Genomic DNA, 72,089 nt, shown 5'->3' with positions numbered 1-72,089 from the left:
ACTTTTATTTTTTCACTAAAAATATATATCACGCCTGATTATAAATCATATGTTCCCATATCTTTCTCTGGGGGAGGGTAAAACCAGCAGTCCCTATGTATAAGGCTTTTTCACACATTAGGTATGCCCTCTATCCCAGACTAAATAATGCCAAGATAAATAGACACATAGCACCCCACCAAACAACCCAACATGTTTCCACCAAACAACCCAACATGTTTCTCCCCGTATAAATAGGGACTTTGTCAGGGGTATATATAACAAAGTGTGTAAGTGCTCAAGGTGCTTATTCATGGAATACAAAAAAGACTGTAGTGTCATAGCCACTCAGCTATATAGACAGGCCTCTAAACATCCTACATACTTGCAAAGAAAAGCAAACAAAGTTGAAGAGAAACTCTGGGTAAAAGATCATGCAGTATCCATAGCTCTGCAAATTTAATTAAGGATATTGTACATTTTCTTGTCTGTTATCTCTTATATTTGTGTGTGAATGTTAAATACTAAAATAAGTATGGCATTACTTCCTGTTTTGAATTGACACCAATAATTACCGGTAGCTACTGTTGTGCCACCCTGTGTGCTGTCACAGAGAAGCTGACATATCTACAATACAAACAGATGACATCAGCTAACAAGATTCAGTGTTGTCATTGGGAAATTAGCAGTTATTGGCCACTGAACTACCAACAGGGATCATGGGAAGGGTAGCCCTGTGCCCAAATGTAGTTACAATAGGCAAGTAAACCATGACTCCCAACTTTCCCTTTTTGTGAGGTACAGTCCTTCGTTGGGAACCAAATCCCTCTGTCCCTCTTTCTCCCTCATTTGTCCCTCTTTCAGGACTGATGTACAGATCTATGTAAATATATGTGTTATCTGACTCTAAACTTTATTGCCATCATTCAAATTGATATATAGCTTATTTTCAAAAGTTAAAATGAAGGAAAACAAATGATAATTCGGGATGATCAATGATATGCAAATACTTCCGAGTTGATGCAAATGTATGCACATTTTTATGCAAACATATGCAGCTTCAAAATGGACCAATCAATTTAAATCTGGGTTTACATTGATTGGTCCATTTTCAAACTGCATATTTTTGCATCAAAATTTGCATAATGCGGAAGTATTTGCATCTCTTTGATCATCCCTAATGATGATAGAGAGGATTAGTGTGCATTGAACGATGAAGCAATGTCTTTTGCTTCTAAATTCTTTGTGATATGCTTGAGGAAAATTGTGGTGGGAGTGTGCGATATGTATTCTGCGAGGAGGCTGGAAGATGTTGATAAAAGGAGGATAGTCAAACTATTTTATTTTAAACCTTGAATACTCCCACTTTTCTCCCCCCCCCCCCCCTCCTTTCAAAAGAAATCATCAGATCTAGTGTTGACTAGCTCTGTTCTGCCCAGAAACACTTACTGCTCCCACTCTGTTGCCAGCTCTGCTGCTTTCTCAGCTGTATTTCTCCAATGTTAGAGTAACACTGGTCGCCTATTGTTGGAGTTTGGGAAATGAGGTCTGCAACAATTAAAAACAGAAATGTGCAGCAGTATGAAGGAGGTTGCAACTACCAGCCCACTAACACATTGTGTCTGCTTGACTGCTTCTGTCTGTTTTTTAGCAACACATCAATGTTACAGATGCTGAAAAGCGGGCAGAAGCGGACACATAAATGCGTTAGTGGGCTCAGGCCCTAGGTTGGTAAAACAAAAGGCCTGGGCAACACTGAACTAATCAGCAGTAGTTGTTTGTTTTAGGGGAGATGTGGTATTTACAAGCACTATATTTGACTAGTTTTAAAGGGAGTCTGAAGCTATTTGTAAAATAAAAACATACTTAGCTAAGGAGAGGGAAGGCTCTGGGTCCTATAGAGCCTTCTCGTTCTCTTCCCAGTCTCTGCGTTCTCCCGCAGGCTCCCCCATAAGCAATACTCAACCATTCGGTTGTGGACTGCTCGCGTCCGTGTTGTGTAGGCTTCGGCAGTCTTCGGAAGCACTCTGGTGGGCCGCTCAATACTGCACACGCACAAGCAACCTTTCTCGGGCACTCGCCGGTCTTCGGGAACCCGATTGCTTCTAAAGACTGCTGAAGTCTCCCGCGGCGGGAGATTAAAACCGTGGAGCCTGCAGGGGAACAAGGAAAACGGGAAGGCTCTATAGGAACCAGTGCCTTCCCTCTCTTTAGGTATGTTTTTTATTTTAAAAATAGCTTCAGACTTGCTTTAAAGTGAACGTAATCATGAGTGTCAGGGTGATTTTCTATAAGTCTAGGGTTCCTCTTTGACACACGCATTGAAGTTATGTGTCCGTAGTTACTTTGCAGAATTTTCAGAAGCTGATACCTTCTGACAACAGGATCATTCTTCAAAGGTATATAATACATAAGGTATCATCACACAATCACACAATAAGGAAGCTAACTACAAATGGTAGAGCCCTTCTTTAAATCGAATGAATGAGTTCTGCCAGTGGCGAAGCAATAAGGTGTGCAGAGATTGCAACCGCCCCGGGGCCCTTGGACCAGAGGGGACCACTAGGGGCCCTCCCACAACCACAGTGTAAGTTCTACAATAGTGATATGCTTGTAATGATCATGTCTATATAGGCTTTAAATAGTGGTGATCATTGACAAACTGTTCCCCTCCTCTGCTTACACCTCTCATACTGTGTGGTTTTGGTGCGCCATATGCATTGTTATGTATAGAGTGCTTGCGGGGCCCAATGTAAAACTTGCACTGGGGCCCACAGCTCCTAAGCTACACCACTGTTTCTGCCTAAAATGTTTGCATTCCTTATGTTGCACCTGCTACTGCATATGGGACTGTAAAATGTGTTTTGGACTCTTGATCCTCCCTGCAGTGCCTCAGACACCACAAAATATACAGTTCCTTTTTTACAATGTTTGGTAAATCCTCTATCTCGCTCTCTCTTTTTTGAATATGCAAATTATCTTTTTATCTCTTCATTTCGAGCTGCTTGGGTATTCTGTTGCACTGGTCCAAGCCCTTATCCCATAGAGCCGTATCAATACCTGCCATGCACTGAGGAGGGCCAACAGTCCGAAACAGGTTGTTAGGCTGATGTGTCTCTGTAAATGTATAAGCTATAGGCTTGCTATACACCAACAGTTCTGAATGTAAGCCTGACTACAGGGGCATAATGAGATAATTTGCATATTCAGTAGTGATGCATTGTGGGAGGCCACAGTCGTTCACTTAAAGCTGAATTATAGCAAATACCTTCTGTTTTAAGAAGCCAAACTACACTGAGTGTTGGCTTTTTAGTAGGAGAGCTTTTTGGTCTCTATTAGTCCCCTATACTTTCCTAGTAGTTTGGGTCACCCGAGCTGCTTGAATATTCTGTTGTCTCTCTTTCTTGAAACCCTCATAAAACTCTGAGGTTTGTAAATGAATGACACGATAAACTAACTGACCTTTGATATGCTAAGCAGTCATTGTTCCCGGGCAGAACATGGGGAATTCCCTGGTATTTTATCAATAATTCATGCTGTACTATTCATGCTGTACTATCAGTGCCAGCGGAGTCTGAATGAAATGCTACATTATAGTGCGAGGATGATTGTAAGGCTGTAGATTGAGCCCCCCTACTGCTTCATAGTGAGTTTCCTAGAGGTTTGCGTTAAGCTAGTAGCAATACACGCATGCAGGCAAAAAAGGGCACCAGAAATAGCCGCTCGAAGAATATCGGTAAAATGACCTATATTCTAGTATTGTGCAGTGCTAATTACGATAACAAAATATTGGTAAATGTTTCCTATATTTTCCTATAGCTAAACCTAATCCTATTCTCACACAGAGCCCTCTCTCTACCGATGCCTAACCCTAACCGACCCCCTGCTGATGCCTAACCCTAACCAACACCCTACAGTTACTTAGCCTTAAAGAGAGTCTGTACTCTAAAATTCTTACAATAAAAAGCATTCTATTCATTGTGTTCTCCTGGGCCCCTCTGTGCTGTTTCCGCCACTCCCTGCTGCAATCCGGGCTTGTAATTGCCAGTTTTAGACAGTGTTTACAAACAAAAGACATGGCTGTTACCAGCTTGCGATAGGCTGTGGAGAGGGTGTGTATAGCTTCTGCCAATAACAGCAGACAGCACATTCCTGCCTGAGCCCGACAGAGCCGACAGAAAAGAGAAGATTAGATGAGATAACAGAGATAACACAGCCACTGTGCAACTAGAAAAGGCTGCAGTAAGCCAGACTACATTTGAACAGGTATAGGAACTTATAGGATAGAAGAAATAAGGCTGAAAATTTAGTTACAGAGTCTCTTTAAAGAGAAACTGTTAGGCATAAAATCAAAAATTAATTATCTATTTGTATATGGTAAACAAATAATGAGGATGCTAAACAGGCAATCCAAAAGTTAAAAATCACTCTTAATTTTCTTCTCGAGAGAATATAATTTACCAGGTCCCCCGGCTCTTATTTGGTACATCTGCCGCAAAAGAGAAGTTGCAGTGCATGCTGGATTTTTTCTTTACTTTCCACCCCTTTTCCTATCCGATTGTTCAATATTTCTTGTGCTGAGAAGCTGAGAAAGTGACTCAGCTGAAATCCAATCCATACAAATAAACCAGGTCTGCAAAGTCACACAATGATTTGTGATGATGCACTTCTTACTGCAGAGCTGGGTGGGAGTGTCTGAAGACTGGAAGGAGGGCGGACAAGCATACTAAATCAGAAAGAGGATATGAAACAGAGTTAGGCCTCGTTCACATCAGGGCCGTTTCTGTGCGCTTTCCACAGCGCACTGCCCTGTGCGTTCAGCAAGGTATTGATTTTTCCATAAAACTAAATGTAGCTGGTTCACATCTATGCGCTGCGCTGAGCAGCGTTACAGAAACGTAGTGTTGCATGCATTTCTGTGCGCTGAGCTGTAAAGCGCACAGCAATGCAAGTGAATGCGTCCGCTTTTTTAGCGCATAGAAGCGCGTACAAGCGCATAGAAGCGCATGCGTTTTTTTACCCCTAATTGGAGAAAAAAATACATTTACATACAAAAACAAAGTTTTATTGACAACTGCTGCTGCTACAGTAAGCAAAACGTGCTTTAAAGAAGCGCAGCGCAACGCACAGAAACGCGGACTAAAGCGCGCACAAGCGCATGCGTTTTTTATCATGCGCTTTAACACGTTTTTCAGCGCAGCAGATGTGAACGAGGCCTAAGGCTCCCTGCACACTGCATGCGATTCCGATTTTTAATTGTTTTTTACATCCGATTCCAATTTTTAATCGTTACTGCATGCAGCGTTTTTTTATCCGTTTTTCTGTTGATTGCATTCAGGGAAAATCGGAATTGCAAATCGGAATCGCAAAACGGATTTGCAGTGTGCAGAGAGCCTAAGGGAGGAAATTGCATCAGGATTGGCTTCAGACACAGGGATTCCAAAATGGAAACTAACAGAAACGGAGGCGCTCATACCTGGTCTGGATCTTTACACGCTCCACATATTGCCTGATGAAGCGGGATGTAACCCGTGAAACGCGTTGCTATCATTCTGGATTCTACTTGAATAAAGATATTTTTCAGTGAATTACAGATTGTGTGTCTACTTGTGGGAGGTAAATCCACCACTTCCTCCCCCTTTTTAAATGGTTTCTATTGTATCCTTATCTGGCGACTCCATTTTGAACAGTTGTTTATTCTGAGTGTCCACCCTTGGTGGAGGGGTGTTACCCCCTTTCTTCTACTTCTACGGAGAGGGACATTTTTAACCTGAGTTGGGTCTAATCTTCCACCTGCCTACTGAGTGGTTACCAGACCTCAGACCTCACCTTGTGAGTATATTCTCATATATTTATTATTATTACATAGTTACATACTTATTTGCGTTGAAAAAAGACATACGTCCATCGAGTTCAGAGTACACCAGCCTGCTCCCTCACATATCCCTGTTGATCCAGAGGAAGGCGAAAAACCCTTACAAGGCATGGTCCAATTAGCCCCAGAAGGGAAAAAATTCCTTCCCGACTCAAGATGGCAATCAGATAAAATCCCTGGATCAAAATTATTGGGCATTACCTAGTAATTGTAGCCATGGATGTCTTTCAATGCAAGGAAAGCATCTAAGTCCCCTTTAAATACAGGTATAGAATTTGCCATAACTACTTCCTGTGGCAATGCATTCCACATCTTAATCACTCTTACTGTAAAGAACCCTTTCCTAAATAAATGGCTAAAACGTTTTTCCTCCATGCGCAGATCATGTCCTCTAGTCCTTTGAGAAGGCCTAGAGACAAAAAGCTCATCCACCAAGCTTTTATTTTGCCCTTTGATGTATTTATACATGTTAATTAGATCCCCTCTAAGGCGTCTTTTCTCTAGACTAAATAAACCCAGTTTATCTAACCTTTCTTGGTAAGTGAGACCTTCCATCCCACGTATCAATTTTGTTGCTCGTCTCTGCACCTTCTCTAAAACTGCAATATCTTTCCTGTAATGTGGTGCCCAGAACTGAATTCTATATTCCAGATGTAGCCTTACTAGAGAGTTAAACAGGGACAATATTATGCTAGCCTCTCAAATTTTTATTTCCCTTTTAATGCATCCCAAAATTTTGTTAGCTTTAGCTGCAGCGGCTTGGCATTGAGTACGATTATTTAACTTGTTGTCGATGAGTACTCCTAAGTCCTTCTCCAAGTTTCATGTCCCCAACTGTATCCCATTTATTTTGTATGGTGATAGACCATTGGTATGACCAAAATGCATGACTTTACATTTTTCAACATTGAATTTCATCTGCCATGTATGTGCCCATATAGCCATCCCATCCAGATCCTTTTGCAATATGTCCCTATCTTCCTGAGAGTTGATGATTCTGTACAATTTTGTATCATCTGCAAAAAGAGCAGCATTGCTTACTACTGCATCTACTAGGTCATTAATAAATAAATTGAAGAGCACTGGACCCAGTACAGACCCCTGTGGGACCGCACTGCTTAAGGCCCATACACACGTCGGATTTCCGTGAACGAAGGGTCGTTTGAACATCCCTGTTCCACACAAAAGTCTGGTGCAAAAGTTAAGGATGTAAGGACTGGGGAAGAGTCTGTGTGAATGGATAGGGAACTTGCTAATGAACAGAAAACAAAGAGTTGTTGTCAATGGATCATACTCAAAATGGGTGACTGTTAAGACCCATACACACGTCGGATTTCTGTGAACAACGGGTCGTTTGAACGTCCCGTCGTTCAGTCGTTTGCCCGCTAAATCGGACGTGTGTACAGACTGTCGTTCGCTTGATAAGAGTGAGTTTGAGCGATCTGCCTTATCACTCTCACTCTTATCAAGCGAACGACAGTCTGTACACACGCCCGATTTAGCGGGCAAACGACTGAACTACGGGACGTTCAAACGACCCGTTGTTCACAGAAATCCGACGTGTGTATGGGCCTTAACAGTCACCCATTTTGAGTATGATCCATTGACAACAACTCTTTGTTTTCTGTTCATTAGCCAGTTCCCTATCCATTCACACAGACTCTTCCCCAGTCCTTACATCCTTAACTTTTGCACTAGACTTTTGTGTGGAACAGTGTCGAAGGCCTTTGCAAAGTCCAAGTATATCACATCTACAGCATTCCCAATATCCCCATTAGCGTTCACTACCTCATAAAAGCTGAGCATGTTAGTCAAACAGGACCTGTCTTTAGTAAATCCATGTTGATGCTAAGAAATAAGATTATTTTCTACTATGAAGTCATGTATAGTATCTCTTAGTAACCCCTCAAATAGTTGGCATACAACTGATGTTAAGCTTACAGTTCTATAATTTCCTGGATCTGATTTTTTGCCCTTCTTAAATAATGAGAAACAATCCACTGGGACTCTGCCAGTTGAAAGAGAGTCACAAAAGATAAGATAAAGGGGGTTTATCTATAACTGAACTTAATTCCCTTAAGACCCGAGGATGCATGCCATCCGGGCCAGGTGCCTTGTCTATTTTTAATTTATTTAGTCTTGCCTTCACTTCTTCTTGCATTAAGTATTTCATATTACAGTTGGAAGATTGAGACTCTTCTGCATTTGTAATTTGCAACAGTGATGTTTCCCTTGTGAAGACAGAAGCAAAGAAAGCATTTAATAACTCTGCCTTACCTTGGTCATCCACCATTGAGTTCCCACCCTCATCCTTTAAGAGTCCAATACAGTCAACCTTTCTTTATTTTTAGAGTTGATGTACTTGTAAAACTTCTTTAGGTTAGATTAGATATCCCTCGCTATTTGATTTTCAGCTTCAATGTTTGCCAGCCTAATTTCTTTTTTACAACTTTTATTGCACTCCTTTTAATTGCTTAACCTCCTGGGCATTACGCACGCCGGAGGGTTTGCAGCCAGGAGTTCCCCATTATAATTTTGAGCGATCGTATAGTTCTAATATCTTCAGCTAGCACTAGGCTAGCTAGCAGTGGTGGTCGTCATCCTCATATTACGTCTGACCCCCCCCCTGATCGCCGCTAAATACACATTTATTTCCTAATTGTTCAATCTGCTCCCGATCAACAACGGGATCGATCAGGAGCAGTTTGCATACAGATAATAATGAGGACAGGCGACATTGGTAATGAAGGGGAAAGTGAAGCATTCACACAGCAGGGCACAGGGCTGTGCTCATACCTGACTCTGGTAAGTTCCCCAGAGCTGCTCTCCATGCTCTGTACACACGCTGCTGCTCCATCCAAAGTCAACTGTAGCAGGGAAAGAAAGGGGGCAGTGCTGTGAGCGGCAGGATGCCTGCAGATATTCTGGTGTCTCAACTTGTGCCTGTCCCCAGACACTGCACCAGCCCTGGCCTGAGGAGAAATTCCGGGCAACTGTAATGTGTTTGCCTATGAGAGTTGATGGTTTTTACTAATAACATATGACATATACTGAGATTTAGCAGCCATCGGCCATTCTCGATTCATCCAAGTGACATTACATTACGTCATCACGTCCTCAATAATTATGTTATCAAGTAATGGGCTTGGCAACACTGTTTCATATTCTAGTTCTGCCCGACAGTGCACTAGACAGTGGCTAGCTGTTGAATGTCTAAACCCGTAAAAAGATTTCTGATTGTTACAAGACAAAATATTCGTGTTTTGATGTAGGGCGAAAAGAAACTGGTAACTGTGGTGTTGGAAAATTTAGTCATTTTTCGGTCCTCTTTTTTGACTGTATGAGTCCTTTTTAGCCGAAGCCATCTGGTCACCCAACATTTATTGGCTCACTTCCTTCTATACAAGAAAGAAGTTTTGAATCAGGATGATACCATTTATTGGCTAACTTAGAAGAAAAGTGTTGATGTGTTTTTCTTACTGGTGCAGACAAATACCAAAAAAGACCCATATTTTCTGAGCTCCAATTAGTCATCAAACATGGGGAAGAACCTGGTCACTGTCTGCATTTGGCTTTGTTGCATTTTTTTAGTAGGACAAGGCATGTTTTCAAGAAAGGCTTGGCCCTTAGGCAGATGCTGCTTAGATGGTTAGCTGGACATGTAAAACAGGGTTTCTGCATATAGAAAATGCAATTGGAAAATGATGGCTGCAAATGGGGAGCAAAACACAGAGGAGGGTAGCTGTTGTCCAAGAGAGCTGTACATGAAAGCAAGGACTTGTTAAAGGGCTGGTGTACACCAGAGCGGTTCTGGAGCGTTTTTAAAAAGGCTAGCGGTTTGAAAACTGCTTGGGTAATGTATTTCAATGGGCTGGTGCACACCCGAGTGGTTCGTTTTTTCCACAAAGGCAAACTTGGGGGCTGCAGCATTTTTTAGATTTCTGAGGCGTTTCTGCCTCAATGTTAAAGTATAGGAAAGTGGAAAACCGCTCTGAAAAATGCAAAATCAGAGCGGTTTTCTAGGCGTTTTTGTTACATAAGCTGTTCAGTAACAGCTTGTAACAATATATGACATCTGCTACACAAAAACACTCCAAAAAACGCCAGGCATGTTTAGAAAATCTCTCTAAACATGCCTAGAATCACTCTAAAGTCTGCTTCAAAAACCTATAGCGTTTTGCTGATCTGCTAGAGGTTTTTGGTGTGCACTGGCCCGAATCAGAATCAGAATCAGATTTATTTCGCCAAGTGCGGCGGAAGCCACACTCAGAATTATTTATGGTACACACAGGCGTAGGGCTTAGTGCAAAAAATTACAGGTTAACAAGAGTGAACACAGTGAACATAACTGACATTGTGCAAAAGGTGCATAAAAACACAGACAGAATAAAAGCAGACATATATAAGGGCCTAAAAGTGGTAGTTCTGCAGGATGACCGGGGGGGCCATGCTGGGTGGATATGCAGCGTAGGGAGCACTAGTTTAGGAGGCATACCGCTTGGGGGAAAAAAGAGTTCCTGTGCCTGGAGGTTTTGGTGGGAATAGTTCTGTAGCGGCGGCCTGAGCGCATGCGGATGAAGAAGCGACTACCGGGGTGGAGGGGATCTTGCGCAATCCTGTTTGCCCTAGATCGTAGCCTGGATGCGTGGAGGAGGTCCAGGGGAGGCAGGGGTGTCCCAATGATTCTCTCCGCAGCCTCGATCACCCTTTGCAGCTTGTACTTGTCGCTTGCGGTAGCGCCTGCATACCATACGATGATAGAGGAGCAGAGGATAGACTCAACTCACTGTGGCCGTGTAGAAGCTCGTCATCAGCTCCTGGGGCATACCGAACTTCTTCAGTTGCCTCAGAAAGAACAGCCTTTGCTGTGCTTTCTTTTGGCATTTGGTGATGTTTTCTTCCAAACTCAAGTCGTTGGTGATAGTTGTACCCAAGAACCGAACGCTAGATACCTTGGTTACTTCAGAGCCTTCGATGGAGGACAGGATTGAGAGGTGGAGGGCGCTTCCTGAAGTCTACAATCATCTCAGCGGTCTTTGTAGTGTTTAGGACAAGCTTGTTGCTCTTGCACCAGTTGCAGATGCGCTCAATCCAGCTCCGGTAGGCGTGTTCGTCCCCACCGCTGATGAGGCCAGGGATAGTGGAGTCTTCCGCGAATATAATAACTTTGACGCAGTCTGTGGTTGAGATGCAGCTGTTTGTGTACAGTGAGAACAGAATCGGGGACAGAACACATCCTTGGGGAGCGCCCGTGTTTGTGGTTCTCTCCCGGGAAGAGCAGCTGCCGAGCCTTACTAGTTGCTTCCTGTTGGTGAGGAAGTCCTTGATCCACGCGCAGAGAGTGTGGTCAACTCCAAGTTGCACTAGGTTGTCATACAGAATGCTTGGACAGATAGTGTTGAAGGCAGAGCTGAAGTCTAGGAAGAGGATTCTGGCATAGGTGTCCGGCCTGTCTAGATGCTCGATGATGGAGGCCAGGCTAATGTTGATGGCATCCTCTGTAGATCTGTTGGCTCTGTATGCAAATTGGAGTGGGTCTAGGAGAGCGTCCGTGGCACCCTTCAGATGGGTGAGGACCAGTTTTTCGAAGATCTTCATGACAGTTGAAGTTAGGGCAACAGGTCTGTAGTTGTTGAGGTCTGTGATGCCCGTTTTTTGGGGGATTGGTATGATGGTAGACCTCTTGAGGCAGGAGGGAACTTTGCCCTCCATCAGGGATTTATGAAATATGGAGGTGAGGACAGGAGCCAGGACAGGCTCCAGCTGACTGACTCGAACACGGATGTTACTCATGGAGGAAGGGGCTGCACATGGAATGGCAAAGAGGCTGCTACGCATGGAAGGCGAGCCACGTGAAAGTTAGCCTAAGGGAGGAGAAAAATTATAAATCTAACTTGAATTAGCAGGGGAGGGACAATGCACTTTTTGGCTTTTTCTCTCACCATGGTCTGGTGATGAGTTATTGGTGAGAGTTATACTATGGCTGAAGAGAAAGTGTCATTAACATATCTACATTCTTAACCCTTACAGTGTGAACAAAGGCACACCACCTATTTTTGGGTAGGCTAAGCGCTATACATACATGTTTATCCCATCATGTAACATCAGTTCAGTCACCCTAAAAATCTTATCTCTGCTTCTCCAGTGACTTATTAACCACTTCTCTTCATGCATGGTTCCAAGGCTTCAGGGGCTGCCCATACTCTTTGGAACTTGTCCCTTATCCTAGGAGGTTTTCTTCTACCATTAAAACATTCTCCGAAACGCCCTCTTCAAACTTGCCCACACACTTCTATGTCTAACTACAATTACATTCTTATCAATGCCATTTCCCCATACCTCTTATACTGCAATGCAAGCTGGATGGTGTTATAATTTTTTGTTTGTTATGTATGCAAGTTTGTCATTTACATTCATTGTTTGTTGTACAGCACATCATTATGAGTCGGTCTTTTTACTTTATAGTGCTGAGACTATAAATTACTCTACAGCTTGCATGTTGACAGGTCGCCATCTACTGGCAGCAGTGGATAGTACACAGCAAATTTCATGTCATTCAGGCAAGGTGGAGATGACGCAGTTTTGCTAGCTTTCAATCGCTGTCTATGTACATGCATTTGATTCATTATACAGAATACAGACAGTCCCCTACTTACAAACAACTCGAGTTACACTGTGTCATACATACAAACAAAGTTGTCTTCATCTACAAACTATACTGCATTGCTTTTGTTATTACATATTTTTGTTACAGTATTTTTTTATTTTGTTTATATAGAGCAAACATCTTCTTTAGCACTGTACATAGTACATGTTATTGTATAAACTTTTGAATTGTGGAAAACAAATTAAAAGCTTACAATCAACCTCCTGGAGTGGGTCCTGTTTGTAAGTAGTATATTTGGAACAAAACCCTGCTACTGGAACAAAAGCGGCTGCTATGGGGCCCATAGCCAAGGTAGGGGACCTGGTCCTGGCAGCAGGGTACCTTTTTCCCAATAATAAAATTATAAAAACATAATTCTTAAACTCCTCCTCTCTAGGCTACCAGGGAAAGCTGGGAGGGAGGCACTATTCCACTAGACAAAGACATAGGGTCATGTGGGGGACCCCTAGACTATCAGGGACAGCTATAGGGGCATGTGGAGGACCATTAGAACCAAAGCTATAGAGGAACAGGGGGACTAATAAACCACCAGGGAGATATATAACTGCATGTGTGAGACCACTAGACAACCAAGGAAAGCTTTAGAGGTATGTGGGGGACGTCTAGACAACGGGCAACTGAGTTCTAGCTACGTCCCTGCCTGTGAAGAAGAAAAGGTAAAAAGTTAGATACTTAGCTAAGTAGTGGAAAGCATCTTGATGCTCCGAAAGCTTCCCACATTGTCCTCCCACCCCTGCTGCCCGGGAACCTCTTCTTCTTTGCAGCCAAGCTCCCATCTGTGTTCAGACGCATATTTAGAGGGGTGCAGGCATTGCTAGTGCCATGGGCGCTACCGCACCATGTGGGCCATGCCTGCCCCCATGCCATCATGCAACTGCTCCGGTGTCTGCCTCCCCTCCCGGTGCTGCTCGCTCCCCCGCCGCTCCCCCGCCGCTGCCTTAACCGCATCACGGCCAGTGTCATGGTAACAGACATCATATCAGCAAGACACAGAGGGCGCTCAAGTTACCGCCCCCTGTACTTCAAATGCAGAAGTGACATTACCTTCTGCATTTGGAGTTCACTGGGCACGGGTAGCGTCTGCGCCCCTGTGTCTCGCTGATATGGTGTCTTTTACCATTATGCCGGCGGTGACACAGCTAAGGCAGCGGCAGGGGAGTAAGTGGCACCAAAATTAAGCTCTGTGATGGCACCCAGCCTGCGCCCACCCTTCACCTAGTCAGTTTGCCCAGCCACCCTACACCCTGTCCTAGCCACCCTGCGCCCAGACCCAGCCACTCTGCCACAGCCACCCTGCACCCAGACCCACCCTGCATCCTGTCCCAGCCACCCTTCCCCTAAACCCAGCCACTCTGCCCCAGCCACCCTGCACCTAGTCCCAGCCACCCTGCGCCAAGACCCAGCCACTCTGCTCCAGCCACCCTGGACCCAGACCCACCCTGCACCCTGTTCCAGCCACCCTGAGTCCAGACCCAGCCACTCTACCCCAGCTACCCTGTACCCAGACCCACCCTGCACCTAGTCCCAGCCACCTTGCGCCCAGACCCAGCCACTCTGCCACAGCTACCCTGTACCCAGACCCACCCTGCACCTAGTCCCAGCCACCTTGCGCCCAGACCCAGCCACTCTGCCACAGCTACCCAGTACCCAGACCCACCCTGCACCTAGTCCCAGCCACCCTGTGCCCAGACCCAGCCGCTCTGCCACAGCCATTTTGCCCCAGCCACACTGCCCCAGCCACCCTGCACCCAGACCCACCCTGCGCCCAGACCCAGCCGCTCTGCCACAGCACTCTGCCCCAGCCACACTGCCCCAGCCACCCTGCACCCAGACCCACCCTGCGCCCAGACCCAGCCGCTCTGCCACAGCCACTCTACCCCAGCCACCCTGCACCCAGACCCACCCTGCACTCTGTCCCAGCCACCCTGCGCCCAGACCCAGCCGCTCTGCCACAGCCACTCTACCCCAGCCACCCTGCACCCAGACCCACCCTGCACTCTGTCCCAGCCACCCTGTGCCCAGACCCAGCTGCTCTGCCACTGCCACACTGCCCCAGCCACCCTGCACCCTGTCCCAGCCACCCTGTGCCCAGACCCAGCCGCTCTGCCACTTCCACACTGCCCCAGCCACCCTGCACCTAGTCCCAGCCACCCTTCCCCTATACCCAGCCACTCTGCCCCAGCCACCCTGAACGCTGACCCACCCTGCACCTAGCCCCAGGTTGCACCCTGCCCCAAGCAAGCACCCTGCACCCAGCCAGCAATTGGGGGACAGCTATGGCTACCTATATGTATATATATATATACTTAATTTATGTATGCATGGGGGAACTTTGCTACTTACCGTAATTGTTTTATCTTGACGAACCTGCCTATTTAATTTGTTTATTGTAAGGCACGTGGCCACTTCATTATTTTATCTAGAGGTATGTGACTGCTTAATTCTGTATCTGGATCATTGTGACAACTTTATTTTTATTGGGCGGCATGTGAATACTTAATGAATTATCAGATGGCATGTGTCTACTTTTATCTGGAGGCATGAAATAATTTGATTCTTTTATCTGGAATCATGTGACTACTTTATTATTATTTCTGAAAGCATGTGACCAGAGCCAAATCATCCACAAGGCACCTTGGGCAGTTGGCAAGGGCTGGAGAGACACTAGGGGCCTAGATGACTCTAGCCTCCCTTCAAATTCTATGAAAAAAGCCAGGTGGCAATCAAGCTGAGGCCCAAACTTGACACTTCCCTAAGTCCCTAGTTAACCTTGATCCCTCTTTGCATGTGACTATTTAATTTTGATGCACCTGGATACTTAATTCTAATATCTAGGGAACACTGGCTTTAGAATCTATGTATTCAAGGCATTTTAAACTCTGGTATGGGTCAACCAGCTGCCTAATTCTAGTATCTAGGGACAATACATTTGTTTTATAACAATAACTAGTGGACCTAAGCCTGTTAATATAACGCGCTGTAGGCCTCCCTCACAACCCCCCTCCCGCCCCTGTGACCGCCGCCGCATGTCAGTGCGCCCGCGCCAGCACACTCCCGCCCCTGGCCCCGTCTTCCTCCTGCTCTAACTGCTTCCTGCGTGCCGAGCAAAAGCATAGACAAAGGGACGCACAGGGGGAGGACGCAGCGACACAGGGGATTTATTATATTGGATGCACCCTGCAGATTAAAACTAAACTGCCTCTCCGGCAGTAATTGTGGTCTCCCATTTCTTGTTGGAATGAAATCTTCCAACTTGCCTAAGTGACCTTTCAACCCATAAATAGGGAGGGCGGGGGAAAAGGAGTGTGTGTGTGTGTGTGTGTGGAGGGGAGGGCGTAATTTCAGTGTTTGCCATAGGCGCCATATTACCCAGATACACCTCTGGCTGTGTATGAGCACAGCCATACTGCACATGCACGATTATGATATTCAAGTGCAGCAGCATGAAGCCGAGGAGACTGTGATGCACGAGTGGCTTCTTGCTACTGTGCCGGCTTGGATTGTACTCGTGTTATATCTTTTCAATATTGCAACTACAAAGATCATTGTGAATACCGTTTATATCATTGGCAATATAGTGGCTGCAACGATCATGGAGAATACTGGCTAGGGAGCCCCTCTAATTCCCTATTTATTATGGCTGCAATACCAGGCGCCTCCACTAAAGGTACATACACACGTCAGATTTTCCAAACGACCGGTCAGTTGGACGTCAAATCGGGCGTGTGTACAAATGGTAGTTCAGCTGATAAGTCTGGATTTGAACTATCCGCCAAGCTGAACGACCGTTTGTACACACGTTTGGAAAAATCCGACGTGTGTACGCACCTTAAAGTGAACCTCCAGACTAAAAATCTACTCAGCAGCACTGAAAAGGCTTGGTGTTTCTTTAACAGTTGCACGGCATCAGAACTTTGTTTTTCTTACCAAAGCCTCATTTTTAGCTGCATTTTTACCTAAGCTCCACCCATCAAAGAAAAAAAGCCTGGGCTTTTTTTCTCTGATGCTGTGCAGAGCATGAAGGGATTTCCTATGTTATTCACGTTGCCTAGCAACTGGGAGAGGTGCTCAGCACATAGGACAGTTGGAACTGTGTCTCATGCTCCCTGTCACCTCCTTTCAAACAAAAAGATGGCTGCCATCATGAAATCAAACATTTGCCTGTTCTTTTAAAACAGTGTGGGTAAGAGATTATATTACCTATCTATTTTAATTAACATAACTAATGTAACTTAATGACAGTATGTTTGTTTAGGCTGGAGTTCCTCTTTACCTCTGACTGCAAGGCAGCCCAGTCTCACCTGCACACATCCCACAGACAGACGTAGGGCATCCAGCGCAAAGCCACCTTCCACAGCGACCGAGACTGCCAACAGAGACCTGTGGGATTAGCTGATCGATATCAGTCTGCAGAGGAGACCTCACAGCAGCTGTAAATGGAACACAAGTTCTACCTGTCCTATTGGCCAGTGGCCATCAATAGTGCATACTGTGAGCGCCCTTTTTTGTCCTTTGCTTATATCATCTGCACTCTAAAAGAGTTTGTTACTGTGTTAATCATAGGTAAAAGAGGAACTCCAGTGAAATTAACGTAATGAATAAAATCGTTTACTTTTTATAATATTCATTTAGTCAATGTTTACCAATTGTAAAATCTTACTTCATCCTTAAATTTATCACAGGTGGTGACATCTTTAGTCTTTTCAGGTGATCTCTGCAGAATGTTTGGTTACTGAGAGTTTTGAAGCGAGAAGAAATTATATCCGATCTCCCAGAATGCTTGGGGGAGGGGAAGGGGGGTTCCACCACTATACAGTCAATTACCAATCCAAAGGTGACTTAGGCCTGGGACTCACTAGCAGCGCTTTACTTTAAAGCGGCACTACAGCGAAAAACTGTAAAATTGAAAATATGTGCAAACATATACAAATACGAAGTACATTTTTTCCAGAGTAAAATGAGCCATACATTACTTTTCTCCTATGTTGCTGTCACTTACAGTAGGTAGTAGAAATCTGATAGAAGCGACAGGTTTTGGACTAGTCCCATCTCTTTATAGGGAATTCTCAGGGATATATTTATTTTCAAAAGCATTTAGTGAATGGCAGTTGCTCTGTCCAACTGCCAAAAAACTGTGTAGGGTGCAGGGAAGCTGGCCAGCATCATTGTTTAAATCCTTTTTAGGGAATATCTGTATAAAGAATAAGGCTCCCTGCACACTGCAAATCCGTTTTCCGATTCCGATTCCGTTTCCGATTCCGTTTCCGATTTTCCTTGAATACATTCAACAGAAAAACGGATCAAAAAACGCAGCTTGCAGTTAAGATTAAAAATCTGAATCGGAATCGGATGTAAAAACAGATTAAAAAGCGGAATCGGAATCTGAAATGCATGCAGTGTGCAAGAGGCCTAAAAGTGTTGTTGAGAATCCCCTACGAAGAGATGGACTAGTCCAAAACCTGTCACTTCTGTCAGATTTCTACTGCCTACTGTAAGTGACATCAACATAGGAGAAAAGTAATTTATGGCTCATTTTACTTCGGAAGAAACATACTTCTTATTTGTATATGTTTGCACATATTTTAAATTTTACAGTTTTTCGCTGTAGTGCCCCTTTAAGTGCTTGTGATTTGAAAAGCTCTTGCTAACGTAATGCTATGTGTGTGATCCCACAACATTGTCAGCTCCTTGGCAAGCGGCACATTTGGTGAGTGACAGGCAGCTCAGAGATCACTGTAAGTGCCCATTCACTGCCCTTTCATCCCCAGAGTGCAAGATCTGGTTGTTAGTAGCCACCCAGCGCCAAACTCTGTATAGCAGGACGAATGTTTGGCAGGCTAACTGCTACTGCCACCCTGCTGCCTACAGCTTTCCTGGTGCCCTAGGCCATGGCCTTTGTGGCCTTGCCTGAAATCCGGCCATGGACTCCCCCGAAGAAATGTAAACAATAATGACATCTGCTGCTGCGCACAGGTGTGCATGCAGGCACTGCCAAGTGGACTTTCTGGGGTCCCAGCGCTGGACCCCCCCTGCTGAGGAGGATGGAGGAAGCTTCTTTAAAGAGTCTCTGTAACAAAATTTTCAGCCTTATTTCTTCTATTCTATAAGTTCCTATACCAGTTCTAATGTGGTCTGTCTTACTGAAGCCTTTCCTAGTTGCACAGTGGCTGTATTATCTCTTATCAAATCTAATCTTCTTTCCTTTGCCGGCTTTGCCGGCTGAGGCCGGAATGTGCTGCTCTGCTGTGATAGGAAAGAAGTTATGCACACCCTCTCCACACCCCCTGCAGGCTCTGTATGAGTCACAGACTGAGCTTCTCTCAGCCTATCACATGCTGGTTAGCAGCCATGTTTTTTGTTTGTAAACACTGCCTAAAACTGGCAATTACAAGCCAGGATTGCAGCAAGGAATGGCAGAAACAGCACAGAGGGGCCCAGGAGAACACAATGAATAGAATGGTATGCTTTTTATTGTAAGAATGTTAGAGTACAGATTCTCTTTAAGATCCAGAGGCTCCCCCCTCTCGAGGTAAGTATCCCCCCCAGGGGCACTTTCTTACCCTTCAGGTACTCTCTTGTTATCCTTACAAGCCATTGCGTTATATGTGATTTTCATGAAGATTGAATGACCATCAAAATATACTGAATTTTTTCTATTTTATGCAATGAAGTTGAAGCATTTTTTTTGGACAGCAAGACACCTGTCGAGTGTTTTGGACTACACTGTCCTTTTAATAAAAGTAAACCTGGTAAACCCAGTTAGCCAGTATTAATAAAAAAAAACCAAGAACAATAATAATAATTCAAAAAAGGTTTATGTGCAACACACAAATCTTTATGCATTGCGATTTATAATGTTTTTGAGACAACATGTAACAACAACAAGGCCTTTAAATCAGTTCAGGCCCACTTTAAAGAATTGGTGTCATTTTAGGAACAATGAAGCCAAAAACAGAGAGCATTGCTCTGCTGCGTTTAAACCTGAAGCGATAGGTGTATGGAGGCTGCCATATTTATTTACTAGTTTCCTGGCATCCTGCTGAACGTTCTGGCGTCAGTAGTGTCTGACTCCCACACCTGAAACAAGCATGCAGCTGATCTTGTCAAATGTTGTCATAAACATAGTATAAGAGGCAGAGGATCAGCAGGACCAAAAAAAGGAATAATATAAAATGGGGCCCTAGGCAAGAAAGAAGTCTATGTGCACCACTGATGGTCACCAGGCTTTTTTTTAGTAAGATTTGGTGGGGCTAGCATCAACCAGGCCCCTGGATTCTCTCCAGGCCCCAGGCAACCGCCTAGACTTGCCTTGTGGCTCTGAGCAGGACTGCCAGCACCCATGAGGTGGGGTGAGGCAGGTTCCTCAGGCAGCAGACGTGGGCAGGGCTGCTGAGCTGGAAGGAGTAGCAGGCAGGAAGGGGGGGCAGCGGACACAGCGGCAGGGAGGGGGGTCAGATCCCCCTCCCTCACCTGGGTCCCCTGTCCACTCTCCCCCTCCAGCTAGTACAGCAGTGTTGTAAGCAGCCACAATGGAGAGCATTGCAGGAAGTGACGAGCGGTGGAATGCACGATGGAATGCGGAAAGGAGGTGAGTCATCAATTCCCCGCCGGTTGCCTACTACACTGAGGTAATATCTGGAGGGTGAGAGAGCGGACGGAGGGACCCAGGTACCCACCGCTGTCCCCCCTCCTGGCTGCTACCCCCTCTTGGCTCCCTATATTGGGGGCAATTATACTACCTATGGGGGGGGGGGCGGCATCTTCATAAGTTTTCCTCAGGCGGCAAAAAGTCTAGAACTGGCCCTGACTGCCAGACAACTTGTATTGTTTAAAGAAAATCTGTAATGAAAAAAACTCCCCTGGGGGGTACTCATCTCGGGTGGGGGAAGCCTCCGGATCCTATTGAGGCTTCCCCCATCCACCTGTGTCCCGCGGCGCGGCGGCGGAGAAAATCCTCCCGGAGCGGCGGCGATGTAAATATTGACCTTTTGGCTCCAGCGCAGGCGCAGTATCGGCTCTTTCCATGGAGATAGGCGAAAATAGCCGACCTCCGTCGGGCCGCTCTACTGCGCAGGCAGTAAAAGGTAAATATTGCACAGGCTGTTGGATTTGTCGCCTGTGCGTTCCGGGGGCTGCAGCGAGACCGCCGTGGGACACAGGAGGACAGGGGGAAGCCTGGATAGGGTCCAGAGGCTCTCCCCTACTGAGGTGAGTTCCCCCCAGGGGAACTTTTTTTCAGTACAGGATTTCTTTAAAAGGAAATAAATATGGCAGTCTCCATTTCACTCTCATTTCAGGTTCCCTTTAAAAAGGAATTTAGGGTTGTGTTATCCACAAGAACTCCCATACACCCACAGATGGTATCAGGCAACCCAGTCCTCTCTGATATCTTCTGTAGTTGCTGGAGAAAGAATTCTTGCTCGATACCCACTTGGCAATACGTTCATGTTTTCATGCCACGCCACAGATATAACAGAGCACATGTGACAAGCGGTGACTTTGTTACATTTTGATGCTTTGAGGTTTCTCATTACGGTATAGGGATCTCGTTTCTCTCCTCTGGCACTGGAGCAAGAGCGCAAGGCTTGTGAGTGCTGCGGGCCACTGTGAAGCGACTCATGTGCAGGGCTTCCTCGTAGCATGGAGGGGTCTCGGGTCCCACAGAGGTCAGCTGGGTCGGGGGGCCGTGAGAGTGTGACACAGCGAATATCCTGCGAGCGGCCGGGCCAAACACTGACTGCAAAGCTGCGGGAAGATGCCGAATGCAAGAAAGAGCAATGAAGCACGTTATTCATTTATCATTGATTGGACTTCTGGTACATTTTAAAATATGCATTTCACATGGAGTTTTCTGCCAAAAACTGCATGGAAGTATAGATTTTGTTTTTGTACACAGGGTCAGTGCAGTGGTTAGCCAGTGATTTACTGGAATTAGATGTATTATATTATATTGTGGATTTCCTCTGGGCCCTTTCACATTGTGGCATTTTACAGCAGCCTAATGATAAGGCAATGTTAGTCTATGGGGCCTTTCATACCAGCGTGGCGCAATGCGACGAAAGGTTTGCCACATCTCCCACGTGAGTTCATACCTACGTTACCGTGCAACGACCTGAGGTGGACTGGAAGTCATGTAAGTCTATGGTGATGCGCATATTTTAAAATGACCGGCACAAGTTTTACACGTCGAGCATGTGTGGAAGCCTATTTTAGCAATACGCTTTCCCGTACGTGATCGCTTGAGCCACAGGAAGTGAGCATTACTTCCTACTGGGTCAGCTGGCAGACGGGGATTACCGTGTACTACTAATATGGTAATCCATGAAAGCTGTTTTTAGCGGTGCTACCGCCAATATGCAGTGTGAAACCGGCCTCCCTTATGAATCTGATCTATTAGGATATATTTATCTTTCTGTATCTACTGTATATTACCCCACTCTGCCCTCCTTGAGCTCCATCACTTGATTTTAAAGCAAGAAACGTAAAATTAAAATCATATTTAAATGAAAAAAACGTGCCCTCAAAGAGAATCCGAGTTGTGCATAAACTATATATATATATAGACATATATATCTATATAAATATATATTTACCTGATCCAGGGGTCTAGCCCACAGGAATCAAGTCCTGATTCCTGCGGGCAACAGGGATCGAAGATGTGTACATAGCATTAGAAGCAGAGGATTAGCACAGTGAGGGCTTGTTCACACCTAGGGCGTTTTGCGTTTTTTTAAGTGCCGACGATTAATAAATCGCTCTAAAACTGCGTGTGCAATGATTCCCTATGAGAGTGTTCACATCGGAGCGGTTCGTTTCCGATCCGCTCAGCATAGTGCTGCCGGTACCATTTTTAGGGCGATTTGTCATAGCACGGTTTAGTGAATCAACCACTTTGTATTTATTCTTTTCCGGGTGAAAGAGTTCACTTTCGTCAGGAAGTGAAAAAACAAATCGCTCTGCTAAAGCGCTTTGAAAAGTGCTTTACAAAATACCGAAGCGCGCAGGTAAGCACCGGGAGCGGAAAAAAAACCTCACAAAATCGAATCAGCGATTTTAGATGTGAACAAAGCCTAAAAGGAAAAATCCATATCCCTCTCAGTTTAGGTTCCTTTTAAAGATAAAAGTCTTTGGAAAATGAAAGATCACAGACCAATTTTACCCCCTTTCATGTAGTAGGAGAGCATACTCGGTACTTATCCGTTAGCTAGGAGCATCCGGCAGGTGGTGCCAAAACTCCACCAGAGTTACATCTTTCCCTACTATCCATGTCGGCCTGGAGGGGGAATAGTAATTAGCGCCACCTGCCGGATGCGCCCGGCTAACGGATACGTACCGCATACTCTACACAGTCTACTCTATTCTATTGAGCTGAACTCCCCATCAGATAAAACTCTTTGCAAGATGCTGTACACAAAGATGCTGTACACATGCACAGGATCAGTATCTGCAAAAGATCCGTTCCTGCAAAATGCATTTATAGTCTATGATATCTGGAGATCTCATACACACCTTGTTTAATGGACATTCATCTGCAGATCAGACAATCATCTGCAGATCTGAAGATCCATCCTGGTGGATCTGATCTGCAAATGATTGTCCGTTAAACAAGGTGTGTATGAGATCTGCAGATATCATAGATTATGAATGCATTTTGCAGGAATGGATCTTTTGCAGATACTGATCTGTTGCATGTGTAGAGCATCTTTGTGTACAGCATCTTGCAAAGATTTCTATCTGATGGGGAGTTCAGCTCTATTGAATAGACTGTGTAGAGTATGGCTCTCATACTACATGAAAGGGGGTAAAATTGGTCTGTGATCTTTCATTTTCCAAAAACTTTTATCTGATGTGTGTACCCACCTTAAAGGATACCCGAACTGACATGTGACATGATGAGATAGACATGTGTATGTACAGTGCCTAGCACACAAATAATTATGCGGTTTCTTTTTTTCTTTCTCTGCCTGAAATAGTTAAATATCAGGTATGTAAGTTGTTGACTCAGTCCTGACTCAGACAGGAAGTGACTACAGTGTGACCCTCACTGATAAGAAACTCCACTTTTTTTACCTCTTTCTTGTTCTCAGGTCTAGTGCACACCAGAGCGGTTCTGCTGCGGTTTGCGATCCGCTTGCGGGTGCGGATCCGCTTGGGTAATGTATTTCAATGGGCTGGTGCACTCCAGAGCGGGAGGCGTTTTGCAGAAACGCATACTCCCGGGCTGCTGCAAATTTTGGATTGCAGATGCGTTTCTGCCTCAATGTTAAGTATAGGAAAAACGCAAACCTCTCTGAAAAACGGCACTTCAGAGCGGTTTGCCAGGCGTTTTTTGTTACAGTAGCTGTTCAGTAACAGCTTTACTGTAAGGCCTGGTGCACACCAAAAAACGCTAGCAGATCCGCAAAATGCTAGCAGATTTTGAAACGCTTTTTCTTCTTTTTCTGTAGCGTTTCAGCTAGCATTTTGCGGTTTTGTGAAGCGTTTTTGGTGTAGTAGATTTCATGTATTGTTACAGTAAAGCTGTTACTGAACAGCTACTGTAACAAAAAACGCCTGGCAAACAGCTCTGAAGTGCCGTTTTTCAGAGCGGTTTGCGTTTTTCCTATACTTAACATTGAGACAGAAACGCATCCGCAATCCAAAATCTGCAGCAGCCCGGGAGTATGCGTTTCTGCAAAACGCCTCCCGCTCTGGTTTGAATCAGCCCATTGAAATACATTACCCTAGCGGATCCGCACCCGCAAGCGGATCGCAAACCGCAGCAGAACCTGTGTGCACTAGGCCATACAATATATGAAATCTACTACACCAAAAACGCTTCCCAAAACCGCAAAATGCTAGCTGAAATGCTACAGAAAAAGAAGAAAAAGTGTTTCAAAATCTGCTAGCATTTTGCGGATTTGCTAGCGGTTTTTGGTGTGCACCAGGCCTCAGAAGCCATTTTCTGCTAGGAAAGTGTTTTATAGTTGGAATTTCTTATCAGTAAGGGTCACACTGTAGTCACTTCCTGTCTGAGTCAGGACTGAGTCAGCCACTTACATACCTGATATTTAACTCTTTCAGGCAGAGAAAGAAAAAAAGGAACACAGCATAGTTATTTGTGTGCTAGGCACTGTACATACACAATTGCACATGTCTATCTCATCATGTCACATGTCAGTTTGGGTATCCTTTAATACTTTCAGCCACAGCCCCTGATTAAGCATGCCGAACAGGTGCTCTGACTGAAGTCAGACTGGATTAGCAGCATGCTTGTTTCAGGTTTGTGATTCAGCCACTATTGCAGCAAAGAGATCAGCAGGACTACCAGGCAACTGGTATTGTTTAAAAGGAAACATCCACATCCCTCTCAGTTTAGGTTCCCTTTAAGGTTACTTGCTCTGTTTTCTTCGGTCTACTTCCGGATCTAGGATCTGTGAAGTTATTATTTAAACATAGAAAGTATTATGCAGATAATTATTAGAGTCTGTTTAGAGCTGGTTAATATATCTTTCCCCTTAATATGGTCATATATATGCACAGTCACACAATGCTTAGACACCATTTGTGTGTATGAATCACCCATGTCATCACTGCAGCCGGCACTGCATACATTACAACACAGCCTCCCAATACGGCAATTAGCAGATAGCGCATTATCATGCTCTGAAGTGACTCACAGGTCAGAGTGCTCTGGATGGAGCTGTCATGGTCGATGGCGATGACTGTAACTTCACAGGGCTGCTCTCCTCCTCTCCCAGGGGAGCGCTGCTGCCTCAGGTACCAGCAACGCAGACAAGCACAGGTGACACCAAATGTGAGAAGCAGGACCCCTGCAGTGACTACAAGCCTGTGGAATGAGGTACAACATAAGCAATGGTGACATTGGGGAAAGAGTAGTCATAATCATTCTAAAGCAAAATGCAGAAACATACTGTCAAAGGGAACAGTAAATTCGGGCGCCTGAGGCTAGTGGACAAATCGGGCGCCACCATTCACTCCTATAATAAATATCGTTTAATGGGCGCCCGATAGGAAAAAAGGGCGCCGGAGAAAAATAACGTTTTAAAAGCGGCGCCCGGAGACTTAATGTTTTATTACTGTTTCTCATGATTACACATTATTAAATGATTTATACATTTTTAAATTTTATTTTTAAACGAAAAACAGTACAATAAATTTTTTTAAACATTATTTTTAAACGAAAAAACTAACAGGGGGGTCTTAGGTTTAGGCACCAACAGGGGGGTCTTAGGTTTAGGCACCAACAGGGGGGTCTTAGGTTTAGGCACCAACAGGGGGTCTTAGGTTTAGGCACCAAAAGGGCGGTCTTAGGTTTAGGCACCAACAGGGGGGTCTTAGGTTTAGGCACCAACAGGGGGGTCTTAGGTTTAGGCACCAACAGGGGGGGTCTTAGGTTTAGGCACTAACAGGGGGGTCTTAGGTTTAGGCACCAACAGGGGGGTCTTAGGTTTAGGCACTAACAGGGGGGTCTAGGGGTTAGGGGTAGGTACAGGGAGGGTTACTTAGGCACCAACAGGGGGGGTCTTAGGTTTAGGCATCAACAGGGGGGTCTAGGGGTTAGGGGTAGGTACAGGGAGGGTTACTTAGTAATTTATTTTTTTAAACGTTATTATACGTTTCACTATTTAAACGAAAGATTAACGTTTTTACAATTGCCGATTTAATGCACATTATTTAATGATTTATAACTTTACAAAACATTAATTTTAAACGAAATACAGTACAATACATTTTTAAACGTTATCGATGCTTATCGTTAAAAACCCGGCGCCCTTTTTTCCCAGCGCCCCTTTTTAACGTACGCACTGTCAAATGTTAAAGGGGTTCTTCCGCGAATGAGGAAAAAAATAAAAAGTGTTTTATGCATAAACTATTAAACATCCTTCTAAAATAGTGTAAAAAGTTTTTTTTTTTTTTAAATGAATGGTTTCATCAATATAAGATGTATTGTAAATAGTGACCTATGAAGGACTGGGAGGCTAATCCATTTGCTAGGGGTGTTTTTTTTTTACTTTCTTTTACAACCATAACTGCTGCCTACATAGTTTTCAGTGGTATAACCCACTTCTAGCAGGAATAGTCGTTACCCCTAACTGCTGAGCTCTGCTGAGCTGCTGAATATGTGTTTACATTGTTGCTTGGCAACCAGACCCTGGTGCAGAGAGTCGTTTTGTGAAAAGAGTCATAAGCAGCTGGGAGAATCAGTCCCATCTACACCATATGATTCTTTGTCAGATTCGATTCAATTTGATTTGATTCATTGATTTGATTTGATTCAATCTGACATGTCTGATTCATGATTTGATTCGATTTGAATGGAATTGAACCCCTTTAAAGAGGAACTTTGGTACTTATCCGTTAGCCGGGCGCATCCGGCAGGTGGTGCTAATTACTATTCCCCCTCCAGGCCGACATGGATAGTAGGGAAAGATGTAACTCTGGTGGAGTTTTGTCGCCACCTAGAGGATGCGCCCGGCTAACGGATAAGTACCGGAACTTTAAAGCGGACCTGAACTCAGAATTTGAAAACAGGGCATAGCAAACCATGTAAAAAAACTGTAGGCAAAAACAGTGCAATTACTGTACAAAAATATGTAAAAAAGACTCTATAATTACAATAAATCGATAAACCCCACCCCCTGTAACATAGCTGTCGGCAATGCTCGGCAAGCTCAGCTGCAAAGGTCTCTGGGAGACCTCCTTCTGCTGTCTGAAAATCCGCCTACCAAGACACTGCGTCATCAGGAGGCGCCTCCAGTGCCGATAAACATGACAGCCTCAGCACAGACAGCTGAGGGAGGTGAGAGTCAGCAGAACAGTGGAGAGAAGGGAACAAGGGATATCGGACACTGGAGGAAGCAAGAGAGGTACAGCCAGCTGGGGAGGAGAGATGAGTCAGCAGCAGTGAGGGGCCAGCGATGTCATCACTTCAGCGGAACAGCAGCACTACACAGTAGCCTGGGGAGGCATGGCCCCCCCTCACAGCAAGAAGCCTCTCCGGACGCTGAACACACAGCTATATAGTCACAGTGAGCACACAGCACCACGCTCTGCTGTCTGTGTGAATGGGTGTGCTGCCCTCCCCCCTCTCTCCCGTAGCAGAGTGCAGTCCATCTGAAAAGGGTCTCTGACACATTTCCCCAGCCAACATTCTCCACAGTTCACCGATCAGCAGCCAGCAGGAGAGGGGGAACTGCTGTAACATCTGCTGAGTGAGAAGATCAGGACCTCTGAACTAATGCGAGTCCTGCACACTCCCACTGCTCCTCAGTGCTCTCATTATGTCGCTGTATGCTTCTTGCAGCCTCATCTGTGTCCTGGACGTCTAATCGCTCCGCGAAATGCTGATCATAATAACTGATTAGTAGTGCAAGGGCAGTCAGTTGTTGTGGAGTCTGGCATATGGATGAGAATAATAGCTTTATGCTTTACAATGACATGACTGTCCTCAAAGGAGCTCACAATCTAATCCTACCATAATCCTAGTGTAATGTCCTGCCATATTATTATGTATTTATATAGCACTGACATCTCCTGCAGCACATTACAGAGTACATAGTCATGTCACTGACTGTCCACAGAGGAGCTCACAATCTAATCCTACCATAGTCATAGTCTAATGTCCTACCATATTATTAATATGTATTTATATAGCACTGACATCTTCTGCAGCACATTAGAGTACATAGCAATGTCAATGACTGTCCTCAGAGGAGCTCACAATCTAATCCTACCATAGTCATAGTCTAATGTCCTACCATATTATTATTATTATGTATTTATATAGCACTGACATCTTCTGCAGCACATTACAGAGTACATAGTCATGTCACTGACTGTCCTCAGAGGAGCTCACAATCTAATCCTACCATAGTCATAGTCTAATGTCCTACCATATTATTAATATGTATTTATATAGCACTGACATCTTCTGCAGCACATTAGAGTACATAGCAATGTCAATGACTGTCCTCAGAGGAGCTCACAATCTAATCCTACCATAGTCATAGTCTAATGTCCTACCATATTATTATTATTATGTATTTATATAGCACTGACATCTTCTGCAGCACATTACAGAGTACATAGTCATGTCACTGACTGTCCTCAGAGGAGCTCACAATCTAATCCTGCCATAGTCATAGTCTGTGGGAAGCTCCACTCAAGTCTTCTTGCTGGCCAGTTCTCCAAACAGCTGTGACCTCTGTAGCCGCAGCAAGTTCTCTACTTCACGAAATATAGACCATGCTGTGTCTACACAGGTCACATTGGTTTGAGAGACTGAAGAAAAGGAGCCTCTGGTAATGGGTGCAGCAGGGGTGCAGAGCTGGGAACTCAGGTGCACAGAGATCCCACCACCAGAGCCCTGAGAGATAGAGGAATCCAGCAGGGGGAGGGGAGCCTCTGGTAATAGCTGCAGCAGGTGTGCAGAGCTGGGAACTCAGGTGCACAGAGATCTCACCACCAGAGACCCTGAGAGATAGGAGAATCCAGCAGGGGGAGGGGAGCCTCTGGTAATGGGTGCAGCAGGGGTACAGAGCTGGGAACTCAGGTGCACAGAGATCCCACCACCAGAGCCCTGAGAGATAGAGGAATCCAGCAGGGGGAGGGGAGCCTCTGGTAATAGCTGCAGCAGGTGTGCAGAGCTGGGAACTCAGGTGCACAGAGATCTCACCACCAGAGACCCTGAGAGATAGGAGAATCCAGCAGGGGGAGGGGAGCCTCTGGTAATGGGTGCAGCAGGGGTGCAGAGCTGGGAACTCAGGTGCACAGAGATCTCACCACCCGAGCCCCTGACAGATAGAAGAATCCAGCAGGGGAGGAGCCTCTGGTAATGGGTGCAGCAGGGGTGCAGAGCTGGGAACCCAGATGCAGAGAGATCTCACCACCAGAGACCCTGAGAGATTGAAGAATCCAGCAGGTACGAGGGGAGCCACTGGTAATGGGTGCAGCAGGGGTGCATAGCTGGGAACTTGGGTGCAGAGAGATCTCACCACCAGAGACCCTGAGAGATAGAAGAATCCAGCAGGAGGAGGGGAGTCACTGGTAATGGGTGCAGCAGGTTTGCAGAGCTGGGAACTCGGGCGCACAGAGGTCTCACCACTAGAGACCCTGAGAGATAAACTAATCGGGGGGGGGGGGCTGCCTCTGGTAATGGGTGCAGCAGATGGGCAGAGCTGGGATGATCCTCATACGCACTAAGGGTTTGGCACTTCACAGTGTAAAAATGACTGAACAGGTTTTTTCTAAAAAAAAAAAAAAAAAAATCATAAATATGTTTCACTGTTAATGCTTCACTCTTTATAAAACTGACCAAATGTCCACTAAAAAAATATGACAGGCACGCATATGCTTCACTGATATTACTTCACTCTTGCCAATTTCAGGAAAAATGTTTTTTTGCCAAAAAGCAACCATTTTAGATACACAATCGCCCCCTCTCGTTATCAGTTCACATACACACTAAGGCTCCCTGCACACTGCAAATCCGCTTTCCGATTCCATTTCAGATTCCGATTTTCAATTCCGATTTTCCCTGAATACATTCAACAGAATAAACGGATCAAAAAACGCAGCATGCAGTACAGATAAAAAAATCGGAATCGGATGTAAAAACTGATTAAAAATCGGAATCGCATGCAGTGTGCAGGGAGCCTAAGAGAGGTTTGGCGCTTCACAGTGTAAAAAGGACTGAACAAGTTTTTCCCCCCAAAAAACATGAATATATATATGCTTCACTGTTAATGCTTCACTCTATATAAAACTAAACAAATGTCCACTAAAAACATATAACTGTCCTTTTTACACTGTGAAGCGCCAAACCTCTCTTAGTGTGTATGTGAACTGATAACTAAAGGGGGCATTTGTGTATCTAAAAGGGTTGCTTTTCAGCAAAAAACGATTTTCCTGAAATTAGTAATTGAAGTAATATCAGTGAAGCATATGCGTGCCGGTCATATTTTTTTAGTGGACATTTGGTCAGTTTTATAAAGAGTGAAGCATTGACAGTGAAGCATATATATTTATGATTTTTGGGGGGAAAAACCTGTTCAGTCTTTTTTATACTGTGAAGTGCCAAACCTCTCTTAGTGTGTATGAGAGCTCGGATGATCCCCAACCTGAATCACGAGTGATTCAAATGGGGCTTAATTAGTCCATGCGCTATGTACTGGTAGGAGAGGGGGGGCTTGCAGGGGGTGGTGAAATAAGAGGGGATTCCATCTGTCAAGCTACCTACAGGGGACGACAAGGGCGGCTGGATGATGTAAGAGAGGATTCCCCCTGCGTGACACCTACGAGGAGGAGAAGGAGGGTTGGGGGTGTTTGACATAGGAGCGGATTCCCTCTGCAACGTGACACCCCCCTACCTCTGCCGGACAGGATACGAAAGGGGAGAGCTGCATGACTACAGGACATGATATGGGATCTGGCACAAAACGAATGGGAAGAGCTGCAGGACTACAGGATGACAACACAAGATCTCACACTGCAGGAGGCATAGTTAGAGAAAAAAATAATACTTTATCAAGGTGTGTGCCAGTACAGTGCAGGGCAGCAGCAGAAGCCACAGCTGTCAGTTTCCTGTAACAGGGCGACTGATGATGACCTCATGACATTGGGCTGTAAATCTCATTCTGTGGGCGTGAATGGGCATGTCTAACTCCAACTGTAACACCGCCCACAGAATCAGATACTGCACCTCCCATGGAGTGAGAGCTGCAAAATGGAGGGATAGAGCTCTAAGATGGAGCCTGCCATTCTCTTTTATTCATAGTTGTATTGCACAAATATATCTACTTTTATATTGCCCTTCACAAGTGTTTTGTGTCTAATCATTAATTTCAAAGGGATAAGGAGGCTCAATTTAGTGACTTTTTTTCAGTTCAGTTCCTCTTTAACTAAGGATTGAATTTCAGTCAGTAGCTGATACCCCCTTTCCCATGAGAAATATTTTCCTTTTCTCGAATAGATTATCAGGGAGGAATGTATGTCTGATATTGTAGTGAAACCCCTCCCACAGGGTGATGTCATAACCATGGTCCTGACAGTTTGCTTTCTGTGAAATAACGTTTTTGCCAGCTGCCAAGCAAGCAGTATCTCCCTCTGTGTGTAGAACTCTCAGTAACATCCATACAGATCACCTTGCAGAACTAAAGATGTACTGGTACTTTTTGCCTGCTAGTGACAGTATTGAATTACGTTTTCTTAAACTTCTGCAGTTCACAAGAAGGTGGTACCATGCTGTTAGTAGACCATCCTTGTGTTATTCTGGCCTGTCTGTGTGCAATGTGTTACTTGATTGCATCATGCAGCAGGTGGGGCTTCTCTATTTAAAGCACACCCTTAGGCCTCTTTTCCACGAACTGTTTACAGGCAGTGAAATGCCTCTCAAACTCTCACAATTGCTTGCTGCTGCCTGGCAACTGCTCACTGCTGCCTGGCAACTGCTTGCTGAGCACACAGCTCAACAGTTCGTGGAAAAGAGGCCTTAGGCTAGGTTCACAGTGGTCAGTTGCATAACGCATACACGCCTTAGGCCTCTTTTCCACGAACTGTTGAGCTGTGTGTTCAGCAAGCAGTTGCCAGGCAGCAGTGAGCAGTTACCAGGCAGCAGCAAGCAGTTGTGAGAGTTTGAGAGGCATTTCACTGCCTGTAAACAGTTAGTGGAAAAGAGGTCTTGAGCAGAAGGCTCCTGGGTAAAGGTGCATACACACATCAGACTATAGTCTTTGAAAAATGAAAGATCACAGACCAATCTTACCACCCTTCATGTAGTATGAGAGCCATACCTACACAGTCTTTTCTATGGAGCTGAACTCCCCATCAGATAAAATCTTTGCAAGATGCTGCACACAAAGATGCTGCACACAAAGATGCTGTACACATTCAAAAGATCTGTTCCTGCAAAATATCCATTCCTGCAAAATGCATTCATAGTCTATGAGAACTGCAGATCATCATACACACCTGGTTTAACAGACTTCATCTGCATATCTGGCAATCATCTGCAGATCTGAAAATCCATCCTGGTGGATCTGATCTGCAGATGATCTGCAGATGATTGTCTGTTAAACCAAGTGTGTATGATGATCTGCAGATCTCATAGACTATGAATGCATTTTGCAGGAATTAATATTTTGCAGGAACAGATCTTTTGCAGATAATGATCTTTTGAGTGTGTACGGGCATCTTTGTGTGCAGCATATTGCAAAGATTTTATCTGATGGGGAGTGCAGCTCCATAGAATAGACTGTGCAGAGTATGGCTCTCATACTACATGGAAGGGGGTAAGATTGGTCTGTGATCTTGCCTTTTCCAAAGACTTTTATCTCAAGTGTGTATGAAGCATAAGTTTTACCCCCCAGGTGTGCTAATTACCTGAATGAATTCCGAATAAAACCTATTTGGAATTCATCTGTTGCTCATCCCTGGCAGTAAGTTGACATGCAGAATTTTTCTGCAACGCAACTGAGCACTGTGAACCTAGCCTTTAGGTGCATACACACATGCAACTATAGTCATTTGAAGCGATCATTCCCCAATCATTTAAAACGACAATCGTTTAAAAAAAAACCTCCAACAATCATTAAGTCAAATGATGGATGAGCTAGATTGTTAAAAACGAAAGATCTGCCTCGGCGGATTTTTTTAAACGATGATCGTTTGCAAAACTAGTACATTGTTAAAATTCGTACTAGGCTTGACATGCGCATTTCGTTATATCTCCATAGAACTTTTCATTTTAATGCGCAAGCGCAAAACGTGGTTTTCGTTGTTTAACGTTCGTTCTATGAATGTGTCCTGTGACACGTTAATTGCTCCATGATTATACCATAATTGTAATTTTAATGGACACTAAAACAGGACAGTGTGTTTTTTTTTTTTTTATGTGTTTTCAACACTGTATTATCTAAATGCTCTACCTACATACCTACAGTTTGAGTTCTCGTACTGTAATGTCATATACGTAACGTTAGTTTTATAGTGTAACATACGTTTTGAATCGTTAGGTGCGGGCAGAACTTCCTATGATGTCACTTCCAGGAACAGTATGAGACATCTTCACTGCATAGAAGATTTAATAATGGCTAGACGTGAGCCCGTCGCAGAAAACGCACATTTTTCTGTATTCTACTGTGACGTTGTTCCCTATCGTTCGTTAACAAACGATCAGATCGTTACACACTTTTAAAAACTACTTTTGCTTAAGTCGTTCTTTCATCAATTAAAAGATCGTTCGTCGTTCACAACGAACGATCGTTGTCGTATGTGTGTACGTAGCTTAAGGCGTCTTTTCCATGAACAGTTGAATTGTGTGCTCAGCAAGCAGTTACTAGGCAGCAGTGAGCAGTTACCAGGCAGCAGCAAGCAGTTGTGAGAGTTTGAGAGACATTTCACGGCTTATCAACTGTCCGTGGAAAAGAGACCTTAGTAAGAGGGATATGTAAGCTGCCATAATTATTTCCTTTAGGCCTCTTTTCAACGGACTGTTGATAGGCAGTAAAATACCTCTCAAACTCTCACTTCTACCAGGTAACTGCTCGCTGCTGCCTGGTAACTGCTTGATGATGCCTGGTATCTGCTCACTGCTGCCTGGTAACTGCTTGCTGAGGACATAGTTCAACAGTCCGTGGAAAGAGGTCTTAAGGTGGGTACACACATCAGATAAATGTCTTTGGAAACTGAGAAAGCACAGACCAATTTTACCCCCTTCCATGTAGTATGAGAGCCATACCTACACAGTCTATTCTATTGAGCTGAACTCCCCATCAGATAAAATCTTTGCAAGATGCTGGACACACAGATGCTGTACACATTCAAAAGATCAGTATCTAAAAAAGATCTGTCCCTGCAAAAGTACCGTTCCTGCAAAATACAATCATAGTCTATGATATCTGCAGATCTCAGTATACACCTCGTTTAACATTCATCTGCAGATCAGATCCACCAGGATGGATCTTCAGATCTGCAGATAATTGTCAGATCTGCAGATGAATGTCTGTTAAACAAGGTGTGTATGAGATCTGCAGATATCAATTCACTAAGATCATGCTAGAGATAATAAGGCAAGAGAAAACTTACCTCCACACGTGAGAGAGTTATCTTACCTATTCATTCCTTAAGTTACCTCTCCTGTAGTTAATTTACCTCCTCTGGGCTCTATTCATAAAAAAGATGTGGCGAAAAAACTCCTGGAGGTAAAACACCGCAGCGGTATTTTACACTTCTGGATGGTCATTCAAAAAAATCTTGCCAGCTGCGATGCAAGAGCGGAGATCTCCCGCTGAAAGCTGGCGGTAAGCTGTCGGAAGGCATGCGGAAACACTTCAGCCGGCAGAGTCCTTCCGTGCACTGCTCTCTCTGGGAGGTCTGTCCCATTCACTTGTATGTAATCCGCAAAATCAGAGGAAGCGGTATTTCCCGTCCACATACCGCTTCCTCTAATCTTTATGAATGGCCATTTTGTTACTTTTTTCTAGATTCATCTAGAAAAACACTGGAGAAGGCGGAAATTTCTCGCTCTGCTGGGGGATTGTAGATTTTCATGCGGGAACAGCTTTTATGAATGCCCACTTTGCTAAATGGACGAGAAAACCCGCTGTTTTGAGCGGAAAACTTGCGGTAATGGTTTATGAATAGAGCCCCCTGTAGTTAATTTACCTCCTCTGTAGTTATTTTCACATGCAGCTAATTAACAGCCTGTCTTTAACTCTGGAGTTATTTTAGGATTGGAGAGTTAATTTAACCTGCTGAGCGGTCTGGACGAGCTCAGCTCGTCCAACACCGCCAGAGGCTGCCGCTCAGGCCCTGCTGGGCCGATTTTAATGAAATAAAAAGCAGCACACGCAGCCGGCACTTTGCCAGCCGCGTGTGCTGCCTGATCGCCGCTGCAGCGCGGCGATCTGCCACGTGCAGCGGCGAAAGAGGGTCCCCCCAGCCGCCCAAGCCCAGCGTAGCCGGAACAAACAGTTCCGGCCAGCGCTAAGGGCTGGATCGGAGGCGGCTGACGTCAGGACGTCGGCTGGCGTCCATGACGTCACTCCGCTCGCCGCCATGGCAACGAGGTAAGCGAAACACGGAAGGCCGCTTATTGCGGCCTTCCGTGTTACTTCTGGCCGCCGGAGGCGATCGGAAGAACGCCTCCGGAGCGCCCTCTAGTGGGCTTTCATGCAGCCAACTTTCAGTTGGCTGCATGAAATAGTTTTTTTTTATTTAAAAAAAACCCTCCCGCAGCCACCCTGGCGATTTAATCAGAACGCCAGGGTGGTTAAAGACAGAAGAGTTAACTTTAGGCTTGCCTGAGGTAAAATGTTTCCTGAATACTACACGGAGCAGTGCGCCTCCATAGACTTCAATAGGAATCATTCCTATTGAAGCGCTCAGTGAGTAACGTCGGCTCCGTCAGAAGACGGAGCCGAAGTTGCTTAAAAACATAATAATTCGGCCTCCAGCAATCGCTGGAAGCCGAATTATTTCATTCCCCCACTATCCATGGCGGCCTGGAGGGGGAATAGTAATTAAATCGGCCCGGACTTGTGCAGAAGCAGGATCAGCTATATACCGCTGTATCCTGCGCCCAAGTCTACCGGCGCCGATTTCAAATGTACGCATACTACATGCCTTATCACCATGGTAACAACTCTAGAAGAGTTATTAAAGACAGAAGATAAGTTTAGTGAATTGAGGCCAATGAATGCATTTTTCAGGAACGGATCTTTTGCAGATACTGATCTTTTGAATGTGTGCAGCATCTTTCTGTTCAGCATCTTGCAAAGATGTTATCTGATGGGGAGTTCAGCTCCATAGAATAGACTGTGTAGGTATGGCTCTCATACTACATGGAAGGGGGTAAAATTGATCTGTGATCTTTCATTTTCCAAAGACTTTTATCTGATGTGTGTACCCACCTTTACACTTGGCCACTGCATCGCCCTGTGTTATGCATACCTGCCGCAAGGGCCATGCAAGTTTTTATAGAGATATGCACACTTAAAGCAACGCAGTGTGCCGGAAATATCGAAACAGCTGCATTCCCGACGCAAAGTCTGCAGCGCGTTGATCCGCATGATCCGTGCCCACTGCATGGATTATGAGCAAAGCAAACCAATGAGCGACACAGTAAGTGTAAACAATGGGAGCACGGTGCAACACGGCCCACATGCATGGACTGACAGGAATCCTAGTGATGTACATCCTGCCCAACAGAGAGTACGTCACTGAGTGGGCGTGGTGCTATGCATATGACCTTGTTCTCGCAACGTGACACAGGGTCATATGTAGGCTGATTTCTCCGATGCTTGCACTGCATCTCACCACAAACCACAAGTGTAAAACTGAACTTAAAGGGGCATTATGATAAATTGTAAAATTTTAAATGTGTGCAAACATAGACAAATAAGAAGTATTTTTTTCCAGAGTAAAATGAGCCATAAATTACTTTTCTCCTATGTTGCTGTCACTAAGGGCTGCTGCACACCGAGCGGCTTATTGAGCGTTTCTGCAGCCACTTGCGGCTGTGGATACACTAGGGTAATGCATTTCAATGGGGGTGTGCACACCAGAGCGGGAGGAGTTTTGCAGAAACAAATCCTCCTGGGGTGAGGCATTTTTTGGCTTACGGAGGCGTTTCTGCCTCAATGTTAAGTATAGGAAAAACGCAAACCGCTCTGAAAAACGGCAGATCAGAGCAGTTTGCCAGGCGGTTTTGTTACAGAAGCTGTTCAGTAACAGCTTTACTGTAACAATATATGAAATGTACTACACTGAAATCCGCAGCAGCAATCTGCAAAACGCCTCAGAAAAAACAAAAAAAAGCGTTTAAAAATCTGCTAGCATTTTGCGGATCTGCTAGCGGGTTTTGGTGTGCACCGGGCCTTACAGTAGGTAGTAGAAATCTGACAGAAGTGACAGGTTTTGGACTAGTCCATCTCTTCATGGGGGGATTAACAGGGATTTATACACTTAGGCCACATACACACATCAGACCATAGTCTTTGGAAAATGAAAGATCACAGACCAATCTTACCACCCTTCCTGTAGTATAAGAGCCATACTCTACACAGTCTTTTCTATGGAGCTGAACTCCCCATCAGAAAAAAATCTTTGCAAGATGCTGAACACACAGATCCTGTACAGACACAAAAGATCAGTATCTGCAAAAGATCTGTTCCTGCCAGAAATCCATTCCTGCAAATTGCAATGATAGTCTATGAGATCTGCAGATCATCATACACACATGATTTAACTGACATTCATCTGCAGATCCGCAGATCTGAAAATCCATTCTGGTGGATCTGATCTGCAGATGAATGTCAGTTAAATCATGTGTGTATGATGATCTGCAGATCTCATAGACTATCATTGCAATTTGCAGGAATGGATTTCTGGCAGGAACAGATCTTTTGCAGATACTGATCTTTTGTGTCTGTACAGGATCTGTGTGTTCAGCATCTTGCAAAGATTTTTTTCTGATGGGGAGTTCAGCTCCATAGAAAAGACTGTGTAGAGTATGGCTCTTATACTACAGGAAGGGTGGTAAGATTGGTCTGTGATCTTTCATTTTCAAAAGACTATGGTCTGATGTGTGTATGTGGCCTTAGCGAATGGCAGTTGCTCTGTCCAACTGCCAAAAAACTGTAGCGAGCAGGGAGGCTGGCCAGTATTAGTTTAAATCCTTTTTTAGGGAATATCTTTATAAAGAATAAAAGCCTTGCTGAGAATCCCCTATGTTGAATACTTTTCTATGAAACACATACAGTATAAAAACTTCAACTTGGTCTTTAAAATGGAATAAATTCATGTGACCATGATTAAACCAAAAACCTTCCCAAAAACAATGAATTAACATGAATAATGGGAAGATTGAGTAATATAATGTAGTTATTTTGGGGACTTACCATATGTACCACTGATTTATCCATTCTGTCTTGGCGCAGCTGCAGTCAGAAACAGAACAACTTATTTTAAATGACTTTTACTACTCAAGTTGAGGCCAGGCCAGTGATAAGCAAAGGTGTCATTAATATGGTTCTGATAACATTGATTTCTGCTTGTGTGGTTGGAAAAATCCAGACTTTTTGCTTTGTCTCTTATTCATATTGTTAGAGGCAGTGGAGTATATTCAGTAAATTGCGATAAACAGAATAACCATGAATGTGCCTGCTGTAATGAATCTTATTGGTACTTAAAAGAGAAAGCTGTGCACCTTCCTCACAAACTGCTTTTTATTCAGGCTTCCAAACAGCAACCAGCGTATACAACATACATCTGAGACAAAGATAGTCAGTATTTGTCAAACCTGGGTTCCATGGAAGTGCGGAGGTGGTTGGGGAGGAGGTGACCAGGGGTTGTAAGGACGGCACTACAGCCGTTTCACGCCGTCTGGCGCTTGCTCACGTGCATGTGTCCTAAACGGAGCAGCGCTGTACGGCTTCCTGTATTAGATCCTGAAGCCGCGCCCCCAGCGCTGCCCCATTGGTATAGAGTGCCTGGGAGTGAAGGTCGGGGGTGAGGGGGCGGAGACTCGCCGCTCAGCGGCGAGAAACTGGTATCTTTCTGGTGTCATGGTAACCTGCTTGCGTAGTGACAAAGTGAACGGCTTAGCAGCCGTATATAAGTGAAAAGGTGCCTACAAACTGTCCGTGCATTGTCCATAGGGTATGAAACCCTGTACATATAAAATATCACTCTTCTCACATTATACAAATAAAACATGTGTTCTATATCACGATTGTGCATAAACAAAGTGCGTTAAACATTGCTGACATTACGGCTGGCTATGTCTGAGCCTGGACACCCCAGTTAAAAACCATATGTTTTATTTGATTATTCTTAACCCCTTATCACATAAAAAGGGGAACACCCCACTTAACCTAACCCATAGGGGCTCCCATTTAAAAAAGACCAGGAGGTAAAAATATGAGCCTTGAGACCTTTTGGGGCGTATTCGCCTCCAGAACTGGATGCGTAAAATCCCTTACTTGGTTACACTATCTATTAGGAAGAGGAGCTAGTGTGACCCTTGGGTTCAAAAGTTGCACCACGTGAGGAGCGGGGGGAACAACGTATAAAGATCATAAATAGGGGAATCTGGGATGTGAAGCACCCAAGGTGCCACCCAAAGGCAAATCCAGAATAGATCGAGCAGTTCTAGAAGTTCAAAAAATCAGGGGGAACAATAAAGACGTTTCAGCGTCCCTAAACTGAAGGCGTCTCAAAGGTCTGTGGTTGGCTCCTGAAAGGGACCCCGTGGTGTCCTATATCATTATACTTCCCACTCCAAAAAGGAAACAAAACGGGGGAGAATATATATGGGCTACTGGTATTTAGGGTTATTATGCACAGAAACTGTTGCAGCGAAATAAGCTTGCAACGGATACCAGTCACTAAAGGTAGGATTTGGTAGGGAGTCAGGTTACCTATTGGGGACCTGACCAATGCATATTGCATTTTCTTTCCCAACCCAGGGTCAAATTTGAGGAAGCCAACCCATATGGATCTTGCTCAAAGCATCATTGGAAAGAGATTTTAAGTGAAGGCATCTGACCCATCTAAAAGATGGAGAGAGGAAGGAGAGAGAGAAAAACGCCACCAAGTCCAAAACCGGGGACCACAGATCCAGATAACGGAATAGAGGAAGGAGCGGGCGGGGGGGGCAAGAGGGGGGGGGGAAGGGAGAGAGAAGAGCAGGGGGAGATTTACTTTTATCTAATGTGGGTCCCTAGGGATCCAAAAAGCATGAAAGCTCTAGTCGGTCATTTAAGCCCAAGGGTCCCATGGCCTCTGCGCACAGTATAACCCGCGACTCTCGTCTGGTGAGTTCTTGGTCGCGGTCGCCTCCCCTACGTGAAGGGGAGACATGCAGGAGGCCCGCAAATCTCAGACATCTGGCCCTGCCACCATGTACCTCTCTTACATGTTCAATCAATCTCGGACATCCTTTGCCCGATTTGACTGAAGCAAAATGCTCCCCTACCCTCTCCTTTAAAGGACGGGTGGTTTTGCCTACATAGTAGAAAAGGCAAGGACAAAATAACACATAGGAGACAAACTTGGTTTGACATGTAATGAAGGTTTTTACCTCCCACTGCAAACCACCCAGTCTGTAGTTGGTGCCCTCCCACATGTTCCCACAAAACTTGCAGTTGCCACACTTGTGGTTTCCCCTCGGGCGTCTGCATGTTAACCAGTTCTGGGCGGGAGGCGTACAAAACTCACTTCGGGTCAAGATGTCGCCCAAAGTTGTGGCCCTCCTAAAAGCTACTCTGGGGGAATTCGGGAATACCTTCTGAAGTGTGGGATCTCTCGCTATTATCCCCCAATTTTTCTTGATGACTTTGGTCAAACTCCCAGACATTGGGGTGTAATCGAAGGTGAACGTGAATGTACCTCTCTCCCCACTTTTGGAGCCTCTAATGAGGAGTGAGTTCCTGTCTGCTTTTCTTGCCCCATCCTGGGCCGCTACAAGGGAGCGTTTATCATATTTTCTTGCCTCTAAACGAGCGGTTAACTCCTGTGCCTGTACCTCAAAAGTATCCAGACTGGAGTTGTTCCGTCTCAGACGAAGGTACTGGCCATATGGCAGGGAGGTTTTAACATGTTTTGGATGAAAGCTGTTCCTATGCAACAGGGAATTTACAGCTGTGGCCTTCCTATAGCTCTCACATACTAAATTCTCTCCATCGGGCCTTATTTTGAGGTCCAAAAAGCTGATGGAGTCTTTGCTTACTTCAGAAGTGAAGCGCATGTTCACTCGGTTGTCGTTAAGGTACCCCATAAAGGCCTCAAAACCCTCTGTGTCCCCCTGCCACACGACCAGCACATCATCCACATATCTGGCCCAAACTTTGATGTTGTGTCTGTAGGGGTTCCCGGGGGTTGCCACATAGTCTTCCTCCCACGCTCCGAGGAAAAGGCCTGCGTAGGTGCATGCCACAGAGGTTCCCATGGCCGTCCCGGACGTCTGGTGATACCACCTTCCATCGAACTGAAATGCATTATGTGTCAAGATGAACTTCAAACAGTCACAAATGAAATCCTTGTACCCTTCGTCCTTATTGGTCCTGTCCAGGAACTTCCGAACCGCCCTCAGTCCCCCCTCGTGGGGTATCCTGCTGTAAAGGCTCTCCACATCAATTGTGGCTAATACGCAGCCCGGATCCCACACAACACTTTCGACCAAATTGATCGTATCGAGTGTGTCAGCCAAATAGGCTGGGATCCCCGCGAGCAGGGGACGTAACAGGTGGTCTAGGAACCTGGACAGGCGTTCTGTTAGTGAGCCACACCCTGAGACGATAGGTCTTCCTGGGGGGCTCTCCATGGACTTGTGCAGTTTAGGAAGGTGGTACCACACAGGATGCCGGGGGGACACGGGAAGTAGGTCAACTGCCAATCTCTGCGACATGTACCCACTTTCAACTCCTCGCCTTAACAAAGTGCGGAAAGTTGATTGGTACTTATATGTTGGGTTACCATCCAACCTCCGGTAGAACTCAGAATTGTTTAACTGCCTGTAGGCCTCCTTTGTGTAGAAGTCACTCGACATGATCACCACACTCCCCCCTTTGTCCGCCTGCTTGATCACCAGGTCGCGGCGACATTTTAGCCACCTGAGGGCGGCTTTGTCAGCTCTGCACAGATTGTCAGGAGCCCGGCTGTAACATACCGCCTTCATGTCTGCAGCGACCTGGTGTAAAAACTGGTCAATCGGGGAACCGGGGGGAATGGGTATCGGCCGGGTTGATCTACAGGCTCGAAAATCTCTGGGATTGCCCAAGGACAGGGCCCGTGGGGATGCATGTACCTCTTCTACATCACAAGAACCTCCCTCCTCCCACAGCTCCTCTAGTATCCGGAGTGCCTCTATTTCAGCAACGTCCCAGTCTACCTTGGGACTGAACCCTATGGTAGACAAGGGGCTCACAGCCGAGGTCGGGCCTCCATCACTCTGTCCTTGGAGCCCCTCCGCCCCCTCCCCACCCCGGTATATCTGGTTGATCATCATCCTCCTGGTGGTTTTGTAGAGATCCACAAAGAAGTCTACATAATCAAAGTTCCGAGTGGGTGAAAACCCCAACCCTTTCTTCAATAGTGAAGAACAATGCTCGGGAATGGTCTCATTGGTCAAATTGACCACCTGAAGTTCCCCCTCGGGTTGTGAATGTTCGCTCCACTCAGGACATATCCCTATTCTCTCGTTCTCCTTCTCTTGGTGCTGTTGCTGCCATGTCGGTTCTTGGTTGCTACCGGGGAGTCCCAGGTTACGCTTCTCCCAGTGTCTGTTTCTTCCTCCTCGGCGGATTCTCCGCCTAAAGGGATGGATGCACATGGTGCCACAGGAGTTGACTTCGCCTTTGGGTCTGGGTTGGCACCCCGCTTCTTCTTCTTTTGCTGCTTGGGCTTCGATCTACCCTCGACTCTTTTATCCTCCTCCGAGTCCGAGCCCGAGTCTGTGGTCCAGTACCCCTTTCTCTTCTTGGGTCTGGTTCCTTTGCCCAAGGTGCCTCCCTGCCCCCAATAAAAGATCCTTCCCTTTTTGAAATCGTCCTGGTCCCGGTGAAATTTCTTAAGCTTTCTGGTCTTCAACTCGTTTTGAATCGGCAAGATCCTCTTCTCTATCTTAGAGATGATGGCCGAGAAGGTCCCCTCTGAAGCGACCTCCTGTAGTTGTTCTCTTGTTGTCTGGAGTTCCCCAGAGATCTTATTATGCTCCTCAATCGTACGTTCCCTGACGATATCCTGCAAGGTTCTGCAGTAGTTCAGGTGGGCAGTCTCCCACTTTTCCACAAACTTTTTATCGTCCTGATATTCAGATGGTTCTTTATACGACCTAAAGGGGTACTGGACCACAGACTCGGGCTCGGACTCGGAGGAGGATAAAAGAGTCGAGGGTAGATCGAAGCCCAAGCAGCAAAAGAAGAAGAAGCGGGGTGCCAACCCAGACCCAAAGGCGAAGTCAACTCCTGTGGCACCATGTGCATCCATCCCTTTAGGCGGAGAATCCGCCGAGGAGGAAGAAACAGACACTGGGAGAAGCGTAACCTGGGACTCCCCGGTAGCAACCAAGAACCGACATGGCAGCAACAGCACCAAGAGAAGGAGAACGAGAGAATAGGGATATGTCCTGAGTGGAGCGAACATTCACAACCCGAGGGGGAACTTCAGGTGGTCAATTTGACCAATGAGACCATTCCCGAGCATTGTTCTTCACTATTGAAGAAAGGGTTGGGGTTTTCACCCACTCGGAACTTTGATTATGTAGACTTCTTTGTGGATCTCTACAAAACCACCAGGAGGATGATGATCAACCAGATATACCGGGGTGGGGAGGGGGCGGAGGGGCTCCAAGGACAGAGTGATGGAGGCCCGACCTCGGCTGTGAGCCCCTTGTCTACCATAGGGTTCAGTCCCAAGGTAGACTGGGACGTTGCTGAAATAGAGGCACTCCGGATACTAGAGGAGCTGTGGGAGGAGGGAGGTTCTTGTGATGTAGAAGAGGTACATGCATCCCCACGGGCCCTGTCCTTGGGCAATCCCAGAGATTTTCGAGCCTGTAGATCAACCCGGCCGATACCCATTCCCCCCGGTTCCCCGATTGACCAGTTTTTACACCAGGTCGCTGCAGACATGAAGGCGGTATGTTACAGCCGGGCTCCTGACAATCTGTGCAGAGCTGACAAAGCCGCCCTCAGGTGGCTAAAATGTCGCCGCGACCTGGTGATCAAGCAGGCGGACAAAGGGGGGAGTGTGGTGATCATGTCGAGTGACTTCTACACAAAGGAGGCCTACAGGCAGTTAAACAATTCTGAGTTCTACCGGAGGTTGGATGGTAACCCAACATATAAGTACCAATCAACTTTCCGCACTTTGTTAAGGCGAGGAGTTGAAAGTGGGTACATGTCGCAGAGATTGGCAGTTGACCTACTTCCCGTGTCCCCCCGGCATCCTGTGTGGTACCACCTTCCTAAACTGCACAAGTCCATGGAGAGCCCCCCAGGAAGACCTATCGTCTCAGGGTGTGGCTCACTAACAGAACGCCTGTCCAGGTTCCTAGACCACCTGTTACGTCCCCTGCTCGCGGGGATCCCAGCCTATTTGGCTGACACACTCAATACGATCAATTTGGTCGAAAGTGTTGTGTGGGATCCGGGCTGCGTATTAGCCACAATTGATGTGGAGAGCCTTTACAGCAGGATACCCCACGAGGGGGGACTGAGGGCGGTTCGGAAGTTCCTGGACAGGACCAATAAGGACGAAGGGTACAAGGATTTCATTTGTGACTGTTTGAAGTTCATCTTGACACATAATGCATTTCAGTTCGATGGAAGGTGGTATCACCAGACGTCCGGGACGGCCATGGGAACCTCTGTGGCATGCACCTACGCAGGCCTTTTCCTCGGAGCGTGGGAGGAAGACTGTGGCAACCCCCGGGAACCCCTACAGACACAACATCAAAGTTTGGGCCAGATATGTGGATGATGTGCTGGTCGTGTGGCAGGGGGACACAGAGGGTTTTGAGGCCTTTATGGGGTACCTTAACGACAACCGAGTGAACATGCGCTTCACTTCTGAAGTAAGCAAAGACTCCATCAGCTTTTTGGACCTCAAAATAAGGCCCGATGGAGAGAATTTAGTATGTGAGAGCTATAGGAAGGCCACAGCTGTAAATTCCCTGTTGCATAGGAACAGCTTTCATCCAAAACATGTTAAAACCTCCCTGCCATATGGCCAGTACCTTCGTCTGAGACGGAACAACTCCAGTCTGGATACTTTTGAGGTACAGGCACAGGAGTTAACCGCTCGTTTAGAGGCAAGAAAATATGATAAACGCTCCCTTGTAGCGGCCCAGGATAGGGCAAGAAAAGCAGACAGGAACTCACTCCTCATTAGAGGCTCCAAAAGTGGGGAGAGAGGTACATTCACGTTCACCTTCGATTACACCCCAATGTCTGGGAGTTTGACCAAAGTCATCAAGAAAAATTGGGGGATAATAGCGAGAGATCCCACACTTCAGAAGGTATTCCCGAATTCCCCCAGAGTAGCTTTTAGGAGGGCCCCAACTTTGGGCGACATCTTGACCCGAAGTGAGTTTTGTACGCCTCCCGCCCAGAACTGGTTAACATGCAGACGCCCGAGGGGAAACCACAAGTGTGGCAACTGCAAGTTTTGTGGGAACATGTGGGAGGGCACCAACTACAGACTGGGTGGTTTGCAGTGGGAGGTAAAAACCTTCATTACATGTCAAACCAAGTTTGTCTCCTATGTGTTATTTTGTCCTTGCCTTTTCTACTATGTAGGCAAAACCACCCGTCCTTTAAAGGAGAGGGTAGGGGAGCATTTTGCTTCAGTCAAATCGGGCAAAGGATGTCCGAGATTGATTGAACATGTAAGAGAGGTACATGGTGGCAGGGCCAGATGTCTGAGATTTGCGGGCCTCCTGCATGTCTCCCCTTCACGTAGGGGAGGCGACCGCGACCAAGAACTCACCAGACGAGAGTCGCGGGTTATACTGCGCGCAGAGGCCATGGGACCCTTGGGCTTAAATGACCGACTAGAGCTTTCATGCTTTTTGGATCCCTAGGGACCCACATTAGATAAAAGTAAATCTCCCCCTGCTCTTCTCTCTCCCTTCCCCCCCCCCCTCTTGCCCCCCCCGCCCGCTCCTTCCTCTATTCCGTTATCTGGATCTGTGGTCCCCGGTTTTGGACTTGGTGGCGTTTTTCTCTCTCTCCTTCCTCTCTCCATCTTTTAGATGGGTCAGATGCCTTCACTTAAAATCTCTTTCCAATGATGCTTTGAGCAAGATCCATATGGGTTGGCTTCCTCAAATTTGACCCTGGGTTGGGAAAGAAAATGCAATATGCATTGGTCAGGTCCCCAATAGGTAACCTGACTCCCTACCAAATCCTACCTTTAGTGACTGGTATCCGTTGCAAGCTTATTTCGCTGCAACAGTTTCTGTGCATAATAACCCTAAATACCAGTAGCCCATATATATTCTCCCCCGTTTTGTTTCCTTTTTGGAGTGGGAAGTATAATGATATAGGACACCACGGGGTCCCTTTCAGGAGCCAACCACAGACCTTTGAGACGCCTTCAGTTTAGGGACGCTGAAACGTCTTTATTGTTCCCCCTGATTTTTTGAACTTCTAGAACTGCTCGATCTATTCTGGATTTGCCTTTGGGTGGCACCTTGGGTGCTTCACATCCCAGATTCCCCTATTTATGATCTTTATACGTTGTTCCCCCCGCTCCTCACGTGGTGCAACTTTTGAACCCAAGGGTCACACTAGCTCCTCTTCCTAATAGATAGTGTAACCAAGTAAGGGATTTTACGCATCCAGTTCTGGAGGCGAATACGCCCCAAAAGGTCTCAAGGCTCATATTTTTACCTCCTGGTCTTTTTTAAATGGGAGCCCCTATGGGTTAGGTTAAGTGGGGTGTTCCCCTTTTTATGTGATAAGGGGTTAAGAATAATCAAATAAAACATATGGTTTTTAACTGGGGTGTCCAGGCTCAGACATAGCCAGCCGTAATGTCAGCAATGTTTAACGCACTTTGTTTATGCACAATCGTGATATAGAACACATGTTTTATTTGTATAATGTGAGAAGAGTGATATTTTATATGTACAGGGTTTCATACCCTATGGACAATGCACGGACAGTTTGTAGGCACCTTTTCACTTATATACGGCTGCTAAGCCGTTCACTTTGTCACTACGCAAGCAGGTTACCATGACACCAGAAAGATACCAGTTTCTCGCCGCTGAGCGGCGAGTCTCCGCCCCCTCACCCCCGACCTTCACTCCCAGGCACTCTATACCAATGGGGCAGCGCTGGGGGCGCGGCTTCAGGATCTAATACAGGAAGCCGTACAGCGCTGCTCCGTTTAGGACACATGCACGTGAGCAAGCGCCAGACGGCGTGAAACGGCTGTAGTGCCGTCCTTACAACCCCTGGTCACCTCCTCCCCAACCACCTCCGCACTTCCATGGAACCCAGGTTTGACAAATACTGACTATCTTTGTCTCAGATGTATGTTGTATACGCTGGTTGCTGTTTGGAAGCCTGAATAAAAAGCAGTTTGTGAGGAAGGTGCACAGCTTTCTCTTTTAAGTACCAGTGTGTCCCATTTGTGCCCTGCACTAAATAACGCTAGATGCACTTCCCCCTGCTAGAACTGGAGCCCAACAACATGGGGTGCTAACAAATGAGGTGAAGCTACTGCAGACTTTAAGGAGCCAGTCCCACCCCCAGATTGAGCAGCTGAGTGCCGAGTGATTTTTTTCTCCTCAAAGTGTACTATCCGTAATGAATCTTATCTCAGTCATCCTGGCTCTTTTATTGTACACTGTCAGGGAGAGGGAAGCTTGTTATCTACCCTTCTTCCCCTCCCTCATTCTTGCTCCTTGCTGATTGGCTGAGGGCAATTCAGTGCAACAGAAGGCTGAGAAGGGACATATAAGATAAATCATCTCACACCTCTGCAGAAGCTGCTGAAATCTGATCTACGTACCTGTAGATATGACAGTGCAGTTCTGCATACACCTTTTCAGGCAGAGAAGAGAGGGGAAAAAAAGAGTAATGGAGGAAATTACATCAGGATAGGCTTCAGTCAGAGGCATTAAAGATGGAACATGCCTGGAATAGTTTTCTCTTTATATAATACATATAACTCAATGAAATAAAAATGTGGACAGTACAATGCATATGTTAAGTAAGTAGAACAAGTATTTATGTACTCATATACAGTGGAGGAAATAATTATTTGACCCCTCACTGATTTTGTAAGTTTGTCCAATGACAAAGAAATGAAAAGTCTCAGAACAGTATCATTTCAATGGTAGGTTTATTTTAACAGTGGCAGATAGCACATCAAAAGGAAAATCGAAAAAATAACCTTAAATAAAAGATAGCAACTGATTTGCATTTCATTGAGTGAAATACGTTTTTGAACCCTCTAACAATAAAAGACTTAATACTTAGTGGAAAAACTCTTGTTTGCAAGCACAGAGGTCAAACGTTTCTTGTAATTGATGACCAAGTTTGCACACATTTTAGGAGGAATGTTGGTCCACTCCTCTTTGCAGATCATCTCTAAGGGCTCGTTTCCACTAGTGCGGCGTGCGTCTCGTAGACGCACGCCGGCACTGAGCGGGTGGGCGGGATCGCAGGCGATTCCCATCAGCCGTGCCATGCACGGCTATGGGAATCGCAGCCTCCGCCGCGAATTCTGTGGGGGTTTCCGGCCGAATCGCTACTGCAAGCGATTCGGCCGGCGGCGCCGTTATCCTCTATGGCAGAGTTTCCCCGCGCGATTTGCCTGCGGGGAAACTCTGCGGATTCGCGGCCGTTTCCGCGAGAGTGGAAACGGGCCCTTTATCCCTAAGGTTTCGATGCTGTCTCTGTGCAACTCTGAGCTTGAGCTCCCTCCATAGGTTTTCTATTGGATTATGGTCCGGAGACTGACTAGGCCTCTCCGTAATCTTAATGTGCTTCTTTTTGAGCCACTCCTTTGTTGCCTTTGCTGTATGTTTTGGGTCATTGTCGTGCTGGAACACCCATCCACGACCCATTTTCAGTTTCCTGGCAGAGGGAAGGAGGTTGTTGTTCAGGATTTCACGATACATGGCTCCGTCCATTTTCCCGTTAATGCGATTAAGTTGTCCTGTGCCCTTAGCAGAAAAACACCCCCAAAGCAAAATGTTTCCACCCCCATGCTTGACGGTGGGGACGGTGTTTTGGGGGTCATAGGCAGCATTTTTCTTCCTCCAAACACAGCGAGTTGAGTTAATGCCAAAGAGCTCTATTTTGGTCTCATCAGACCACAGCACCTTCTCCCAGTCACTCACAGAATCATTCAGGTGTTCATTGGCAAACTTCAGACGGGCCTGCACATGTGCCTTCTTGAGCAGGGGGACCTTGCGAGCCCTGCAGGATTTTAATCCATTGCGGTGTAATGTGTTTCCAATGGTTTTCTTGGTGACTGTGGTCCCTGCTAATTTGAGGTCATTCACTAACTCCTACCGTGTAGTTCTAGTATGCATTTTCACCTTTCTCAGAACCATTGACACCCCACGAGGTGAGATCTTGCGTGGAGCCCCAGAGCGAGGTCGATTGATGGTCATTTTGTGCTCCTTCCATTTTCGAACAATCGCACCAACAGTTGTCACCTTCTCTCCCAGCTTCTTGCTAATGGTTTTGTAGCCCATTCCAGCCTTGTGCAGGTCTACAATTTTGTCTCTGACATCCTTGGACAGCTCTTTGGTCTTTCCCATGTTGGAGAGTTTGGAGTCTGCTTGATTGATTCTGTGGACAGGTGTCTTTTATACAGGTGACTAGTTAAGACAGGTGTCCTTAATGAGGATGACTAATTGAGTAGAAGTGTCTAACCACTCTGTGGGAGCCAGAACTCTTAATGGTTGGTAGGGGTTCGAAAACTTATTTCACTCAATGAAATGCAAATCAGTTGCTATCTTTTATTTAAGGTTATTTTTTCGATTTTCCTTTTGATGTGCTATCTGCCACTGTTAAAATAAACCTACCATTGAAATGATACTGTTCTGAGACTTTTCATTTCTTTGTCATTGGACAAACTTACAAAATCAGTGAGGGGTCAAATAATTATTTCCTCCACTGTATGTGTCACAATGAGTGGAGCAAAAAGCAATATGGGAATTCCTCATACATCTATTAATATGGTTTTATGCACTTAATGATAATGCTGTGTGTAATACATCTGTTTATCATACGCAACAGGGCGTACCTACGGTATACATGGCTTATCTGCAGGTGATACACCCGGGTGATATACTGCGGGGTCCCTTATGCAGAGCTGGCATTGGAGCATGCTGCAGCATGTATCTACCTGTCCTCCCTTGGGCTTGTGTCTGCGCAGCAACTTCTGCACTGGCCACTAGAGCTCCAGGCTCAATGCAGTCACATGACAGTAAGCTTGAAGCTCTAGTGGCCAGTTCAGAAGCTGCCGGGGAGAAACAGGGACCAGAGCTGGAGCAAGGAGAGGTAGGTATATATGCTGCCGCACGCTCCAACATACACTCTGCACCCTTTTTGTTGTTGCAGTCATCCCACAGTCTATAACTTTATTCTTCACTGTGCTCCATAAAACGTATAAATAGCTAGTTGGAGGGGATTCAATAAACTTATCTACAGACAAAATTCTTCTTATAATACTACATTTACAATATCACAGTAAGGATAAAACAGTGCCCTGCTGAGCTTTGAGCATTCTGATTATCCTGGAGTTCCAATGTGATACCCCCTCTGCGACTTCCAAAAATATTGATGGGGCCCCCATTACATTCACACCCTCCTTCTCCTTCCCCATGGCTAACAACACCTGCTTTGGGGGAGGGGGGAGGAATATCTAGATTGAATAAGACGGGGACCCCCATGGTCCTGGACCCACTTGCGTCTGCAGGCAGTGGTGTATATAGAGGGGTGCGGGCATGGCTCATGCCATGGGTGCCCTCTCATTCTCTCTCTTCGGTCGCCACTCATTTGAGTTCTGTGAGTAATGGAGAGCCCACTGACACCAATGCAATGCTCTATCTGTGTGAGGGAGGGGGCTTCCTATACTAAGAGTAGGTTAGGGGAACAGGAGGGTACTGGGAACACCTCTCACTACCTACATGGGGGGTGCTACTTATACTGGGGACACCTGTCACTACCTACATTGAGGGGGGGAGATGGGAGTGGGAACCCCTTTCACTACCTACACTGGGGGAAGGGGGGCTACTTATACTAGGGATACCTGTTACTACTTACGTGGGGGGTCTACTTAAACTGGGAACCTCTGACTACCTATACTGGGGAGGATACCTCTGGACACCTATACTGGAGAGCACGTCTGTCCTAATACTGGGGGCAGTTCTGCCTACATAATACTGGGGAGCACCTCTGACTGATTAGTATTGGTGGGCCTCTCTACCCAGTGCTTTTGGGGTAACTTTTTGCTATCTTAAATTATATTATGGGCATGTCTGTCTAGTACCTAACACTGCTAAATGGCGGACTACTTGATACTGCTTATAGAGGGGCTGAAGGGGGGCACAATTTCAGTTATGCATGTGACACTATCAACGTTTTTATTTGTCAATATATTCATTTTTAAAGAGGCACTACAGCGAAAAACTGTAAAATTTAAAATATGTGCAAACATATTCAAATAAAAAGTATATTTTTTCCAGAGTAAAATGAGCCCTAAATTACTTTTCTCCTATGTTGCTGTCACTTACAGTAGGTAGTAGAAATCTGACAGAAGTGACAGGTTTTGGACTAGTCCATCTCTTTATAGGGGATTCTCAAGGATATATTTATTTTCAAAAGCACTTAGTGAATGGCAGTTTCTCTGTCCAACTGCCAAAAAACTGTGTAGCGAGCAGGGAAGCTGGCCAGAATTATTGTTTAAATCCTTTTTTGGGAATATTTTTATAAAGAGTAAAAACCTAGCTGAAAATCCCCTATGAAGAGATGGACTAGTCCAAAGCCTGTCACTTCTGTCAGATTTCTACTGCCTCCTGTAAGTTACAGCAACATAGGAGAAAAGTCATTTATGGCTCATTTTACTCTGGAAAAAAATGTACTTCTTATTTGTATATGTTTGCACATATTTTAAATTTTACTTGTTTTCACTGTAGTGCTCCTAAGTATTCGCTATTTAGTGTTCTGCACGATTTTTTTTTTCTATTAACCTTTTTTCACTGTTATATATACTGTACATACAGTATATCCATATGCATCATGTTGATCCTGTTTTGTTCCTAAATGCAGCTTTGCACACCTCCTCCCCTCTCCTTTCCCCTTCTCTACTAGAGTGGAGGGACGGTCTAGCTGGGAATAGGGGTTCCAGAATGGGCTCACAAGGATAATCTGTACCCAAAAGTACGGGAAGGCACATATGGGTGCTGATCGAGGTGTATATGGGTATGTCTGAGTTATTCAGTACAGCAAATTGGATAATTTTGCCTCTTTCTGATATGTCACGTTACATGTCATCAGGCTATGGGTTACTCACTGTTTGGAGTGTTCACAGTCTACCTCACATGATCCCTGAGAAACCTGAAAGGCAAACATGATGACAGTAAGTGCCTAAGTTTATGTGTGTAAGAAAAACTTCTTGGTAGGTCCCCTAATCAATGTATTGTAACACATTTAATTTGACTAATTATCAAACTGGTTACATGATTACACTTCTTCTGTCCTTAATTCAAAGTATGCCATCTACAGTCAGCTCTCCGTCTGCTGGGAAGAGGGTAAGTGATTTTATGCTGCAACTGGCAGTTACAACAGTAGTTTGTTGGGCGATGTTGCTGAGCTGTAGCTCCAAAGGAACTATCCACTGCTCTCCAGATGCTTACCTCCCATTATGCCTTGTAATTTAACAGCAATCACCCATTGCACACTTGTAACGATTGTGGAACTTTCTCCATGATCAGCGCACAACGCGTGCGCTGATACGGCGGACATCCTCCACAAGCGTATAATTGCAGGAACCCAGCAAAAGGTGCTACGCACCCGTAGAGGGAAATTCCTGTCGGCAGATGGCGCTGAGGAGTGCGGAGGAACCAATCCTCTGTACCTCCACAAATGCCAGACAGGAATTGTACGAATCGCAGAACGCAATTGCAAGAGAAGTGATTGCGAATGAGAACGAGCAAAGGGACAGGTTGTATGTGTGTGCGCCAATCTAGTTGCCACCCCGCGACAGCGCACACACCCAGCAGATACGAAACAGAAACGCAACCGCAAGAAAGGCGATTGCCAAAAGTGACACAAGGCAGATCAGAACAGAATACGAGGATAGCAAAGGCACAGCAAATTATACAATGAGGAGATACGGAAAATAACAAACGCTAACTGAACGCGAACACCGCACTCATTCGCAACAGTGCACGCGTTCATGCGCGGTCTCCACGTGATAAGCACAATAGAGACAAGCACGCCTAACTATCCATCGACAGACAAACATGTAACAGAGGACGCGAGCGCTTGCTTAACGGTTACCTCACCGAGCCTCCAGCAAGCGTTCGTAGCAGACAAGACAGACACACGAAAACAGGGACAAGCGAGAGATAGGATCCACAGCACTAGCGGAAGTGGCTAGCGCGATCCAGGAAGACAGAACAGAAGGATCCACAGTACTAGCGCAGGATGCTAGTGCGATCCGGGTACAGAGTAGCAGAACAGAAGGATCCACAGCACTGTAACGAAAAATCTGCAACGCCGGATGGATTGCGGAAATATGGTCGCATCCAGTCCGGCAAGCGGACCTTCCAACGCGGGATGCGGAAATTCGTCCGCATCCGCTGCGCACACCCGTCCGAGCACTCTGCTCCAAACTCACCAACATGCTGTTCACCAGGGTTCTGCCATCTTGCCTCTAGGGGGTGCGGCCGCACGCCAGACACGCCTTTATACTCTTAGAAAGCGTGTCAGCTGACCTGGAGGTCAGCTGACATTTTAGCCTGCTCTGATGGTGATGGTTGTGCCTGGGGTGGAGACTTCTCTCCCAGGCAGTATATAAGGAAGTGCTTTTCAATCACACTTCGTCTGTGTTTGCGATACCCTGTGTCAGCACTCAGACCTTAGACTAGATCCCAGGTGTTGAAACCAAGGACTTCACACCTAGACTAGGAGATTATTATTGTTATTGATTCTCTGTGTATGATTCTGTGCCTGTCTTGACTTCTCTTCTGCTTCCTGATTCTGTACTCTGCCAGCCCGTACCGTTAACGACTATTGGCTTGGTTCCTGACTATTCTCTCGTCTCACGTCTCTGTACTGTTGCCGCCTGTACTGTTGCCGGACCTCTTTCTGTCTGACCTTGCTCCCTTCAGTGGAACGTCTCCCACTGTTGGGTTATTATCTGAGGCTTGCCTCCCTGAGACGCCGGCCCTAGCAGACCGTTACTGCCAGAGGCCGAGATTCCTCCACTGCCACTTTGGGGGATCTCACACACGGGGTTCCCATTCAGAGGTAACCACACCTCTGAGGAATTGCCGTGTGGTGGATATTTCCACAACTTTGTGAATATTTACTGCTTTGTTTATTTCCATGTTGTTCGTGTGTCCACTGCTTTACATCTACCCGCATTATTAGCAATTCCGCAGATTGCTATATAATCGGGTCTATCCTTGTATTATTGGCGATACTGCGGATCCCCAATAATCAAGGTTCGGGGTGTGACACTGGTCTGAGTAGATCATTTCAGGCACTTACCGTGTTAGTGAGCCTTCCGCTGATTTACCATCAGGAAGATACTGACTATTTCACTCTAACATATCTGCATTAGTGGTGATTCTGTATATCACCACTTAATCAGATATTTGTGCCTCTTGCTGACACCAATCGTTACAGAAACACAGACCATAAAGAAGTAAGATGGAGGGGGTGATAAACCAGCTTCAGACTGTAAGGGCAGAGTTAGAACAGCTGAAGATTACTGTAACTGCACAGCAGGCTCAGATTACTCAGTTAAATGAGACTGTCCAAAGGTTGCAATCACCACTTAACGTTCTACCTCCCCCGGCTCTTAGCGAGCCTAAAATGAACATTCCTGAGAAATTTTCAGGCACAAGGTCAGATTTCCAGAATTTCCGTCACAGAGTGCTGTCTTACTTTGAGATGAAACCTGTGTCCTCGGGAACCGAGGCTCAGAAGGTCATTCTTATCAAGACTCTATTGCATGCAGATTCCCAGACGTGGGCTTATGGCTTACCTGATGAGCATCCTGCTCTGTCTTCTGTCCAGGAGTTTTTTAAGGCCATGGCCGTCATCTACGATGATCCAGATAGTGCCGCCACGGCCGAACGTAAGCTTAAAAACCTTAGACAAGGACGCAGTACTGCTGAGGAGTATGCGTCAGAGTTTAGGAAGTGGGCTGTGTCCTCTAGATGGGAGCGATATGCACTCTTGGATAGATACCTAGATGGGTTGTCAGAAGCAGTAACTGACGTGATGGTTAGTCATCCGGAACCCAAAGATCTAGATGAGGCTATTACGCTGTCTATTAAAATAGATAGGCGTCTGAGGTACAACAAGAAGGGCAGGTACCCCATGTACTCTAGGACTTCTGGGGCCAGTAGCTCGGCAGCAGTTGAGACTGAGGAGCCGATGCAGTTAGGCCACGGGCGCCTCACGGAGGCGGAAAGGTCAAGAAGACGCAGAGAGGGTCTTTGCATGTACTGCGGGGAAAAGGGCCACATTGCACAAAACTGTGGTAGGAAGTCGGGAAACTCCTCGGCTTAGGTGTGGTAGGGGGTACCACCCTAAGCGGAATTGTTTTACCTCCAAAACAAGAAAAAATTTTATTGCCCTGTTCCCTAAATTGGGAAGGGCAGAACTTTCCTACCACAGCATTTGTAGATTCCGGGTCAACAGCTAACTTTTTAGATTTAAGCTTTGCTTTAAGTTTAAATATCCCTGTACTTCCGGTAGGAAGACATTTATATGTTACAGCGATTGATGACACTCCTTTGCAAGGAAAGTCCCCACTGTGTCAGACACCTCCCCTCTCGCTGCAAGTGGGAGCTCTGCACAGGGAGGTCATACAGTTTTTCGTTTTAAAGATGTCTACCTCTACGGTGATACTAGGGTTGCCCTGGTTACGATTACATTCTCCTCAGTTTGATTGGGGGAATGGGCAGTTGACTACTTGGTCGCCTTATTGTACACAACATTGTTTACAGAATGTAGTTTTGTGTTCTACTAAGATTCAAGTGGAAAGTGTACCTCCACAATATCAGGAATATGCTGATGTCTTTTGTCCTAGGGCAGCAGATCAATTACCCCCCCATAGACCTTTTGATTGCCCAATAGATTTGAAACCAGGAACCATGCCACCCAGGGGCCACCTATACAACCTCTCGTCCCCCGAAAAATTGGCCATGGACGAGTACATTCAGGAAAATTTGCAGAAGGGTTTCATCCGCCCTTCAAGATCTCCTGCAGGAGCGGGATTCTTTTTCGTTCAGAAAAAAGATGGTGGTTTGCGCCCCTGTATTGACTACAGGGGTCTAAATAAGATCACGATTAAGAATCGGTATCCACTACCGCTAATCGACGATTTATTTACACAGGTTCCCGGGGCTTCTGTTTTCACTAAGTTGGATCTAAGGGGGGCCTACAATTTGATCCGTATCAGGGAGGAAGATGAATGGAAGACGGCATTCAACACTCCCAAGGGGCATTACGAATACTTGGTGATGCCCTTTGGGTTGTGTAACGCTCCTGCAGTTTTTCAGGAGTTCGTCAACGAGATTTTTAGGGAGGTACTGGGTCGCTTTGTAATCGTCTACTTAGATGATATCTTGATATTTTCTAAAAATATCACGGAACACCGCCAACATGTGAAGTATGTATTACAAAGACTCAGGGAGAATCAATTGTTTGCGAAATTAGAGAAATGTGTTTTTGAGGTAAAGGAGATTGCCTTTCTTGGTTACATTATCTCTACATCAGGGTTGTCCATGGATCCCAAGAAGGTCTCTGCTGTAAGGGATTGGCCACAACCATCTGGGCTTAAAGCACTACAGAGATTCTTGGGATTCGCAAATTATTCTAGAAAATGTATCAAGGGGTTCTCTTCGGTGGTGTCTCCGCTTACTAATTTGACAAAAAAAGGGGCTGATGCCACTCATTGGTCAGAAGAAGCAGTTGTGGCATTTTCCTCTCTGAAAGAGGCATTCTGTTCTGCTCCCATATTACGTCATGTAGATGTTGCTTACCCATTTATAGTGGAGGTGGATGCCTCGGAGGTTGGAGTAGGAGCAGTATTGTCTCAACGTTCAGGACTTCAGGGCAAGCTTCATCCCTGTGCTTTTTTTCCAGAAAATTCTCCCCTGCCCAGAGAAATTATGATGTTGGAAACAGGGAATTATTAGCCATCAAGCTTGCTTTTGAGGAGTGGCGCCACTGGTTAGAGGGGGCGGAGCATGTAATTACTGTGTACACGGATCATAAAAATTTACAGTACATTGAAAAAGCTAAAAGACTCACCCCCAGACAGGCTAGATGGGCTCTCTTTTTCTGCCGTTTTAATTTTATAATTACATTCACACCAGGGAGTAAGAACGTTAAAGCGGACGCCCTTTCTCGTTGTTTTGAACCTGAAACTGCTCCATCTCCTTCCTCAGAAAGTATTCTGTCGAAAGAGATCATCCTGGCAGCCACTGAGATAGTTGAAGACCTTCCTAGCCTCTTAAGTCCTTTTCAATTAGAAGTCCCAGAAGGGAAACCAAGAGGGGTTCTTTATGTCCCTTGTACTTTACGTCCCAAAGTGCTGCAGTTGTTTCATGGACACAAGAATGCTGGACACCCTGGCATTACCCGAACCCAAGAATTGTTGTGTAGATCTGTCTGGTGGCCATCTCTACAACAAGATTGCAAGGAATTTGTTAAGACCTGTACCGTCTGTGCCAGGAGCAAACCCTCCCGACTGGCTCCAGTTGGAACTTTGCAGTCTCTGCCCTCCCCTCAGGAGCCATGGACACATATTTCCATGGACTTCGTGGGAGAACTTCCAGATTCCAATGGAAAGACTGTCATATGGGTGGTCACAGACAGATTCAGTAAGATGGCCCACTTTGTGCCTTTGAGTGGTTTCCCTACTGCTCAAAAACTAGCAGATCTTTTCATTCAAAATATCTTTAAATTACACGGCATTCCAGAGAATGTTGTCTCAGACAGAGGGGTCCAGTTTGTCTCTAGGTTCTGGCGGGCCTTCTGTAAGGGGATGGGTATGTCGTTGTCCTTTTCATCAGGTTACCATCCACAGACCAACGGCCAGACAGAGAGGACCAATCAATCTTTGGAACAGTTCCTGAGATGTTATGTGGCGGACGCCCAACACCAGTGGGCGGAGTTTCTACCATTTGCTGAGTTCGCACATAACAATCTCAGGAATGAGTCCTCTGGTTATGCGCCTTTTCAAATTGTCAATGGGAAATCTCCCAAATTTTCTCCTTTGCCAGTGTCGACCTCTCCATTCCCTGTCCTGGAGGAGTGGCAGGAATCTTTCAAGAGGATTTGGGCTAATGTCGGAGAAAATTTAAAAAAGGCTTTCATCATACAGAAGAGGCAGGCAGATAAGAGACGGTCTGCGGAGTGGGAGTTTAAACCAGGAGACAAGGTTTGGGTATCAACTCGTCATATAGCTCTGAGGCAGCCATCCGCGAAACTGGGGCCCAGGTATATTGGACCATATCCAATTTCCGAAAGGGTTAATCGTGTTACTTACAGAGTCAGGTTACCGCATTCTCTAAAGGTGGGGAAAGCCTTTCATGTGTCACTCCTGAAACAAGCTGCTCAGGTGGACTCCCTCCCGCCTGACCCTGTCATGGTTGATGGTGAGCCTGAATGGGAGGTTGAGGAGATCTTGGACTCCAGACGAGTTCAGGGTTCAGTGCAGTATTTGGTGCATTGGAGAGGGTACGGTCTAGAGGAAAGATCCTGGGTCAAAGCAGGTGATTTACATGCTGATAAACTTAGGAGACGGTTCCATGAGCTCCATCCTGACAGGCCAGGTGGGACGTGCCCGGAGTCCACGCCTAGAGGGAGGGGTACTGTAACGAAAAATCTGCAACGCCGGATGGATTGCGGAAATATGGTCGCATCCAGTCCGGCAAGCGGACCTTCCAACGCGGGATGCGGAAATTCGTCCGCATCCGCTGCGCACACCCGTCCGAGCACTCTGCTCCAAACTCACCAACATGCTGTTCACCAGGGTTCTGCCATCTTGCCTCTAGGGGGTGCGGCCGCACGCCAGATACGCCTTTATACTCTTAGAAAGCGTGTCAGCTGACCTGGAGGTCAGCTGACATTTTAGCCTGCTCTGATTGGTTGCTGCCTGGGGTGGAGACTTCTCTCCCAGGCAGTATATAAGGAAGTGCTTTTCAGTCACACTTCGTCTGTGTTTGCGATACCCTGTGTCAGCACTCAGACCTTAGACTAGATCCCAGGTGTTGAAACCAAGGACTTCACACCTAGACTAGGAGATTATTATTGTTATTGATTCTCTGTGTATGATTCTGTGCCTGTCTTGACTTCTCTTCTGCTTCCTGATTCTGTACTCTGCCAGCCCGTACCGTTAACGACTATTGGCTTGGTTCCTGACTATTCTCTCGTCTCACGTCTCTGTACTGTTGCCGCCTGTACTGTTGCCGAACCTCTTTCTGTCTGACCTTGCTCCCTTCAGTGGAACGTCTCCCACTGTTGGGTTATTATCTGAGGCTTGCCTCCCTGAGACGCCGGCCCTAGCAGACCGTTACTGCCAGAGGCCGAGATTCCTCCACTGCCACTTTGGGGGATCTGACACACGGGGTTCCCATTCAGAGGTAACCACACCTCTGAGGAATTGCCGTGTGGTGGATATTTCCACAACTTTGTGAATATTTACTGCTTTGTTTATTTCCATGTTGTTCGTGTGTCCACTGCTTTACATCTACCCGCATTATTAGCAATTCCGCAGATTGCTATATAATCGGGTCTATCCTTGTATTATTGGCGATACTGCGGATCCCCAATAATCAAGGTTCGGGGTGTGACACTGGTCTGAGTAGATCATTTCAGGCACTTACCGTGTTAGTGAGCCTTCCGCTGATTTACCATCAGGAAGATACTGACTATTTCACTCTAACATATCTGCATTAGTGGTGATTCTGTATATCACCACTTAATCAGATATTTGTGCCTCTTGCTGACACCAATCGTTACAAGCACTAGCGCTAGGCGAGTGCGATCCAGGCAGACAGAGTAGCAGAACAGAAGGATCCACAGCACTAGCGCACGATGCTAGCGCGATCCAGGAAGGCAGAACAGAAGGATCCACAGCACTAGCGGAAAGTGGCTAGTGCGATCCAAGGAGACAGAACAGAAGGATCCACAGCGCTAGCGCAAGATGCTAGTGCGATCCAAGTGAGACAGATCAGAAGAGATAGCTGGTAGCAACCGCTGCACCAGCTATACTCCAAGAACAGAGATCAGAACGATTTCCTGTCGACCACCGCTGGGACAGGACAATCGCAACAGAACAAACAAAACAGATAAGCAATCCTAACTGCACTAGGGGAACCTGCCTAGCGCAGTTTCAGAAATTACTCTAAGCTGAACTTCAAACAAAGAGTAAGGCTGACACTCCTCCAGGAGTGTTTCACAGGAAGGAATCCTTATGACCAGCCAAGCATTGTGGGAAACACATAGTACTTATAGTACACACCTCCAATGAATGTGGCCAGGCAATTTGCATGACAACATATGCAAATTCCTCAGCAAGCACAAGCTGCAAAACTGACAGAAGCTCTCCTTTCCACAGTCCTGCAGCATGCAAACCCAAACAATGGTCAACAAGCTGCCTGCCTGCACAGGCAGCTGAGCAGATCATTACAACACTGTTTTTTTTCTGTTAGATTAAAGGTGGCCATACACTCGTTAGATTAGTAGCAGGTAGATCATCAGTAGATTTTCTGATCTATCTGATGTGTTTAGGAACATTTTTTACTAGGAACAGATTTCCAATAGATTTCAGTATGAAAGCTATTGAAAATCGATCTGCTGGCATTTTGTTGCCATCAGAGTTCCATTAGGTCCAATGCAAAATGATAAGCCATCTCAAGAGATAAGCCTAAATCTTCCAATATGTCAGATCGATTGAAATCGATCAAAATCGGTCGCAAATCAATCAATTGGTCAATCGATTTGCGATCGATCAATTTCGATCGATCGGCCAAAAATCTGATGAGTGTATGGGCCCCTTTACTGTCATTTATTTTCTGTAGAGACGGGTCATTATCTCTAGTGCATTGTCATCTGGTTATCTCCTGCTGAGTAGAACAATGCCTAATTGCTAGGCAGATAGATGGGTAGATAGTTAATTTCCAACATGTTGGAAATTATCTATCTGGCAGGTAAATCTAACAGAAAATCTAACATAAAATTGTATGGTGTATTCCCAGCATTAGACTGCAAAGAAACATAAGACAACGACTGACTATGGTTGGGATTAGTTTGTGAGCTCCTCTGAGGAACAGTTAGTGACATCACTTAAAAAATGGACAATAATAATAACAATAAAGATACTGTGACCGCCTGTGTGTTTTCCTGTAGAGAAGTTCTGTTATACATTACCAGATAGAGTCCGGTGACCAAAGAAATCACCACTGGCCCTCCTCTCATTGTTTTGCAACACACAGAACCTGAGTGAAGAGACAGATGTGAAAAGATGCTTGAAGTCAGTTCACCATGTCCTGTTCCAACCCAAAATAATTATATGCCATAACAGAATACAATTCACAGTCCAGCAAAGATGACAGATGTGGTACCTACCCTGGTAGCTAATACTTCTGTTCAGTCCAGAATTTTGAGGGATAAAGGTACAGCTGTAATTACTGTGTATATACCCGACTATAAGCCAAACTGAATGTAAAATGACCTCCCAACTTTTACCTTAAAGAGGAGCTGTCAGCCATACTATCTCAGAAAAAAACACATACTGTATATAAGTAGATAAATACTTGCTCTACTTACATAACATATGTATTGCACTGTCCACGTTTTGATTTTAGTGATTTTTCTACAGTGAAAAAAAGAGAAAATCCTTCTTAGCATTTCCCATTTTAACTGTGGCTATTTTTAAGCCAATCCTCCTTTTTTCTCCTCTGCCTGATTGTGTATGCATTGCCCGCCCTTCACTATAGAAAGTGCATTGTCTGAGCATGAGAAATATTGGCCAATCAGAGAGGAACAGAGGTGTAGGAGGAGAAACAGGAGGAAAAGAGGCTTCATCCAATCAGGCTGCATTCGTTTGAGGGGAAGGGGAAGTAGAGCAACAAAAAAGGACAACCCAGCATGCCCTGCAACTTCTTTTTTGTGTACCAAATAAGAGTCAGGTAAACTGGGGAATGATCATTTATCAACAAAAAAGTAATAGTGATTTTAACTTTTGGATTGCCTGGTTAGCATCCTTATTACTTGTTTACTAGATGAAAATAAAGAATTGATTTTTTTTTATTTTATACCCGACAGTTACACTTTAAAAAAACTGGAGAAAATCATTGACTCTGGTATAATTTGGGGGTAGGAAATGCAGCAGCTACTGGTGATGGCATGGACACCACTAGAGGGCATCATAACAATGAGTCTATGGCCGACAATTACAGAGGATTCCTTGTTGTGCACTTTGTCCCAAGCTCCGAGCTACTGACAGAGAGGGGGAGATTGGTGTGAGGGTGCAGAGGAGGAGCAGAGAAACCAGGAAAAGCAGAATACATCCCGAGGCCTGGGCAGCAGCAGCAGGTGAGTTATGCGGCTAGGCCTCACCTTACTACACGGGTTGCTGATCAGCGTGTGCTCCATCACCATAGCAACTATACATGCCCCTCTGATCTGAGTACAGAACAACGGCACACAGCCCATAGATCTGCATGCATAACAGCTGTCACCGCTCAGCTCCGCTGTGCCTATTACGGGTGGGGGTGCACTCAGGTGCTTGCAGTTTGTTAATGACTCATGTATAAGGCAAGACCCCCACTTTTGGACCATTTTTTTTGCCCAAAAACGCAGCTTATATTCGAGTATATACAGTAGTTGGACTGAGTTGGAGTGAGTGAATGATTTCATGCCCTCCGTCAACCCACTTAAAGTGTACCTGAGCCGATGCTCTGGAACAAAATTAGATACTTACCTAAAGCAAGGGAAGCCTTGGGATCCTATTGAGGCTTCCCTCTCTATCCTAATGTCCCCCGTCGCTGAGCGCGCCCCCCCAATGATTAGCGACAATGCATTGTCGCTAATCACATCAGGGCCGTGCAGCTCTTCTCCCTCTAACGTGGCTGCGCGGGCCCGTCCAGATGTGGGACTCGGGGAGCTCCATGTTACTGTGCATGCGCAGCCATGCTTATGTGTCTACTACGCGGCCACACTGCAAGACAAGGAGTACGGCCCGATCTGGAAGGGAGCCACGCTCAGTGATTGCGGATCATCTGAGTAGAGAGGGAAGCCTCAATAGGATCCTGAAGCTTTCCTCCTTCAAAGGGAACCTAAACTGAGTAAAATTATTTAAAATAAACACATGATGCAGCTGCAAATTATTATTACATACTTACCTCACCATCAGTTCTTCTCAGAAGCTCACCATTTTCTTCTTACAGTGATCCCTTTCATTTCTGACAATATTTTGTCAGAACTGAAATATACCAGTTGCTGTCAGTTATATAGCAGCTGCTGTCAGTTGCAACTGAATGTGCAAGGTAATGTCCATGTTTCCCTATGGCTCAAGTGGGTGATATTACAGTTTAACAGTGTGCTGACTAGGAAGCTGTTATGGGGTAATGGCCATTTTCAAAATGAAGAACGGAGAATTCCATTGATCACAGTGGACAAATGGGATGCAGGAGAGGAGAAAGAGATTGATGAGTAGAGTACACAGGAGGTAAGTATGATGTGTGTATGTTTATTTTGACTTTTCATTTTCAGTTCAGGTAAGTATCTGATTTTGATCCTGAGCTTCGACTTGGGATCACTTGAACTATATTTATTTGTTGCAGTTTCTGTTTATTTAAGATACATTTAATCACTTCCTATCAGGACAGGAATTGAATCAAACTGTCAAATGGAGACATACATAGCAATAAATACCCCCAAAAGAATCAAGCCTCTCTACACAGTAACCAACAGTTTTCTTCTTCCCAGAACTTATATGATAACTCGGTTGACTATTTTTGGTTGATAATCGTCCACTATATTTTGGAGGTTATTGTCAGTGACAATTACAAATGGCACATGTCATCTATTCTTATTATTTTATATAGGATCCTATCTAAAAACAGGCTCTGTTATGGGAGTTTATTTGCAAGTTGACGGGGAACAGAGGCACCCAACTAGTTTAAAAACAATAAAATGGACAAGAGGAGGTTTTCTATAAAATAAATAAATAAATAAATTGCTCAGGTCACTTTAATAGCAACCTCATTTTGTGAGTACATTTCATCTTTTCCTATTCCAAATGTCAAGTTCATTATTTACTGCACCATTTGGACTCCTTTTTTTTCTCTGTGTTTTGTTTTTTTCAAAGGTTCGGTGTATGTTGAATTTGTTGAAGTCGAGTCATGTATCGTGCATAGGGAAGCGTGGATAAATTATTTACTTTCAGACAACTCTGGATTTGGAAGGATATCCTAAACAGTTTTTTTTAAAATGTGTTTTCATGGTGCATTTAACTTGTTTTAAACTACTTACAACAGTTAATACAATACTGTAGCATGTAAAATCAAAACTATGTGATAAAACAAGCAATGCTGTATATTTTGTACACAAGGACAACTTTATATTTATGAAACATATGTAACTCAAGTCCTCTGTGAGTAAGAGTTTATTTTTTTCCAGAACTACAGCAATTGAATTCTTGAATATTAAAAACGTTGCTATTTTTGTAATCCTTTGTCTGAGTTAATACTTTCCAGAGACAGCGGGGAACAGCAATCTGTATTTGGTTGCGTGTCTCTCCATAAGAAGAATAAAGTAAAAAGTAAATAAAAGACACGCACACGCACGCACGCACACACACACACACACACGTAACAAATCTTTGTGTACCACACTAAACAAAGGCATAATATTACACACATACAATTATTAGTGTAAGTTTGGAAGAAATACACCCAGAAGAGCCATTATCCCCATGTCAAGAACACCCATGGACAGCATGTTGGCAGGGGCGTAGCAATAGGGGGTGCAGAGGTTGCGACCGCATCGGGGCCCTTGGGCCAGAGGGGCCCCGTAGGGCCCTCCCTGAACTGCAGTATTAGCTCTCTATTGGTCCTGTGCTCATAATAATTACTTTTATAGATACTTTGAATAGTGATAATCATTAACAAACTGTTCCCTATCCCCTTCTTGCTCCTCTGACATTGTAGTTGCCATTGGCAAGTTTTGGCGCGCTGTATCAATTGTTATGTATAGAGTGCTTGGGGGGGCCCCATGTAAAACTTGCATCGGGGCCCAAAGCTCCTAAGCTACGCCACTGCATGTTGGCGTAGTGCTTAGCACTCTCACCTTGCAGTGCTGGTTCGAATCCAAGCCAGGGCACTATCGGCATGGAGTTTGTATGCTCTCCCCATGTTTGTATGGGTTTCCTCTGGGCACTCTGGTTTCCTCCCACATCCCACAAACATACAGATAAGTTAATTGGCTTTTTCCTAAATTGTCCCTAGACTAGGATACATGCACTACACCATACATACATAGACGTGACTATGGTAGGGGATTAGATTGTAACCTCCTCTGAGGGACAGTTAAGTGACAATATACTCTGTACAGCACTGCGGAAGATGTCGGCGCTATATAAATTATATTAATAATTCAATTATGAACATCCCAGTTGTCAGAAACTCATTAGTGTGGTGATACTGATATGAATGGAAAATGATCTGACTTAGGTAAGATGTCTTACATGCAGTGTTTCCCAACCCTGTCCTCAAGGCCCACCAACACTGCATGTTTTGTATAAATCCACAGAGGTAGTTAATCAGCTCTGCTGAGACACTAATTACATCACCTGTGAAGGTTTGTGGTTTCCTACAAAACATGCACTGTTGGTGGGCCTTGAGGACAGGGTTGGGGGACTCTGTCTTTGAATGAACACCCCATAAAGGACACAAGGACACCAGACCTGAGAGGGATGTGGAGGCTGACGTATTTATTTCTTATTAAACAATGCTGATTAACTGGCTATCCTGATGATCCTTGGCCTCTTCTATTTAAACCATAAACCCTGAACTAGCATGCAGACCAGATGTTTGTGACTGAAGTCTGATTCAGACACTACTGCAGCCAAATAAATCAGCAGGATGCCAGGCTACTGGTATCATTTAAAGTGGACCTGAACTCTTGCACAGGACAGAAGCAAAACACAGAGACATGCACCCTGTATGTATTCACAGAGTTTAGCCTTTCTAATGAACCCTCATCTTTGACTAATCACAAGTGTAATTTGATCTCTCAGTTGTGTCAGGTTAGGAATCTTGCCAGTCCTCTGCAGAGCAGCAAATTTGAAAACACAGGATGTTAACCCTATGGTAACCTCCATAACCTCACTTCAGATGTGCTTTAAGCTAACATTGTGATACAACAGTAACATTTCTTCTGTTAGGTTTAGTTCACACTGCAAAACACAATCGCTAAGTGCTTAACGATGTGATTTTCAGAGAGACGTTAAAAAAAAATGTTTTTTCACACTTTCCCATAAGCAGAATCGCTGCATGGTACATGCAGCAATATTTAGATTTGTGGAACATCCTCATGAGGCCAATTGCTGGCCTGGAAACAGAGCAAAGTGGCAGCGCACATACAAAACTATACAAAAATGTACTCCAACCTGTAAAAAGCAGACATAGGTCAAAAAGACAGCATCAGCTCAGAGAGAGAGAGGCAGTACAGATCTGTCCTGATGAAGCACTGCAGAGAGTGGTGCGAAACTGCTGTCGACCTTTGCGACAATCTGTACTACCTCTCTCCCTGAGCTGATATTGGCCTCGATTCATCATTGTCTTTGAGACAACTTTTTCCTGTTTGTTAAATTACCGAATTCGAAGTCTATCGATTTCTAGTTGTATTCATCAGGTTTTTCCGCATTCGGTGTGACGATATCGATAACAATGCGGTAACCATTCAGTAACGTGTCGATATTTCCATTTTACAGCGGTAATTTAACACAAGGCCATAAGATTCCCGTGGAATTGTGGGTAAAAAGGCAGTCCATTGAACACCACATAGCAACATTACAAATAGGGCTTAACACCTGGACCAGGATTCTGGAAGTGGCTTGGGACAATCCCACAATTTCGCCAGCTACGGCTTGATAGGAGCCTTTTCCGAAAAAATGTAGTGCAGCTAGCAATTTAGGTAACCTTGGCACTGCCTGTGTTCTCTTACAAGATGATTCAAGAGAAATGCCGATGTCCTGATATAGCAATTAAATCCATTCTCTTGCAAATTGGTATGGTTCTAGACCTTATTCTTGCCCTTCTGCGCCCTTCTCTCTTGCCCTTCTCTCAGCTGATACATAACCACTTCAAATGGCTCCATCTTCTCTGTCAGCAATGATCTGACAGGAATAACAGAGCATTGAAGGAGATAACGAATCCTAAATTTAACGCTAAACCACGCCTACTTTCATTTTCATAAATTGCACTTTCTTCCGTTTTTTCGCATTATTACCGAATGATTACCGAATGCTCGCTAACAGCTGTAGATAACTTTGATGAATCCTGAAGTCAACTTATCGAGTTTGGTATTTTACAGAGCTGTCAGTAATTGATTCGATAAGTCTTGATGAATCGAGGCCATTGTCTTTTTGACCTATGTCTGCTTTGTACTGGTTGAAGTAAACTTTTGATATCTTTGGATGTGCGCTGCCACTTTGGTCTGTTTGCCAGGTGTGCTTCTGCTGGATTGGATTGGCTGCACTCCATTGTACTCAAGGACTGGATTCTGTGCGCCTGTTTCTACTCATTCTTCTGGTGATTGCCAAGTGCAATTGCACCCAGAGTGAAACAGCCCTAACTCAGATCACAGGCAAATAACCCACGGTACCTCCAAATGCTGCTTACCTTTAGACTCCTCCGTAGCTGCAGCCCCTCAGAGTATACTTCATGTGAGGTATAACAGGTACACAGCTACATAGAATGACCTCTTCCTCCTGTGTCTGAGGTACAGAGTGTGACCTGCCCCACTGCCCAGTCACTTGTGCTGGAGGCCATATAGCAAGGCAGAGATTGTGCCATGCTGATAACATTGCAGCAGAATGTTTTCATTAATAGATTCTGGAACTTATTATGGTGTTGGTCTCTTTAAGAGAGGCAGCCATGCAGAAACATTGTAATTGTTTTCCCTCACACAAGCATTTTAATGTGTGTTCTACATGTTTTTATCTTTCTGTAAGCAAGAGGCCTGAAGGGATTGCACTGATGGATAGCCAATGAAAAGACAGATAATAATTACACATGTTAATATTAACAGCGAAGGACATTACATTTTGTTAGTTGGAACCACTATAGATTAGGAAGAAGGAACATTTCAAGACCAAACAGAACAAGAATAAGGTTGAAGTTTTGGACTAACTGTGACCACCGCACAGTGGCGTAACTACAATTCATGCCCCCACCCCAATGAAACTTTGATGGACCCCCACTGTTCACACCCCTTCCCTTACCTCCCCTTGGTCCCTTCCACAGCCTTGGGGCCCATCTCACAAGGGTCATAAAACAAGTGTGGTCATCATGATCTTCACACCAGATCTGAAGTATAGTCCCCTGTAACGGAGTAGCCCTCACCTTTAGTTACACCCCTGCCACTACACCATGTTTAACCCCTTGCTGATCGCGTCACGCCAATAGGCGTGGCCGCGGCAGCAGCCCCAGGACCGCCTGATGCCGATCAGCCCCAAGGACCTTGGGGAGTGGTTTGCGGGAGATCGTGAGCGCCGATGTGCACACATCCCACTCTGATGACGGAGATCGCCGCTGGGAGACTGTTAGACGGTGAAAGCGCCATCTTTTATTGCTGTACTGCACTGCGATCTACTGCAGCGCTGTACTGGGGGAGGCACCACAGCAATCCGCTGTCATAGGCTGGAGCCTGATTGGCTGGCGGGGGGTGGGAGGGGGTAATACGAAATAAATAAATACACAATTTTATTTAAAAAAAAATAACATAAATATTTATAAAATAAATAAACACCGGGGGAGCGATCAGACCCCACCAGCAGAAATCTCTGTTGGTGGGAAGAAAAAAAAGGGGGGGGGGGAATTCACTTGTGTGCTGAGTTGTGCGGCCCTGCAGAGAGGCATTAAAGCTGCAGTGGCCCATTTAGAGAAAAATGGCCTGGTCTTTAGGGGGGTTTAACACTGCGGTCCTCAAGTGGTTAAAGGGAATCTGAAGTGAAAATAAACTTATGATATAATGGTTTGTATGTGCAGTACAGCTAAGAAATAAAACAATAGCAGCAGAGATAGGAGTCTAATATCGTTTCCAGTACAGGAAGAGTTAAGAAACTCTAGTTATTATCTATGCAGAAGAGCCACTGACTTTCAAAGTCACAGAGTGCTCTGTCTTCTGAAGCTTGTTATCTCAAGTGTCTGTCACTGTATTTTGTTTTTTTCTGCAGAGGACAGTTTCAAAAGTTCACTAGCCTGCTCTGTGAAATCATTTAGAATGCTGAGTGTAATGTGTAAACAGCAAATATTAGAGAATGATGCAACGTTACAAAAAAAAAAAACTATTTAACAGAAAATAAAAATAAGAGACTATTTTTTTTGCTACTAATGTTCTAGTAATTATCCGTACTACACAACCATATCATAATTTATTTTTTTCGCTTCAGTGTCTCTTTAACATGCAGCAATAAGTACATCAACGTAGTAGTGAGATCTCTTCTTCATAACAAAACTGACTGTATAAAACATTACAAGATGTGAATGCTGATATTACAGTAAACTTGATACTATTACAGTAAAAATCATGTAAAGCATTAGAAAATGAACATTGGAAAAGAGAATAGTTATTTCATAGATATAATTATTATGCAATTATACAGCACTGACATCTCTTGCAGTTCTTTACATAGCCTATAGTCACATCATTAACTGTCCCTCAAAAGAGCTTACAATCTAATCCCTCTTATTGTCATAGTCTAGCGTCCTATCACAGTCTAAGGCCAATATCTGGGGGAGCCAAGTAACTTATCTTTATGTTTTTGGGATGTGGGAGGAAGCCAGTGTGCCCAGAGGAAACCCATGCAAACTTCATCCGTGGAATGTTTGTTCACGCTGTGTTCCAAAGCCAGAAGAAGTCATACCTGGTCTCCCGGGGAGGAGAATCCTGCATAGCTAAACAGCTACGCTGTGAGATCACTGGGAGCGCAGGGCTATATGCCACCATAATGCAATATATCGGTATAGGAAAGGTTTCTGATGCTGAAGCCAGGATATTTAATGTAAAAGTGGGTAGGTATCATGAATAATTGATTACATTCTACTATTTGTCACTACGGTGCCACTTTAAGTGATACATGTTTTTGCTTCTTGCACCACATGAGAGTGGAAGTGAAACTTGTATGTAAGGTACATTCTGTTTTAAGACTAGTTTTTAGTAGTGTACTTTGTAATGCTTTGAAAAGGGTCTTTTTAGGTTCATTTAAGCCAGTGGTTCCCAACCTTTTATGAGGTATCGCCCCTTAGGGGAAGACGACTCACCCCTGTCGCCCCCTTCTCTTAGTACGGTATACCCTTACGCCAGGTGGTGGTGCCAGTGGAGGGGTAGCGCTGTGACCTTGTCAGCTAAAAATAGCCGGTGACTCAAGTACTTTGCGCCAATTACCTTACCGGTGTAATGTCAGCTATTGCAGACCCGCACGTTGTGCAGCCCCGCATGCGCAGTAGGAGCCTGCGTCCCATTAAATTGTGCAGCCACGTAAAACGTCCTAAATATCTCCGCTTCCGCACCACGTACACTCCCGAAATTTTCAGGGGAGGGAGCCTCCGAGAGTGTACGTGGTGCGGAAGCGGAGATATTTCAGGTAAATAATATCTAACTTCCCACTGAGCATGCGCGATACTCAGTGAGGAAGGCTGCTTCCGGGCTGCAATATCTGACATTACACCGGCGCGTGACCAACGAGCCCTGAGGAATTACGCAACTCTATCATGCACACTTGCATATTTTATACAGATCATATTTTTTGCCCATAATTTTCTTAAAAACGAGTGACACTGCGACACTTTATTTTTTCTGCCTTTTCATACTGATCGCTCCCCTGTCGCCCCCCACAAATTTACCGCCCCCCTTAGAACCCAAATCGCCCACCTGGGGGCGATCTCCCCCAGGTTGGGAACCACTGATTTAAGCCATTTTATTGTACTATTTAGTGGTTGTGGTTTTTCATAACTTCAACAAATAAAGCATTTCTACAGATAATATAGAAAAGTCCCTTTAGCCACAACTCAGAATATTCATTAGTCGAAATCAATAAAGAATTCTCACTATTCTCACTATTCTATCCCTATCTACCACCTTATAATCATTTTAGAGTATTGTATGCTATAGCAGTGTTTCTCACTATTTGTATTGCATGTACCCTTTCATGGAATACTGGTTGCCAAGTAACCTTTATGTGGGTATAGTAAATCAACTCAAGAACTCCTTGATAAATAAACGTTTGTTTGGCATACCTCAAACATTTTTTATTTATACTTTAATGGCTGGTGTACTGTGCACACAATGAGCGGTTCTGAGGGTTTTTAAAAACACTTTGAAAAGTGCTTGGCCAAAGTACAGCAATGTGATGGTGCACACCAGAGTGGTTCGTTTTTACCACAAATGCAAACTCGGGTCCTGTAGCATTTTTGCTGATTTCTGAGGCGGTTCTGCCTCAATGTTAATTATAGGAAAGTGGAAAACTGCTCTGGAAAACGCTAGATCAGAGCATTTTTCCAAGCTTTTTTGTTACAGTAGCTGTTTAGTTACAGCTGTACTGTAACAAAATATAAAA

The 72,089-nt window shown here is 45.2% G+C and overlaps 1 protein-coding gene across 1 annotated transcript; it reads right to left on the bottom strand.

Moving 5' to 3' along the window:
- Positions 1 to 20,737: 20,737 nt before the first annotated feature.
- TMEM52B (transmembrane protein 52B) lies at positions 20,738 to 61,735 on the bottom strand. The gene is made up of 5 exons (XM_068258746.1): positions 61,673 to 61,735; positions 52,566 to 52,609; positions 38,423 to 38,461; positions 25,181 to 25,350; positions 20,738 to 21,266 (listed from the first exon to the last, which is right to left on the bottom strand). The coding sequence occupies exons 1-5, from the start codon at positions 61,718 to 61,720 to the stop codon at positions 21,052 to 21,054; spliced, it is 516 nt and encodes a 171-aa protein (XP_068114847.1). The 5' UTR covers positions 61,721 to 61,735; the 3' UTR covers positions 20,738 to 21,051.
- Between the last annotated feature and the right edge of the window lie 10,354 nt (positions 61,736 to 72,089).

This window comes from Hyperolius riggenbachi, chromosome 10, assembly GCF_040937935.1.
Source record: "Hyperolius riggenbachi isolate aHypRig1 chromosome 10, aHypRig1.pri, whole genome shotgun sequence".
NCBI lineage: Eukaryota > Metazoa > Chordata > Amphibia > Anura > Hyperoliidae > Hyperolius > Hyperolius riggenbachi.
This window is presented reverse-complemented; position numbering and strand designations above follow the sequence as displayed.

Coding starts and splice junctions, on each gene's coding strand:
- TMEM52B (XM_068258746.1), bottom strand. CDS start 61,720: ATGAGAGGAGGGCCAGTGGTGATTTCTTTGGTCACCGGACTCTATCTG. Junction 25,351..38,422: donor ATAAATCAGTGGTACATATG/GTAAGTCCCCAA, acceptor CTCATTCCACAG/GCTTGTAGTCACTGCAGGGG. Junction 21,267..25,180: donor CATCCAGAGCACTCTGACCT/GTGAGTCACTTC, acceptor ATCTTCCCGCAG/CTTTGCAGTCAGTGTTTGGC.